The following is a 72,089-nucleotide window of genomic DNA, read 5'->3' as shown; positions in this document are numbered from 1 at the left end:
TGCTGCAACATGTGCATGAGGGCTATGAGAAGGACCTCTGGGAATACATAGAAGATTAAGACTCTTTACTGAAAGAGAAACCTCTACAGACTAGAGCGCTGATGCAATGCCACGGGGGCAGGTTGTTGCTGATCTTCACAATATTGCATTTTTTTTTCTCCTCCTCTTGGGTTTTGTTTAATGGAAAAAGTTTAAAATAAATTATATCAAAATAATAAAAAATAAAAAAAAGTAGAATATTTCAAACATTAATCGTACAACAGTATTGTTTGTAGCAGATTGGATTGTGAGGACAAAAAAAAGAACTCCCCCCGCTTCTCTCAATTGGTCACTATAGTAACATCACCCCCCCCCCCCACTGTTCAGTCTCCCAGCGATGTATTTTATCTGTTTACTTTTTAAAGTACCCTTGTGTGGGACATGGGTTTGTGTTCAACACAGTCCAACTGCTCAAGCCATGTTCATTAAATGTGGTTAGATCACATGTAGGGTTTTTTGAATGTTGATTTGCTGATTGTAAAGGTGCTGAACCATGTGGGTTGGCAGGGGGGAGACCATAGGGAGTGCAGGAAAAAGGAAACATGTTTTTCAGTTTGTAAATAACGCATATGCATGGAACAGCAAGTGTGGACGTTTTCTTTCATTTGTCTTTTCTTTTGAAAAATATTTATTCTTTTTTTTTTCAAATATTCAATATAGTTGCTGTGTAGAAGACAAGTTCGCTCCTGCTTTAAAAGAACATGTATTCTTTGTGAGGGTTTGGAAGCTGTTGAACGAGCGATGAAACTCTGACCGGGTTGTAGTAGCTTTTTGAAAGCAATTCTGACAAAAACTAAATCCACCTAAAAGGATAGCATTAGTTGAGAGAATGAGACTAAAGAACAAGCCATCTTCTTCTTCTTTTTAACAGCAAGCCAGACTGTAGTTCAGGTAATACATTGATTTATTCATAGTTGGAATTTACCTTGCAACCTTCAGAGGTTATCAGCTAATTGCACCTGAGGGGGTTTTGGGAAATGAACAGAGAATGACTTGGAAAGGACTCCGCTGTGTCCTAAGTGGCTCCATATTCTCTATATAGTACACTATGGGCCCTGGTCAATAGTAATGCATTATATAGGGAATAGAGTGCCGTTTGGGATGAAGGTAATGTCCTGTTTGTTCTAACCCCTCCTCCTTCCCTCTTGTTTTTGTTCTTCCATCACCACCCCTCCTCCTGTTTCTCCTTAGAAGTTGTCATTTCCAGATAACACACTACCAACTGTTTCATGAGAGCCAAATTGAGTGACATTCACTCATTTAAAAAAAATAAACAAATGTATTTCTTTTTTCAGACTTGAGCTTTTCCTCATGGTTTTTTGTTTGCACCTTGGTAACCTGGGAGGCGGTAGGGCACCTTGGTAACCTGGGAGGCGGTAGGGCACCCTGGTAACCTGGGAGGCGGTAGGGCACCCTGGTAACCTGGGAGGCGGTAGGGCACCTTGGGAGGCGGTAGGGCACCTTGGTAACCTGGCAGGCGGTAGGGCACCTTGGTAACCTGGGAGGCGGTAGGGCACCTTGGTAACCTGGGAGGCGGTAGGGCACCTTGGTAACCTGGGAGGCGGTAGGGCACCTTGGTAACCTGGGAGGCGGTAGGGCACCCTGGTAACCTGGGAGGCGGTAGGGCACCCTGGTAACCTGGGAGGCGGTAGGGCACCTTGGTAACCTGGGAGGCGGTAGGGCACCCTGGTAACCTGGGAGGCGGTAGGGCACCTTGGTAACCTGGGAGGCGGTAGGGGCAGGCACCCTGGTAACCTGGGAGGCGGTAGGGCACCTTGGTAACCTGGGAGGCGGTAGGGCACCCTGGTAACCTGGGAGGCGGTAGGGCACCCTGGTAACCTGGGAGGCGGTAGGGCACCTTGGTAACCTGGGAGGCGGTAGGGCACCTTGGTAACCTGGCAGGCGGTAGGGCACCTTGGTAACCTGGCAGGCGGTAGGGCACCTTGGTAACCTGGCAGGCGGTAGGGCACCTTGGTAACCTGGCAGGCGGTAGGGCACCTTGGTAACCTGGGAGGCGGTAGGGCACCTTGGTAACCTGGGAGGCGGTAGGGCACCCTGGTAACCTGGGAGGCGGTAGGGCACCCTGGTAACCTGGGAGGCGGTAGGGCACCTTGGTAACCTGGCAGGCGGTAGGGCACCTTGGTAACCTGGGAGGCGGTAGGGCACCTTGGTAACCTGGGAGGCGGTAGGGCACCGTGGTAACCTGGCAGGCGGTAGGGCACCTTGGTAACCTGGCAGGCGGTAGGGCACCTTGGTAACCTGGCAGGCGGTAGGGCACCTTGGTAACCTGGGAGGCGGTAGGGCACCTTGGTAACCTGGCAGGCGGTAGGGCACCTTGGTAACCTGGCAGGCGGTAGGGCACCTTGGTAACCTGGCAGGCGGTAGGGCACCGTGGTAACCTGGCTGGCGGTAGGGCACCGTGGTAACCTGGGAGACGGTAGGGCACCGTGGTAACCTGGCAGGCGGTATGTAATTCCATTAAAGGGCTGTTTTAAACTTGAGTCAGTCAGCATGACTACATGACCTGGTCCTAGTCCCCTAAAGAAGTAGGAACTGTGACAGACCTGGCTGACAAGACGTACCCCATAACCCCCCCGCCTCCTTTCTTTATCTGTTGTGTAAAGGAGTATTGTTTTCGATAGCACCATCCAGTTGAGCTATACAAACTGCTTCGTGGGCTTTAAGGAACGAGTCTTGTCCGACCAACTGCATTTAAAAAATATATATATAAGGACTGAGCATAAAGCAGCGCTGATGTTTTTGAGATGTCTGTTGTTGTAAAGCTTTGGCATCTAGACTATGAGAGTGGCGTTTACACTGGTTGCTAGTCTGAAATGCCACCCTATTCCCTATATATAGTGCACTACTTTTGACCACAGACCAATGGGGAGTGGAGCACCTATAGGAGGTAGGTTGTCATTTGGAAAGCAGCCTGGGTTGTACCAACATGGTAACATGATGCCATTTTACCTTGATAACACTTTCCAGTTTTATAGGAGCTTTATGAGGTCCAAAACGAGACAAACCCGGAGCCCAGAGAAGTGGACTAGTCACAGTGCTGTCCTCAGTCCAGTGTTTGTTGGAATACATTTCTCAATGCACTGTAGCCCTCGAGAAAGACGAGAGTCCGGCATTTGACATTGATGTGGCTGACAAGACGGAAACAAAGACTTCTCTTTCACCAAAGTGTGAATCATCTGAAAATACTATTTTTTATCTCTTTGTTTCTGATACTTTCTGTGAAACGGGAAGTTCAGACACAGAGTTGCTTTCATGTATTATAACCATTCTTACAAACAAAATGTCCTATTTAAATAAATGTCATTCAAAAGGAATTTTTTTGTTATACGATTTTTGTTTCTTTAGACCAAATATAATTCACGCTTGAACACTTGGCTCCTGTTCACATTCCACCTGCATCAAATATAGACTCATAAACACACAGTGCATTCATACCCCTTGACTTTTTCCACATTTTGTTACGTTACAGCCTTATAAAATGTATTCAATTGTTTTTCTCTCGTTTATCAAACGAAACAGGATGCACCTGAGCTCAATTTAAGAATTTTATAGCAAATAGTCTGAATTCTTATGTAAATTTTAAGGTATCTTTTATTTGTAATAAATTAGCACATTTATAAATCCTGTTTTTGCTTTGCCATTTTGGGGCATTGTGTGTAGATTGGATCAAAAATAACAAACTAATTTTAGAATAAGGCTGTAATGTAACAAAATGTGGAAAAAGTCAAGGGGTCTGAATACTTTCCGAATGCACCATTCATAGACTCATAGACCTACAGCATCACAAGTAGGTCAAACTTGATAGTTTGGTGTGCTGGCGCTCTTAACCAAGATTATTTTTGGGGTCTGGACTGTTGATACATGCATCATCTGTCTTGGACCTGTATTACTTGCAGTGGTGTGAAGTACGTAAGTAGTACTTTAATGTATTTTTAATTAAGTCGTTTTTTGGGGTATCTGTATTTTACTATTTTATATTTTTGTCTACTTTTGCTTCACTACATTCCTGAAGAAAATAATGTACTTTTTACTCCATACATTTTCCCTGACACCCAAAAGTACTTGTTACATTTTGAATGTAAAAATGGTCAAAAATCACACACTTATCAAAAGAACATCCCTGGTCATCCCTCCTGTCTCTGATCTGGAGGACTCACTAAACAGAGAACATCCCTGGTCATCCCTCCTGTCTCTGATCTGGAGGACTCACTAAACAGAGAACATCCCTGGTCATTCCTACTGTCTCTGATCTGGAGGACTCACTAACAGAGAACATCCCTGGTCATCTCTACTGTCTCTGATCTGGAGGACTGACTAAACAGGGAACATCCCTGGTCGTCCCTCCTGTCTCTGATCTGGAGGACTCACTAACAGAGAACATCCCTGGTCATCCATACTGTCTCTGATCTGGCGGACTCACTAAACAGAGAACATCCCTGGTCATCCCTACTGTCACTGATCTGGTGGGCTCACTAAACAGAGAACATCCCTGGTCATCCCTCCTGTCTCTGATCTGGAGGACTGACTAAACAGAGAACATCCCTGGTCATCCCTACTGTCACTGATCTGGTGGGCTCACTAAACAGAGAACATCCCTGGTCATCCCTACTGTCACTGATCTGGTGGGCTCACTAAACAGAGAACATCCCTGGTCGTCCCTCCTGTCTCTGATTTGGTGGACTGACTAAACAGAGAACATCCCCGGTTATCCCTGCTGTCTCTGAACTGGCGGACTCACTAAACAGAGAACATCCCTGGTCATCCCTACTTCCTCTGATCTGGAGGACTCACTAAACACAAATGCTTCGTTTGTAAATGATGTCTGAGTGTGCCCCTGGCTATCTGACAATAAATAAAAAATGGTCCCTTCTGGTTTTCTTAATATACAGAATTTGAAATGATTTATACTTTTAGTTTTGATACTTATGTACATTTTAGAAGTTCCATTTACTTTTTATACTTAATTACATTTAAAACCAAATACTTTTACTCAATTATTATTTTACCTGGTGACTTTCACTTTAACTTAATAGAAAATAACTAGTAATCTTTACTTTCACATAAGTATGACAATTGAGTACTTTTTCCACCACTGATTACTTGACTGATTGTATAACAGTCACTTCTATTGTATGGACTGTATATAGTACATAACATGAGGGTGGAGATATCACTCCTTTTCACACATCAGATGTACATATTTCAGATGGCATGAATTGGCTGGTGTCACTTGGAGCGGAACATGACGCGAACAGCCCCCGGATGTTGGTTTCACCCATAGTGTACATGAAGCCCCGAATTTAAAAAAAAAAAAAAACTTTGTAAGATCTGTACTTCTGTACAGTCCAAGAAAAATCCAGACACCATCCATATTATATGTATTTCCATTTAAATAGTATCAATGATTTCAAACTTTTAAAAAAATTGTACCGACTGTGCACGAGCACGTTCCTTCCTTTGTTTTGATTTGTGGGTGTAACGCGCACGTAGCGACACCTGAGCTACATTCAATGCAGAAAAACGTACTGTAACGTTCAATTCAACGGAAACGGTGCTGTTCTGAACGACCAGTTCAAAAACGGGGAAGGCGTAGTTGGATGGGGTTTGTGTTGGAGGACCGCTGTGCCGCAGTCATTTACAGTAAATTGCTTCGATACACACGGAGCAAACGTACCTCAAAGTAAGTTCAAGATCGTTTTAGGGAAACGTGTCGTTCAGTACAAACCGTTAAGCAACGTAAACGTTCAATCGAACTGAACGCACCCCTGAGTATCCTGGATGACTGTTTCCGCATCTTGCCAGCTGTCCTAATGAATGAGGCGGAGGATCTCCAGCATTGCTTCTCAGTGATATAACAGCAAGAATATTAATTTCACTAACAGTACCTTTAGATATCACCATGGAGACCCTCACACCCCACGTGTATTGGGCACAGCGTCATGCAGACATCTACCTGCGTGTGGAGCTGAGTGACGCTAAGGTATGTTACGGATGAACTCCGGGACCGACCTGTCATCGAGCTAGATGGTTAGGACAACGAGCCAGCTAGATGGTTAGGACAACAAGCCAGCTAGATGGTTAGGACAACAAGCCAGCTAGATGGTTAGGACAACAAGCCAGCTAGATGGTTAGGACAACAAGCCAGCTAGATGGTTAGGACAACAAGCCAGCTAGGTGGTTAGGACAACAAGCCAGCTAGATGGTTAGGATAACAAGCCAGCTAGATGGTTAGGACAACAAGCCAGCTAGATGGTTAGGACAACAAGCCAGCTAGATGGTTAGGACAACAAGCCAGCTAGATGGTTAGGACAACAAGCCAGCTAGATGGTTAGGACAACAAGCCAGCTAGATGGTTAGGACAACAAGCCAGCTAGATGGTTAGGACAACAAGCCAGCTAGATGGTTAGGACAACAAGCCAGCTAGATGGTTAGGACAACAAGCCAGCTAGATGGTTAGGACAACAAGCCAGCTAGATGGTTAGGACAACAAGCCAGCTAGATGGTTAGGACAACAAGCCAGCTAGATGGTTAGGACAACAAGCCAGCTAGATGGTTAGGACAACAAGCCAGCTAGATGGTTAGGACAACAAGCCAGCTAGATGGTTAGGACAACAAGCCAGCTAGATGGTTAGGACAAACAAGGTTAGGCCAGCTAGATGCCTTAGGTTCAGCCTGCTAGATGGTTAGGACAACAAATAAATGTACTTGTTTAAGCTCACTGCTGGAGCTAGATGGTTAACAACAAGCCAGCTTGGTTAGGACAACAAGCCAGCTAGATGGTTAGGACAACAAGCCAGCTAGATGGTTAGGACAACCCAGCTAGATGGTTGGTTAGGACAACAAGCCAGCTAGATGGTTAGGACAACAAGCCAGCTAGATGGTTAGGACAACAAGCCAGCTAGATGGTTAGGACATACATAGATGGTTAGGACAACAAGCCAGCTAGATGGTTAGGACATAGATGGTTAGGACAACAAGCCAGCTAGATGGTTTCAGCTAGATGGTTAGCTATACAGAGCTAGATGCTTAACAAAAGCTAATAGCAGCCCCATGCTTACATGTTAGCTAGTAAGCTCATACATCGAGCTAGATAATTTACCACTTGTTCTATTAGCTATACAGAGTGATAACAAAAGTGTTACATGTCACAAGACAGAGTAACTTATATATAATATATATATCATTTATATAACTTTATATATTATATATAGTTTCCTGAGGTCCTGATTCAGTGTTTCCACATAACAAAATCAGGTCATCATGAGAAGTATGGTTCTCGACGAGGCGAGACAGTAGCCAACACTCAGCTACTGAAGCTAACTAGCTACTGTAATTCATATTGAGTTGTAGTAGCTAGTGGTGGTGGTGCATCCTACCAAATGTCATGCTTCATAAAAGATTCAGGAATTGTCATGGTGATCGCTGGATCCAATTTAGCCATTCAGCAAACACACACTCAAGGTGCATCGTGACCACATGTACTCCAGCTACGTACTACTGTATGTAATGTCATCAGAACATGTTTAGTGATGCTGTATGTGTGAAGGAAACACATCCACATCAGCCCTTCAGTCACTTAGTTTGATCTCAACCAATGTTAGTGTGGTTTCTATATTTAGCCTCGTAGCTGACAGTCTTCCGCTTGTTGAGGTTTTATTTTTGATGCAAGACATTTTTCTTTTTGTCTTTTTTTTAGAATCTTGATATCTGCGTGCAAAACAACACCTTGCAATTCAAAGGTTGGTGGTTTGTATTTTACGCTGGAACAGAAAGAATGAAAATACGTCTAGTCTGTACAGAGTACATGGTATTAAACCGCTGTTCCTTTGTTGGACAGCTCAGGGTCACGGAGCTAAAGGAGACCATGACTATGAGTTCAGTCTGGACTTCCTGGAACCAGTAAAACCTGAGGTAATTCTATTATTTCCTATTCCAGAAATGTCGTTTTTTCATTAGTGATAAATACCTCACACTCTTCTCAGTCTCAAAGACAAACATTCTCTTCTGGTACTAGAGATTGTTACTGTTCCCTGCTTGTGGTTTATTAGTAAGTGTGTCTTCAACAGGAGGCTGCTCATGATAATGTCTGGAACGGAACAAATGGAATGGAATGGAAACCATGGAAACCATGTATTTGATACCATTCCAATGAATCCGCTCCAGTCATTACCACGAGCCCGTCCTCCCCAAATGAAGGTGCCACCAACCTCCTGTGGTATCTACAGTTATTATCATACTCGCTGTGTGTCTGTCTGCCAGGTTAGTCACAGGTCCACCCAGCGCCTGGTAAATGTGACAGTGAGGAAGCAAGAGCAGCGTTGGTGGGATAGACTCACTCTGCAGGAGAGGAAACCTCTCTTCCTGGCGCCAGACTTCGACCGTTGGCTCGACGAATCAGACGCGGAGATGGAGCTTCAGGCTAAGGTAGTAATGACCAGGGTCAGTTTTGGTACAACTTTTTAGATGTAATACATAAGGAAGTATAAGGCTTTATTTATTTGTCTTTTATAAGAGTGTTATGACATGTATTACACCAGATGGTCTGTCTGTTTGTTTTCAGGAAGAGGAGAAGATAAACAAGGTCAGCATCGAGTCAAGAATCCGTAAAGACCGTAAGTACCGAGCGGTGCAGCTGTGAACACCGCAGCCCTTTTTATCTCTAATCTGAAGATTTACATTTGTTGGTTTAGACCAGGGATCATCAACTAAGTTCAGCCTCGGGTTGATATATTTATTTCTCATTAACCAGTTGGTCGGCAGACCCGGAACATGAGTACAAATCATTTGTAGACTGCAAATTGACGGCAAGAATCCAAAACGGATCATTTGAAACTTTGCTTAAAGTTGTATCCGATCACGTCTCTCTCTATTATACTTGAGAACAGATTTGACTAAATTTACATCCTGGTGTTTTTACACCCTTTTTATCTCCAACAATGAAAAAGAAAAAAGAAAAAAGAAAGAAAAATTCAACTTTTTTTATTTTTTCTCAGAAAAGTTGTGGGGCCAAATAAATCCACCGCGGGCCGCCAACTGGCTGCCAACCCTGGTTTTGACTGTGCTTCATCTTTTAGTTTATACCACACACAAGTACAAGCTACCTTTTTTTTAAAGTACTTGATATTTGATAATGCCAACATCTGAAATGTAAATGTCAACTCATGTTGGTTTTGGTTATAGACATAAAAAACCAACTGACTGGAGTTTCCTTTGTATTTTTTGAATTTTGTTTTTATTGAAAGCTGTTTAATGTTCTGTCAGCCTACGTGGACCTGAAGAAGGGCTCTCTGTTCATGTTACAACCTGATGTTATGTGTTTTAAAGATGTTATATGGTAATATGTGGTTTGTTCTCTCAGCCTACCTGGACCTGAAGAAGGGCTATCTGTTCATGTTACAACCTGATGTTATATGGTAATATGTGGTTTGTTCTCTCAGCCTACCTGGACCTGAAGAAGGGCTCTCTGTTCATGTTACAACCTGATGTTATATGGTAATATGTGGTTTGTTCTCTCAGCCTACCTGGACCTGAAGAAGGGTTATCTGTTCATGTTACAACCTGATGTTATGTGGTAATATGTGGTTTGTTCTCTCAGCCTACCTGGACCTGAAGAAGGGCTCTCTGTTCATGTTACAACCTGATGTTATATGGTAATATGTGGTTTGTTCTCTCAGCCTACCTGGACCTGAAGAAGGGCTATCTGTTCATGTTACAACCTGATGTTATGTGTTTTAAAGATGTTATATGGTAATATGTGGTTTGTTCTCTCAGCCTACCTGGACCTGAAGAAGGGCTCTCTGTTCATGTTACAACCTGATGTTATGTGTTTTAAAGATGTTATATGGTAATATGTGGTTTGTTCTCTCAGCCTACCTGGGCCTGAAGAAGGGCTATCTGTTCATGTTACAACCTGATGTTATGTGTTTTAAAGATGTTATATGGTAATATGTGGTTTGTTCTCTCAGCCTACCTGGGCCTGAAGAAGGGCTATCTGTTCATGTTACAACCTGATGTTATGTGTTTTAAAGATGTTATAGTGGTAATATACCTGGTTTGTTCTCTCAGCCTACCTGGACCTGAAGAAGGGCTCAACCTGATATGTTCATGTTACAACCTGATGTTATGTGTTTTAAAGATGTTATATGGTAATATGTGGTTTGTTCTCTCAGCCTACCTGGGCCTGAAGAAGGGCTCTCTGTTCATGTTACAACCTGATGTTATGTGTTTTAAAGATGTTATATGGTAATATGTGGTTTGTTCTCTCAGCCTACCTGGGCCTGAAGAAGGGCTATCTGTTCATGTTACAACCTGATGTTATGTGTTTTAAAGATGTTATATGGTAATATGTGGTTTGTTCTCTCAGCCTACCTGGACCTGAAGAAGGGCTATCTGTTCATGTTACAACCTGATGTTATGTGTTTTAAAGATGTTATATGGTAATATGTGGTTTGTTCTCTCAGCCTACCTGGACCTGAAGAAGGGCTATCTGTTCATGTTACAACCTGATGTTATGTGTTTTAAAGATGTTATATGGTAATATGTGGTTTGTTCTCTCAGCCTACCTGGGCCTGAAGAAGGGCTATCTGTTCATGTACAACCTGGTCCAGTTCCTGGGTTTCTCCTGGATCTTTGTCAACATGACCGTCCGTCTCTTCATCCTGGGACAAGGTCAGTGGTCTAGAGCCTGCTGAGGGTCCAGCCTTGTTAGTAGCTGTTGTTTGTTGGTTGGTTGTCTTGAGAGTTGACGACAGCGTTGGCCATAGATAGACACACAGTCGGTGAAGTCAGTGTTTCAGGGATGGAAAGGAATACAATCAGAATCATTCCTTTTCCACCGCTACAGTTGGAACTAGCTACCTCAGAACTGGTTCTCCATCATAATGTAAGAGAGTTAGTATTAGATGGCTCATATAAACACTCATATTTACATACATTATCATTCTTCCTCCTGTTTGTTTTTTTTTAAGCTGAAAGCTGTCTAGTTGTGTTTCTGAAAGCTGTCTAGTTGTGTTTCTGAAAGCTGTCTAGTTGTGTTTCTGAAAGCTGTCTAGTTGTGTTTCTGAAAGCTGTCTAGTTGTGTTTCTGAAAGCTGTCTAGTTGTGTTTCTGAAAGCTGTCTAGTTGTGTTTCTGAAAGCTGTCTAGTTGTGTTTCTGAAAGCTGTCTAGTTGTGTTTCTGAAAGCTGTCTAGTTGTGTTTCTGAAAGCTGTCTAGTTGTGTTTCTGAAAGCTAACTAGTTGTGTTTCTGAAAGCTGTCTAGTTTATATTCCGTTGTGTTTCTGTGAAGTGATCTGAGTGAGTCAGATTCAACCAAACCACCAAGCCAATGTGTTACTTCCCTAGAATAACTAAACAGGCTCTTTATTCATAGATGTGTCCATTTGAATATGAGAAAGGGAACAATGACACTCGTCTGTAGATTAATTTGTCTTGCAAATAGCTTTGAATAGCCTGGAGGTCCAGTCTGTTTGGTGCTTTAGCCAAATTCTGTTTGTATGTCTTCACAACATTTTAAGAGTTGACTACAGCAGTAGTTGCCACCCTGTTGTGTTTGGTCTATCCGCAGAGATACTTGAGGACACTAATGAGAACGTAGACCTACTGGTGAAATACACGTGAAGTGGTACTTGGGGTGTACTTCAGGCACAGCTAAATGTGATTGGTGTAGAGCAACTAAAATAGGTTGAGAACCACTGGATTTGAGCACGTACAGTATGGAACCAGGCTACTCTGGGTGTGCAGTGTTTGGCCTAACATGTTAGTACCTCTGTGTAGCACCTCTGTGTAGCACCACTGTGTAGCACCACTGTGTAGCACCACTGTGTAGCACCACTGTGTAGCACCACTGTGTAGCACCACTGTGTAGCACCACTGTGTAGCACCACTGTGTAGCACCACTGTGTAGCACCACTGTGTAGCACCACTGTGTAGCACCACTGTGTTGCACCACTGTATAGCACCACTGTGTAGCACCACTGTGTAGCACCACTGTGTAGCACCACTGTGTAGCACCACTGTGTAGCACCACTGTGTAGCACCACTGTGTAGCACCACTGTGTAGCACCACTGTGTAGCACCACTGTATAGCACCACTGTGTAGCACCACTGTGTAGCACCACTGTATAGCACCACTGTGTAGCACCACTGTGTAGCACCACTGTATAGCACCACTGTATAGCACCACTGTGTAGCACCACTGTATAGCACCACTGTGTAGCACCACTGTGTAGCACCACTGTGTAGTACCACTGTGTAGTACCACTGTGTAGCACCACTGTGTAGCACCACTGTATAGCACCACTGTATAGCACCACTGTGTAGCACCACTGTATAGCACCACTGTATAGCACCACTGTGTAGTACCACTGTGTAGCACCACTGTGTAGTACCCTGTGTAGCACCACTGTATAGCACCACTGTGTAGTACCACTGTGTAGCACCACTGTGTAGTACCACTGTGTAGCACCACTGTGTAGCACCACTGTGTAGCACCACTGTGTAGCACCACTGTGTAGCACCACTGTGTAGCACCACTGTGTAGCACCACTGTGTAGTACCACTGTATAGCACCACTGTGTAGTACCACTGTGTAGCACCACTGTGTAGCACCACTGTGTAGCACCACTGTGTAGCACCACTGTGTAGCACCACTGTGTAGCACCACTGTATAGCACCACTGTATAGCACCACTGTGTAGCACCACTGTGTAGCACCACTGTGTAGCACCACTGTGTAGCACCACTGTATAGCACCACTGTGTAGCACCACTGTGTAGCACCACTGTGTAGCACCACTGTATAGCACCACTGTGTAGCACCACTGTGTAGCACCACTGTGTAGCACCACTGTATAGCACCACTGTATAGCACCACTGTATAGTACCACTGTGTAGTACCACTGTATAGTACCACTGTGTAGCACCTGTGTAGCACCACTGTGTAGTACCACTGTGTAGCACCACTGTGTAGCACCACTGTGTAGTACCACTGTGTAGCACCACTGTGTAGCACCACTGTGTAGCACCACTGTGTAGCACCACTGTATAGCACCACTGTGTAGCACCACTGTGTAGCACCACTGTGTAGCACCACTGTGTAGCACCACTGTGTAGCACCACTGTGTAGTACCACTGTGTAGCACCACTGTGTAGTACCACTGTGTAGTACCACTGTGTAGTACCACTGTGTAGCACCACTGTGTAGCACCACTGTGTAGCACCACTGTGTAGCACCACTGTGTAGCACCCTGTGTAGCACCACTGTGTAGCACCACTGTGTAGCACCACTGTGTAGCACCACTGTGTAGCACCACTGTGTAGCACCACTGTGTAGCACCACTGTGTAGCACCACTGTGTAGCACCACTGTGTAGCACCACTGTGTAGCACCACTGTGTAGCACCACTGTGTAGCACCACTGTATAGCACCACTGTGTAGCACCACTGTGTAGCACCACTGTGTAGCACCACTGTGTAGCACCACTGTGTAGCACCACTGTGTAGTACCACTGTGTAGCACCACTGTGTAGTACCTCTGTGTAGCACCACTGTATAGCACCACTGTGTAGCACCACTGTATAGTACCCCTGTGTAGCACCACTGTGTAGTACCCCTGTGTAGCACCACTGTGTAGTACCCCTGTGTAGCACCACTGTGTAGTACCCCTGTGTAGTACCTCTGTGTTCTACCTCTGTGTTCTACCTCTCTCTCTCTCTCCCTCTTGTCAGACTCGTTCTATGACACGTTCCACACCATTGCTGACATGATGTACTTCTGTCAGATGATGGCCGTAGCAGAGGTCATGAACCCTCTAGTGGGCGTGGTCAAGACAGGGGTGTTCCCTGCTATGATCCAGGTAGGGTTCAATCCAAACACACAGAAAAATAACTTTCAAAATGACTTGGGTTTTAAATTTAAAAAACACACATGCTAATTTAGGTTACATTGACTTTTAGTTGTTTTTGGTTAGTCAAAGCTAAAGTTAACGGCTATGGGTTTGTAAACCAACCCAAAGCAAAGATTCCCTTCTTGCCCATAGGAGACTTTCAGGTTGAGGACAGGATGCATTCAGGTTGAGGCCAGGATGCATTCAGGTTGAGGCCAGGATGCATTCAGGTTGAGGACAGGATGCATTCAGGTTGCAGGACAGGATGCATTCAGGTTGAGGACAGGATGCATTCAGGTTGAGGACAGGATGCATTCAGGTTGAGGACAGGATGCATTCAGGTTGAGGACCATTCAGGTTGAGGACAGGATGCATTCAGGTTGAGGACAGGATGCATTCAGGTTGAGGACAGGATGCATTCAGGTTGAGGACAGGATGCATTCAGGGTGAGGACAGGATGCATTCAGGTTGAGGACAGGATGCATTCAGGTTGAGGACAGGATGCATTCAGGTTGAGGACAGGATGCATTCAGGTTGAGAGGATGCATTCAGGTTGAGGCCAGGATGCATTCAGGTTGAGGCCAGGATGCATTCAGGTTCAGGATGCATTCAGGTTGAGGACAGGATGCATTCAGGTTGAGGACAGGATGCATTCAGGTGAGGACAAGTGATTTTGTATTTAGGGTGAATTAACCCTTTAATGAAGTGTATTTCAGTGATTTTGTATTTAGGGTGAATTAACCCTTTAATGAAGTGTATTTCAGTGATTTTGTATTTAGGGTGAATTAACCCTTTAATGAAGTGTGTTTCAGTGATTTTGTTGTTGTTGACCTGTACAGGTGGTGGGTAGGAACGTAATCCTGTTTGTGATCTTCGGTAGTCTGGAGGAGATGCAGAACAAAGCAGTGGTCTTCTTCGTCTTCTACCTCTGGAGCACCATAGAGATCTTCAGGTGACTCTACCTCTATAGTTAATATAGATCTACAGGTGACTCTACCTCTATAGTTAATATAGATCTACAGGTGACTCTACCTCTATAGTTAATATAGATCTACAGGTGACTCTACCTCTATAGTTAATATAGATCTACAGGTGACTCTACCTCTATAGTTAATATAGATCTACAGGTGACTCTACCTCTATAGTTAATATAGATCTTCAGGTGACTCTACCTCTATAGTTAATATAGATCACCAGGTGACTCTACCTCTATAGTTAATATAGATCTACAGGTGACTCTACCTCTATAGTTAATATAGATCTACAGGTGACTCTACCTCTATAGTTAATATAGATCTACAGGTGACTCTACCTCTATAGTTAATAGATCTACAGGTGACTCTACCTCTATAGTCAATATAGATCTACAGGTGACTCTACCTGCTATAGTTAATATAGATCTACAGGTGACTCTACCTCTATAGTTAATATAGATCTTCAGGTGACTCTACCTCTATAGTTAATATAGATCTACAGGTGACTCTACCTCTATAGTTAATATAGATCTACAGGTGACTCTACCTCTATAGTTAATATAGATCTACAGGTGACTCTACCTCTATAGTTAATATAGATCTACAGGTGACTCTACCTCTATAGTTAATATAGATCTTCAGGTGACTCTACCTCTATAGTTAATATAGATCTACAGGTGACTCTACCTCTATAGTTAATATAGATCTACAGGTGACTCTACCTCTATAGTTAATATAGATCTTAGGTGACTCTACCTCTATAGTTAATATAGATCTACAGGTGACTCTACCTCTATAGTTAATATAGATCTACAGGTGACTCTACCTCTATAGTTAATATAGATCTTCAGGTGACTCTACCTCTATAGTTAATATAGATCTACAGGTGACTCTACCTCTATAGTTAATATAGATCTTCAGGTGACTCTACCTCTATAGTTAATATAGATCTACAGGTGACTCTACCTCTATAGTTAATATAGATCTACAGGTGACTCTACCTCTATAGTTAATATAGATCTACAGGTGACTCTACCTCTATAGTTAATATAGATCTACAGGTGACTCTACCTCTATAGTTAATATAGATCTACAGGTGACTCTACCTCTATAGTTAATATAGATCTACAGGTGACTCTACCTCTATAGTTAATATAGATCTACAGGTGACTCTACCTCTATAGTTAATATAGATCTACAGGTGACTCTACCTCTATAGTTAATATAGATCTACAGGTGACTCTACCTCTATAGTTAATATAGATCTACAGGTGACTCTACCTCTATAGTTAATATAGATCTTCAGGTGACTCTACCTCTATAGTTAATATAGATCTACAGGTGACTCTACCTCTATAGTTAATATAGATCTACAGGTGACTCTACCTCTATAGTTAATATAGATCTTCAGGTGACTCTACCTCTATAGTTAATATAGATCTACAGGTGACTCTACCTCTATAGTCAATATAGATCTACAGGTGACTCTACCTCTATAGTTAATATAGATCTACAGGTGACTCTACCTCTATAGTTAATATAGATCTACAGGTGACTCTACCTCTGGAGCACCATAGAGATCTTCAGGTGACTCTACCTCTATAGTTAATATAGATCTTCAGGTGACTCTACCTCTATAGTTAATATAGATCTTCAGGTGACTCTACCTCTATAGTTAATATAGATCTTCAGGTGACTCTACCTCTATAGTTAATATAGATCTTCAGGTGACTCTACCTCTATAGTATAGTTAATGTAGATCTACAGGTGACTCTACCTCTCTAGTATAGTTATATAGATCTACAGGTGACTCTACCTCTATAGTATAGTTAATATAGATCTACAGGTGACTCTACCTCTATAGTTAATATAGATCTACAGGTGACTCTACCTCTATAGTTAATATAGATCTACAGGTGACTCTACCTCTATAGTTAATATAGATCTACAGGTGACTCTACCTCTATAGTTAATATAGATCTACAGGTGACTCTACCTCTATAGTTAATATAGATCTACAGGTGACTCTACCTCTATAGTTAATATAGATCTACAGGTGACTCTACCTCTATAGTTAATATAGATCTACAGGTGACTCTACCTCTATAGTTAATATAGATCTACAGGTGACTCTACCTCTATAGTTAATATAGATCTACAGGTGACTCTACCTCTATAGTATAGTCAATATAGATCTACAGGTGACTCTACCTCTATAGTATAGTCAATATAGATCTACAGGTGACTCTACCTCTATAGTATAGTCAATATAGATCTACAGGTGACTCTACCTCTATAGTTAATATAGATCTACAGGTGACTCTACCTCTATAGTTAATATAGATCTACAGGTGACTCTACCTCTATAGTTAATATAGATCTTCAGGTGACTCTACCTCTATAGTTAATATAGATCTACAGGTGACTCTACCTCTATAGTATAGTTAATATAGATCTACAGGTGACTCTACCTCTATAGTATAGTTAATATAGATCTACAGGTGACTCTACCTCTATAGTTAATATAGATCTACAGGTGACTCTACCTCTATAGTATAGTTAATATAGATCTACAGGTGACTCTACCTCTATAGTATAGTTAATATAGATCTACAGGTGACTCTACCTCTATAGTAAATATAGATCTACAGGTGACTCTACCTCTATAGTATAGTCAATATAGATCTACAGGTGACTCTACCTCTATAGTATAGTCAATATAGAACTACAGGTGACTCTACCTCTATAGTTAATATAGATCTACAGGTGACTCTACCTCTATAGTTAATATAGATCTACAGGTGACTCTACCTCTATAGTATAGTTAATATAGATCTACAGGTGACTCTACCTCTATAGTTAATATAGATCTACAGGTGACTCTACCTCTATAGTTAATATAGATCTACAGGTGACTCTACCTCTATAGTTAATATAGATCTACAGGTGACTCTACCTCTATAGTTAATATAGATCTACAGGTGACTCTACCTCTATAGTCAATATAGATCTACAGGTGACTCTACCTCTATAGTTAATATAGATCTACAGGTGACTCTACCTCTATAGTTAATATAGATCTACAGGTGACTCTACCTCTATAGTCAATATAGAACTACAGGTGACTCTACCTCTATAGTTAATATAGAACTACAGGTGACTCTACCTCAATACAGCTCACATCCAGATAACTGCCAAAATAAAGGAAACATGACATAAAGTTGCGTCAATACACCTCCTCATAGATTCTACAGGTGTCTGGAACTCTTATTGGAGGGATGTGACATCATTCTATTGGAGGGATGTGACATCATTCTATTGGAGGGATGTGACATCATTCTATTGGAGGGATGTGACATCATTCTATTGGAGGGATGTGACATCATTCTATTGGAGGGATGTGACATCATTCTATTGGAGGGATGTGACATCATTCTATTGGAGGGATGTGACATCATTCTATTGGAGGGATGTGACATCATTCGATTGGAGGGATGTGACATCATTCTATTGGAGGGATGTGACATCATTCTATTGGAGGGATGTGACATCATTCTATTGGAGGGATGTGACATCATTCTATTGGAGGGATGTGAATCATAGATTGGAGGGATGACATCATTCTATTGGAGGGATGTGACATCATTCTATTGGAGGGATGTGACATCATTCTATTGGAGGGATGTGACATCATTCTATTGGAGGGATGTGACATCATTCTATTGGAGGGATGTGACATCATTCTATTGGAGGGATGTGACATCATTCTATTGGAGGGATGTGACATCATTCTATTGGAGGGATGTGACATCATTCTATTGGAGGGATGTGACATCATTCTATTGGAGGGATGTGACATCATTCGATTGGAGGGATGTGACATCATTCTATTGGAGGGATGTGACATCATTCTATTGGAGGGATGTGACATCATTCTATTGGAGGGATGTGACATCATTCTATTGGAGGGATGTGACATCATTCTATTGGAGGGATGTGACATCATTCTATTGGAGGGATGTGACATCATTCTATTGGAGGGATGTGACATCATTCTATTGGAGGGATGTGACATCATTCTATTGGAGGGATGTGACATCATTCTATTGGAGGGATGTGACATCATTCTATTGGAGGGATGTGACATCATTCTTCCACCAGAAAATTCCATAATGTGGTGTTTTGTTGCTGGCGGTGCCAAACACCATGTCAGGCTCTGCAACAGAATCTCCCAGAAGTGTTGAGTTGGGTTGAGATCTGGAGACTGAAACGACCAGGGTAAATGGTTTACATTGTTTTCGTGGGTTTTCCTTAACTCTTTTTCTATAACCTCAACTTTAGTCTCCTCACCTGCGATCGAAGTATCCTATAGAGTGGTTCGGTGTAAGAAATATGGTGTAAGGGAATTGTCATCAATCAATCAAATATATTTACAAAGCCTTTCTTAAATCAGACGATGTCTCAAAGTGCTGTACAGAAACCCAGCCTAAAACCCCAAACAGCAGTAATGCAGATGTAGAAGCACAGTGGCTAGGAAACACTCTCTGGAAAGGCAGGAACCTAAGAGGAAACCTAGAGAGGAACCAGGCTCCGAGGGGTGGCCAGTCCTCTTCTGGCTGTGCCGGGTGGAGATTAGAAACCTAGAGAGGAACCAGGCTCCGAGGGGTGGCCAGTCCTCTTCTGGCTGTGCCGGGTGGAGATTAGAAACCTAGAGAGGAACCAGGCTCTGAGGGGAGGCCAGTCCTCTTCTGGCTGTGCCGGGTGGAGATTAGAAAGCTAGAGAGGAACCCGGCTCCGAGGGGTGGCCAGTCCTCTTCTGGCTGTGCCGGGTGGAGATTAGGAACCAGAGAGGAACCAGGCTCCGAGGGGTGGCCAGTCCTCTTCTGGCTGTGCCGGGTGGAGATTAGAAAGCTAGAGAGGAACCAGGCTCCGAGGGGTGGCCAGTCCTCTTCTGGCTGTGCCGGGGAGATTAGAAACCTAGAGAGGAACCAGGCTCCTCTTCTCGCTGTGCCGGGTGGAGATTAGAAATTTAGAGAGGAACCAGGCTCCGAGGGGTGGCTCCTCTGGCTGTGCCGGTGGAGATTAGAAACGAGAGAGGAACCAGGCTTCGAGGGGTAGCCAGTCCTCTTCTGGCTGTGCCGGGTGGAGATTAGAAACGTAGAGAGGAACCAGGCTCCGAGGGGTAGCCAGTCCTCTTCTGGCTGTGCCGGGTGGAGATTAGAAAACCAGAGAGGAACCAGGCTCCGAGGGGTGGCCAGTCCTCTTCTGGCTGTGCCGGGTGGAGATTAGAAACCTAGAGAGGAACCAGGCTCCGAGGGGTGGCCAGTCCTCTTCTGGCTGTGCCGGGTGGAGATTAGAAACCTAGAGAGGAACCAGGCTCCGAGGGGTGGCCAGTCCTCTTCTGGCTGTGCCGGGTGGAGATTAGAAACCTAGAGAGGAACCAGGCTCCGAGGGGAGGCCAGTCCTCTTCTGGCTGTGCCGGGTGGAGATTAGAAACCTAGAGAGGAACCAGGCTCTGAGGGGAGGCCAGTCCTCTTCTGGCTGTGCCGGGTGGAGATTATAAGACTACATTGTACTCGGCACCATGATATCCGAACAACAAACATCTACAGGACTGTTTCGCACAGACTGAAACATGTTCCCGCGATTCAACCGATCACATGGAGGAGTTTACGCATCGACGACGTCATCCTCACAATGACCATACATACATAAATACATACGTGCATACCCCAACCAGAAGCCATGGATTACAGGCAACATCCGCACTTAAAGGCTAAGAGCTGCCGGTTTCAAGGAACAGGACACTAATCCGGACACTTATAAGAAATCCCACTACGACCTCCGACGAGGTCTGACCTTCACTGACATTTTCCCTACTACTTTACTGCCTTTATTGTCTCCTAGACCAACTCCAATTCACATACCGCCCCAATAGATCAACAGATGACACAATTTACTGGCATTATTGTCTCCTAGACCAACTCCAATTCACATACCGCCCCAACAGATCAACAGATGACACAATTTACTGGCATTATTGTCTCCTAGACCAACTCCAATTCACATACCGCCCCAACAGATCCACAGATCACACAATTTACTGGCATTATTGTCTCCTAGACCAACTCCAATTCACATACCGCCCAACAGATCAACAGATGACACAATTTACTGGCATTATTGTCTCCTAGACCAACTCCAATTCACATACCGCCCCAACAGATCAACAGATGACACAATTTACTGTCATTATTGTCTCCTAGACCAACTCCAATTCACATACAGCCCCAACAGATCAAATCAAATCAAATCAAATGTATTTATATAGCCCTTCGTACATCAGCTGATATCTCAAAGTGCTGTACAGAAACCCAGCCTAAAACCCCAAACAGCAAACAATGCAGGTGTAAAAGCACGGTGGCTAGGAAAACTCCCTAGAAAGGCCAAAACCTAGGAAGAAACCTAGAGAGGAACCGGGCTATGTGGGGTGGCCAGTCCTCTTCTGGCTGTGCCGGGTAGAGATTATAACAGAACATGACCAAGATGTTCAAATGTTCATAAATGACCAGCATGGTCAAATAATAATAAGGCAGAACAGTTGAAACTGGAGCAGCAGCACAGTCAGGTGGACTGGGGACAGCAAGGAGCCATCATGTCAGGTAGTCCTGGGGCACGGTCCTAGGGCTCAGGTCAGTTGAAACTGGAGCAGGAGCATGGCCAGGTGGACTGGGGACAGCAAGGAGTCCTCATGTCAGGTAGTCCTGGGACATGGTCCTAGGGCCCAGGCCAGTTGAAACTGGAGCATCAGCATGGCCAGGTGGACTGGGGACAGCAAGGAGTCATCATGTCAGGTAGTCCTGGGGCATGGTCCTAGGGCTCAGGTCCTCCGAGAGAGAGAAAGAAAGAGAGAAGGAGAGAATTAGAGAACGTACACTTAGATTCACAGGACACCGAATAGGACAGGAGAAGTACTCCAGATATAACAAACTGACCCTAGCCCCCGACACATAAACTACTGCAGCATAAATACTGGAGGCTGAGACAGGAGGGGTCAGACTCTGTGGCCCCATCCGAGGACACTACAGGGCCAAACAGGAAGGATATAACCCCACCCACTTTGCCAAAGCACAGCCCCCACACCACTAGAGGGATATCTTCAACCACCAACTTACCATCCTGAGACAAGGCCGGTATAGCCCACAAAGATCTCCGCCACGGCACAACCCATAGGCGCCAACTACAGGATGACCACAACAGTGAATCAACCCACCCAGGTGACTCTACCCCCAGGGAATATAGAGAGCCCCAGCAAGCCAGTGACTCAGCCCCGTAACAGGGTTAGAGGCAGAGAATCCCAGTGGAAAGAGGGGAACCGGCCAGGCAAAGACAGCAAGGGCGGTTCGTTGCTCCAGAGCCTTTCCGTTCACCTTCCCACTCCTGGGCCAGACTACACTCAATCATATGACCCACTGAAGAGATGAGTCTTCAGTAAAGACTTAAAGGTTGAGACCGAGTTTGCGTCTCTGACATGGGTAGGCAGACCGTTCCATAAAAATGGAGCTCTATAGAAAGCCCTGCCTCCAGCTGTTTGCTTAGAAATTAACAATTAGAGGCCTGCTTGTGACCGTAGCGTGTGTAGGCATGTACGGCAGGACCAAATCAGAGAGGTAGGTAGGAGCAAGCCCATGTAATGCTTTGTAGGTTAGCAGTAAAACCTTGAAATCAGCCCTTGCTTTGACAGGAAGCCAGTGTAGAGAGGCTAGCACTGGAGTAATATGATCAAATTTTTTGGTTCTAGTCAGGATTCTAGCAGCCGTATTTAGCACTAACTGAAATTTATTTAGTGCTTTATCCGGGTAGTTAAAATAGAGCATTGCAGTAGTCTAACCTAGAAGTGACAAAAGCATGGATTAATTTTTCTGCATCATTTTTGGACAGAAAGTTTCTGATTTTTGCAATGTTACAGTAGATGGAAAAAGCTGTCCTCGAAATGGTCTTGATATGTTCTTCAAAAGAGAGATCAGGGTCCAGAGTAACGCTATAGGTCCTTCACAGTTTTATTTGAGGTGACTGTACAACCATTAAGATTAATTGTCAGATTCAACAGAAGATCTCTTTGTTTCTTGGGACCTAGAACAAGCATCTCTGTTTTGTCCGAGTTTAATAGTAGAAAGTTTGCAGCCATCCACTTCCTTATGTCTGAAACACATGCTTCTAGCGAGGGCAATTTTGGGGCTTCACCATGTTTCATTGAAATGTACAGCTGTGTGTCATCCGCATAGCAGTGAAAGTTTACATTATGTTTTCGAATAACATCCCCAAGAGGTAAAATATATAGTGAAAACAATAGTGGTCCTAAAACAGAACCTTGAGGAACACCGAAATGTACAGTTGATTTGTCAGAGGACAAACCATTCACAGAGACAAACTGATATCTTTCCGACAGATAAGACCTAAACCAGGCCAGAACATGTCCGTGTAGACCAATTTGGGTTTCCAATCTCTCCAAAAGAATGTGGTGATCGATGGTATCAAAAGCAGCACTAAGGTCTAGGAGCACGAGGACAGATGCAGAGCCTCGGTCCGATGCCATTAAAATGTCATTTACCACCTTCACAAGTGCCGTCTCAGTGCTATGATGGGGTCTAAAACCAGACTGAAGCATTTCGTATACATTGTTTGTCTTCAGGAAGGCAGTGAGTTGCTGCGCAACAGCCTTCTCTAAAATCTTTGAGAGGAATGGAAGATTCGATATAGGCCGATAGTTTTTTTATATTTTCTGGGTCAAGGTTTGGCTTTTTCAAGAGAGGCTTTATTACTGCCACTTTTAGTGAGTTTGGTACACATCCAGTGGATAGAGAGCCGTTTATTATGTTCAACATAGGAGGGCCAAGCACAGGAAGCAGCTCTTTCAGTAGTTTAGTTGGAATAGGGTCCAGTATACAGCTTGAAGGTTTAGAGGCCATGATTATTTTCATCATTGTGTCAAGAGATATAGTACTAAAACACTTGAGCGTCTCTCTTGATCCTAGGTCCTGGCAGAGTTGTGCAGACTCAGGACAACTGAGGTTTGGAGGAATACGCAGGTTTAAAGAGTCCGTAATTTGCTTTCTAATAATCATAATCTTTTCCTCAAAGAAGTTCATGAATTTATCACTGCTAAAGTGAAAGTCATCCTCTCTTGGGGAATGCTGCTTTTTAGTTAGCTTTGCCACAGTATCAAAAAGGAATTTCGGATTGTTCTTATTTTCCTCAATTAAGTTAGAAAAATAGGAAGATCGAGCAGCAGTAAGGGCTCTTCGGTACTGCACGGTACCGTCCTTCCAAGCTAGTCGGAAGACTTCCAGTTTGGTGTGGCGCCATTTCCGTTCCAATCTTCTGGAAGCTTGCTTCAGAGCTCGGGTATTTTCTGTGTACCAGGGAGCTAGTTTCTTATGAGACATTTTTTAGTTTTTAGGGGTGCAACTGCATCTAGGGTATTGCGCAAGGTTAAATTGAGATCCTCAGTTAGGTGGTTAACGGATTTTTGTCCTCTGGCGTCCTTGGGTAGGCAGAGGGAGTCTGGAAGGGCATCAAGGAATCTTTGTGTTGTCTGTGAATTTATAGCACGACTTTTGATGTTCCTTGGTTGGGGTCTGAGCAGATTATTTGTTGCAATTGCAAACGTAATAAAATGGTGGTCCGATAGTCCAGGATTATGAGGAAAAACATTAAGATCCACAACATTTATTCCATGGGACAAAACTAGGTCCAGCGTATGACTGTGACAGTGAGTGGGTCCAGAGACATGTTGGACAAAACCCACTGAGTCGATGATGGCTCCAAAAGCCTTTTGGAGTGGGTCTGTGGACTTTTCCATGTGAATATTAAAGTCACCAAAGATTAGAATATTATCTGCAATGACTACAAGGTCTGATAGGAATTCAGGAACTCAGTGAGAAACGCTGTATATGGCCCAGGAGGCCTGTAAACAGTAGCTATAAAAAGTGATTGAGTAGGCTGCATAGATTTCATGACTAGAAGCTCAAAAGACAAAACGTCATTTTTTTTTTTTTGTAAATTGAAATTTGCTATCGTAAATGTTAGCAACACCTCCGCCTTTGCGGGATGCACGGGGATATGGTCACTAGTGTAGCCAGGAGGTGAGGCCTCATTTAACACAGTAAATTCATCAGGCTTAAGCCATGTTTCAGTCAGGCCAATCACATCAAGATTATGATCAGTGATTAGTTCATTGACTATAATTGCCTTTGAAGTAAGGGATCTAACATTAAGTAGCCCTATTTTGAGATGTGAGGTATCATGATCTCTTTCAGTAATGACAGGAATGGAGGTGGTCTTTATCCTAGTGAGATTGCTAAGGCGAACACCGCCATGTTTAGTTTTGCCCAACCTAGGTCGAGGCACAGACACGGTCTCAATGGTGATGACTGACTACACTGACTATGCTAGTGGCAGACTCCACTATGCTGGCAGGCTGGCTAATAGCCTGCTGCCTGGCCTGCACCCTATTTCATTGTGGAGCTAGAGGAGTTAGAGCCCTGTCTATGTTGGCAGATAAGATGAGAGCACCCCTCCAGCTAGGATGGAGTCCGTCAATCCTCAGCAGGTCAGGCTTGGTCCTGTTTGTGGGTGAGTCCCAGAAAGAGGGCCAATTATCTACAAATTCTATCTTTTGGGAGGGGCAGAAAACAGTTTTCAACCAGCGATTGAGTTGTGAGACTCTGCTGTAGAGCTCATCACTCCCCCTAACTGGGAGGGGGCCAGAGACAATTACTCGATGCCGACACATCTTTCTAGCTGATATGCACGCAGAAGCTATGTTGCGCTTGGTGATCTCTGACTGTTTCATCCTAACATCGTTGGTGCCGACGTGGATAACAATATCTCTATACTCTCTACACTCGCCAGTTTTAGCTTTAGCCAGCACCATCTTCAGATTAGCCTTAACGTCGGTAGCCCTGCCCCGGGTAAACAGTGTATGATCGCTGGATGATTCGCTTTAAGTCTAATACTGCGGGTAATGGAGTCGCCAATGACTAGAGTTTTCAATTTGTCAGAGCTAATGGTGGGAAGCTTCGGCGTCTCAGACCCCGTAACGGGAGGAGTAGAGACCAGAGAAGACTCGGCCTCTGACACCGACCCGCTGCTTAATGGGGAGAACCGGTTGAAAGTTTCTGTCTGCTGAATGAGCGACACCGGTTGAGCTTTCCTACAGCATTTCCTTCCAGAAACCGTGAGAAAGTTGTCCGGCTGCGGGGACTGTGCCAGGGGATTTATACTACTATCTGTACTTACTGGTGGCACAGACGCTGTTTCATCCTTTCCTACACTGAAATTACCCTTGCCTAACGATTGCGTCTGAAGCTGGGCTTGTAGTACAGCTATCCTCGCCGTAAGGCGAGCTAGCGGCTGCAATTAGAAGGCATCATGTTAATGTTACTACTTAGCTTCGGCTGTTGGAGGTCCTGACGAATCGTGTCCAGATAAAGCGTCCGGAGTGAAAAAGTTGAGGAAAAAATAAATAAATATATGAACGGTAATTAAAAGTGAAACCCGTAAAGTTGTCAGGTAGCAAAATACGTTGGCAACAAAACGCACAGCAATTCGAAAACAAGCCTGCAAGTTGTGACCGGAAATGACGCAATAACACTGTCAGACCTGGCCGTGGAGATCAACAGATGACACAATTTACTGGCATTATTGTCTCCTAGACCAACTCCAATTCACATACCGCCCCAACAGATCCACAGATCACACAATCTCAATCACACTCCACACTGGCCTCTCCCACCTGGACAAGAGGAGCACCTATGTGAGAATGTTGTTCATTGACTGCAGCTCAACATTCAACACCATAGTGCCCTCCAAGCTCATCACTAAACTCAGGATCCTGGGACTGAACACCTCCCCTCTGCAACTTGATCCTGGACTTCCTGACGGGCTGCCCCCCCAGGTGATGAGGGAACAGCTTAAGACTGTTAAATAGTACACTGCTGCTACTGTTTATTATCTATCCTGTTGCCTAGTTACTTTACCCCTACCTATATCTACATATCTACCACGTGTGACAAATTCCATTTGATTTAATCTACAGATCTTCATTTAACCATGAATGGACATTATATTACCGGCTAGTGAGGCTAGTTGTAACCATGAATGGACATTATATTACAAGCGAGTGAGGCTAGTTGTAACCATGAATGGACCAGCTAGTCAGGCTAGTTGTAACCATGAATGGACCAGCTAGTCAGGCTAGTTGTAACCATGAATGGACCAGCTAGTCAGGCTAGTTGTAACCATGAATGGACATTATATTACCAGCTAGTGAGGCTAGTTGTAACCATGAATGGACCAGCTAGTGAGGCTAGTTGTAAGCATGAATGGACCAGCTAGTGAGGCTAGTTGTAAGCATGAATGGACCAGCTAGTGAGGCTAGTTGTAAGCATGAATGGACATTATATTACCAGCTAGTGAGACTAGTTGTAACCATGAATGGACATTATATTACCAGCTAGTGAGACTAGTTGTAACCATGAATGGACATTATTTTACCAGCTAGTGAGACTAGTTGTAAGCATGAATGGACCAGCTAGTGAGGCTAGTTGTAAGCATGAATGGACATTATATTACCAGCTAGTGAGACTAGTTGTAACCATGAATGGACATTATTTTACCAGCTAGTGAGACTAGTTGTAACCATGAATGGACATTATATTACCAGCTAGTGAGACTAGTTGTAACCATGAATGGACATTATATTACCAGCTAGTGAGACTAGTTGTAAGCATGAATGGACCAGCTAGTGAGGCTAGTTGTAACCATGAATGGACCAGCTAGTGAGGCTAGTTGTAAGCATGAATGGACCAGCTAGTGAGGCTAGTTGTAACCATGAATGGACCAGCTAGTGAGGCTAGTTGTAACCATGAATGGACCAGCTAGTGAGGCTAGTTGTAACCATGAATGGACCAGCTAGTGAGGCTAGTTGTAACCATGAATGGACCAGCTAGTGAGGCTAGTTGTAACCATGAATGGACCAGCTAGTCAGGCTAGTTGTAACCATGAATGGACCAGCTAGTGAGGCTAGTTGTAACCATGAATGGACATTATATTACCAGCTAGTGAGGCTAGTTGTAACCATGAATGGACCAGCTAGTGAGGCTAGTTGTAAGCATGAATGGACATTATATTACCAGCTAGTGAGACTAGTTGTAACCATGAATGGACCAGCTAGTCAGGCTAGTTGTAACCATGAATGGACCAGCTAGTGAGGCTAGTTGTAACCATGAATGGACATTATATTACCAGTTAGTGAGGCTAGTTGTAAGCATGAATGGACATTATATTACCAGCTAGTGAGGCTAGTTGTAAGCATGAATGGACATTATATTACCAGCTAGTGAGACTAGTTGTAACCATGAATGGACCAGCTAGTCAGGCTAGTTGTAACCATGAATGGACCAGCTAGTGAGGCTAGTTGTAACCATGAATGGGCATTATATTACCAGCTAGTGAGACTAGTTGTAAGCATGAATGGGCCAGCTAGTGAGGCTAGTTGTAACCATGAATGGGCATTATATTACCAGCTAGTGAGACTAGTTGTAAGCATGAATGGACCAGCTAGTGAGGCTAGTTGTAACCATGAATGGGCATTATATTACCAGCTAGTGAGGCTAGTTGTAACCATGAATGGGCATTATATTACCAGCTAGTGAGACTAGTTGTAACCATGAATGGACCAGCTAGTGAGACTAGTTGTAACCTTGAATGGACCAGCTAGTGAGACTAGTTGTAACCATGAATGGGCCAGCTAGTGAGACTAGTTGTAAGCATGAATGGACCAGCTAGTGAGGCTAGTTGTAACCATGAATGGACCAGCTAGTGAGACTAGTTGTAACCATGAATGGACCAGCTAGTGAGGCTAGTTGTAAGCATGAATGGACCAGCTAGTGAGACTAGTTGTAACCATGAATGGACCAGCTAGTGAGGCTAGTTGTAACCATGAATGGACCAGCTAGTGAGACTAGTTGTAACCATGAATGGACCAGCTAGTGAGGCTAGTTGTAAACCATGAATGGACCAGCTAGTGAGGCTAGTTGTAACCATGAATGGGCATTATATTACCAGCTAGTGAGGCTAGTTGTAACCATGAATGGACATTATATTACCAGCTAGTGAGACTAGTTGTAACCATGAATGGACCAGCTAGTGAGGCTAGTTGTAAACCATGAATGGGCCAGCTAGTGAGACTAGTTGTAACCATGAATGGACCAGCTAGTGAGGCTAGTTGTAACCATGAATGGACCAGCTAGTGAGGCTAGTTGTAACCATGAATGGACCAGCTAGTGAGGCTAGTTGTAAACCATGAATGGACCAGCTAGTGAGGCTAGTTGTAACCATGAATGGGCATTATATTACCAGTTAGTGAGGCTAGTTGTAACCATGAATGGACCAGCTAGTGAGACTAGTTGTAACCATGAATGGACCAGCTAGTGAGGCTAGTTGTAACCATGAATGGGCATTATATTACCAGCTAGTGAGACTAGTTGTAACCATGAATGGACCAGCTAGTCAGGCTAGTTGTAACCATGAATGGACCAGCTAGTGAGGCTAGTTGTAACCATGAATGGACATTATATTACCAGTTAGTGAGGCTAGTTGTAACCATGAATGGGCATTATATTACCAGCTAGTGAGACTAGTTGTAACCATGAATGGACCAGCTAGTCAGGCTAGTTGTAACCATGAATGGACCAGCTAGTGAGGCTAGTTGTAACCATGAATGGACATTATATTACCAGTTAGTGAGGCTAGTTGTAACCATGAATGGGCATTATATTACCAGCTAGTGAGACTAGTTGTAACCATGAATGGACCAGCTAGTCAGGCTAGTTGTAACCATGAATGGACCAGCTAGTGAGGCTAGTTGTAACCATGAATGGACCAGCTAGTGAGACTAGTTGTAACCATGAATGGACCAGCTAGTGAGGCTAGTTGTAACCATGAATGGACCAGCTAGTGAGACTAGTTGTAACCATGAATGGACCAGCTAGTGAGACTAGTTGTAACCATGAATGGGCCAGCTAGTGAGACTAGTTGTAACCATGAATGGGCCAGCTAGTGAGACTAGGTCCTAGTTGGTAGACTGAATGTTGTAACGCCAGGGTAGTGACCCGGGACCACCCTAGTTGTAACCATAGAATGTATGACACATGCTAGTAAGTCGCTAGTTGGATAAAAGCCTGAATGGACCAGCTAGTTATTATATTAGTTGTAACCATGAATGGACCAGCTAGTGAGACTAGTTGTAACCATGAATGGACCATATTACCAGCTAGTGAGACTAGTTGTAACCATGAATGGACCAGCTAGTCAGGCTAGTTGTAACCATGAATGGACCAGCTAGTGAGACTAGTTGTAAGCATTTCCCAGGTATCCATTCTACACATTGACCTGCATTGTATTGTTGTAAGTCGCTCTGGATAAGAGCGTCTGCTAAATGACTTAAATGTAATGTAAATGTTGTTTTGTCGTCTGTCCCATGTATCCATTCTACACGTTGACCTGCATTGTATTTCTCACTGCTTGTGAATGATGCTAAATAAAACCTGTTGTTTTGTCGTCTGTCCCAGGTATCCATTCTACATGCTGGCCTGCATCGACACAGACTGGAAGCTGCTGACCTGGCTCAGATACTCCATCTGGATGCCCCTCTACCCTCTGGGGGTGCTAGCAGAGGGTCAGTGGGCCTGTCACACACACACACACACAACACACACACCACATCACACCACACACACACACACACACACACACACACACACACACACACACACACACACACACACACCACACACACACCACCGCCAACACACACACCATACACAACACACCACACCACACACACACACACACCACACACACACACACTCCTCAGAGAGCTCTATGCCTGCTATATTCACTTATTATGTAAATTGTATGTAAATAATAGTGGTATGATGTTTGTTGTCAAACAAGATATTACTTAGTTATTACCAAGATATCCAAGTGTTGCTATGTATTCCTGTCTGTCCTGTCTGTTTCCTCTTAGCTATAGCTGTGATCCAGTCCCTGCCTATCTTCGATGAGACCCGTCTGTACAGCATCCCTCTACCTACGGTCCTGGGCTCGTCCTTCAGCTTTTCCTTCACTCTGAAGATCTACCTGGCCCTCATGTTCCTCGGTCAGTTAGTACCACTCTCTGACCCTACACCCTAACCCTCCATCCTAAACCCACTCTCTAACCCTAAACCCACTCTCTGACCCTACACCCTCCATCCTAACCCTCTACCCTAACCCTCTCTCTAACCCTTTACCCTAACCCTCTCTCTAACCCTCCACCCGAACCCTCTCTCTGACCCTCCATCCTAACCCTCTACCCTAACCCTCGACCCTAACCCTCTACCCTAACCCTCTACCCTAACCCTCTCTCTCACCCTCTACCCTAACCCTCTCTCTAACCCTTTATCCTAACCCTCTCTCTGACCCTCCACCCTAACCCTCTCTCTAACCCTCCACCCTAACCCTCTCTCTGACCCTCTCTCTAACCCTCCACCCTAACCCTCTCTCTAACCCTCTACCCTAACCCTCTCTCTGGCCCTCTACCCTAACCCTCTCTCTAACCCTCTACCCTAACCCTCTCTCTGACCCTCCCTCTGGCCCTCTACCCTAACCCTCTCTCTAACCCTCTACCCTAACCCTCTCTCTGACCCTCTACCCTAACCCTCTACCCTAACCCTCTCTGACCCTCTCTCTGACCCTCTCTCTGACCCTCTCTCTGACCCTCTACCCTAACCCTCTCTCTAACCCTCTCTCTGACCCTCTATCTGACCCTCTCTCTGACCCTACTCCCTAACCCTCTCTCTGACCCTCCCTCTGGCCCTCTTCTCTGACCCTTCTCTGACCCTCTACCCTAACCCTCTACCCTAACCCTCTACCCTAACCCTCTCTCTAACCCTCTCTCTGACCCTCTCTCTGACCCTCCCTCTGGCCCTCTACCCTAACCCTCTCTCTGACCCTCCCTCTGGCCCTCTACCCTAACCCTCTCTCTGACCCTCCTTCTGGCCCTCTACCCTAACCCTCTCTCTGACCCTCCCTCTGGCCCTCTACCCTAACCCTCTCTCTGACCCTCCCTCTGGCCCTCTACCCTAAACCCTCTCTCTGACCCTCTACTGACCCTCTACCCTAACCCTCTCTCTGACCCTCTACCCTAACCCTCTCTCTGACCCTCTACCCTAACCCTCTCTCTGACCCTCCCTCTGGCCCTCTACCCTAACCCTCTCTCTAACCCTCTCCCTAACCCTCTCTATAACCCTCTACCCTAACCCTCTCTCTGACCCTCTACCCTAACCCTCTCTCTGACCCTCTACCCTAACCCTCTCTCTGACCCTCTCCCTAACCCTCTCTCTGACCCTCCCTGACCCTCTCTCTGACCCTCTACCCTAACCCTCTCTCTGACCCTCTCTCTGACCCTCTCTCTGACCCTCTACCCTAACCCTCTCTCTGACCCTCTCTAACCCTCTCTCTGACCCTCCCTCTGACCCTCTACCCTAACCCTCTCTCTGACCCTCTCTCTGACCCTCCACTCTGACCCTCTCTCTGACCCTCTACCCTAACCCTCCCTCTGACCCTCTCTCTGACCCTCTCTCTGACCCTCTCCCTCCCTCTCTGACCCTCCTCTGACCCTAACCCTCCCTCTGACCCTCTACCCTAACCCTCTCTCTGACCCTCCCTCTGACCCTCTCTCTGACCCTCTCTCTGACCCTCTCTCTGACCCTCTCTCTGACCCTCCCTCTGACCCTCTCTCTGACCCTCTCTCTGACCCTCTACCCTAACCCTCTCTCTAACCCTCTACCCTAACCCTCTAACCCTCTCTCTGACCCTCTCTCTGACCCTCTCTCTGACCCTCTCTCTGACCCTCCCTCTGACCCTCTCTCTGACCCTCTCTCTGACCCTCTCTCTGACCCTCTACCCTAACCCTCTCTCTGACCCTCCCTCTGACCCCCTCTCTGACCCTCTCTCTGACCCTCTCTCTGACCCTCTCTCTGACCCTCTCCTAACCCTCTGAACCCTCCCTCTCTGACCCTCTACCCTAACCCTCTCTCTGACCCTCTACCCTGACCCTCTCTCTGACCCTCCACCCTGACCTCTCTCTGACCCTCTCTCTGACCCTCCCTCTGACCCTCTACCCTAACCCTCTCTCTGACCCTCTGACCCTAACCCTCTCTGACCCTCTCTCTGACCCTCTCTCTGACCCTCTCTCTCTGACCCTCTCTGACCCTCTGACCCTCCACCCTAACCCTCCCTCTGACCCTCTCCCTAACCCTCCTCTGACCCTCCCTCTGACCCTCTACCCTCTGACCCTCTCTGACCCTCTCTCTGACCCTCTCCCTAACCCTCTCTGACCCTCTCTGACCCTCTCCCTGACCCTCTCTCTGACCCTCTACCCTAACCCTCTCTGACCCTCCCTCTGACCCTCTCTGACCCTCTCTCTGACCCTCTCTCTGACCCTCCCTCTGACCCTCTCCCTAACCCTCTCTCTGACCCTCTCTCTGACCCTCTCTCTCCCTCCCTACCCTCTCTCTGACCCTCTCTGACCCTCTCTGACCCTCTCTCTGACCCTCCCTCTGACCCTCTCTGACCCTCCTCTGACCCTCTCCCTAACCCTCTCTCTGACCCTCTTCTGACCCTCTCTCTGACCCCACCCTAACCCTCCTCTGACCCTCTCTCTGACCCTCTCTGACCCTCTCTCTGACCCTCCCTCTGACCCTCTCTGACCCTCTGACCTAACCCTCTACCCTAACCTCTCTAACCCTCTCTAACCCTCTCTCTGACCCTCTCTCTGACCCTCCCTCTGACCCTCTGACCCTCCCTCTCTGACCCTCCTCTGACCCTCTGACCCTGACCCTCTCTCTGACCCTCTCTGACCCTTCCTCTGACCCTCTCTCTGACCCTCCTCTGACCCTCCCTCTGACCCTCTGTCCCTCTGACCCTCTCTGACCTCCTCTCTGAACCCTCCCTCTGACCCTCTCCCTCTGACCCTCTCTCTGACCCTCTACTCTAACCCTCTCTCTGACCCCTCTCTCCCTGACCCTCTCTGACCCTCTCTGAGCCTACCCTCCTCTAACCCTCTACCCTAACCCTCCTCTGACCCTCTCTCTGACCCTCTGACCCTCCCTCTGACCCTCTACCCTGACCCTCTCTGACCCTCTCCTGACCCTCTCTGACCCTCTCTCTGACCCTCTGACCCTCCCTCTGACCCTCCCTCTGACCCTCTACCCTCTCTCTGACCCTCCTCTGACCCTCTCTCTGACCCTCCTCTGACCCTCTCTCTAACCCTCTCTCTGACCCTCTCTCTGACCCTCTCTCTGACCCTCTCTCTGACCCTCTCCCTGACCCTCCCTCTCCAGAGACCCTCTCTCTAACACCCTCCCTCTGACCTCTCACCCTCTCTGACCCTCTCTGACCCTCCCTCTGACCCCCTCTCTGACCCTCTCTCTGACCCTCTGTCCCTCCAGAACCCTCCTGTCTAACCCTGTCATCTCTGAACCCTCTGTCTCTGACCCTAACCCTCTCTTGACCCTCTCTGACCCTGTCTCTGTTTCTCTTACCCCTATCTTTGCTGACCCTCTTGTCTTTCTCTACCCTAACCCTCTCTAACCCTCTCCTAACCCTCTCATACCCTCTTGACCCTTTTCCTCTGACCCTCTCTCAACCCTCCTGTCTGACCCTCTCAGACCCTCTCATACTGTCTACCCTCTCCCTAACCCTAACTGACCCTCCTAACCCTCTCTCTGACTCCACCTCTAACCCTCTCTAGACCCTCTACCCTAACCCTCTCTGACCCTTAACCTCTCACCCTCTCTCTTCTCACCCTCTCCCTTACCCTCTCTAACCCTCTACCCTAACCCTCTCTCTAACCCTCTACCCTCATACCCTCTCTAGACCCTCTCACCCTCATACCCTCTCTGACCCTCTCCCTAACCCTCTCATCTGACCCTTCTCTAACCCTCTCCCAGTCTGTTACCCTCTACCAGAACCTCCTCTAACCCTCAACCCTCCCTCTTCCTCACTCAGTCCCCTTCCTCCCTAACACAACCCTGTCTTCCTCCCTCACCCTAACCCTGTCTACCCTCCCTCTGACCTCCTCTAACACAAACCCTTCTCTTCCTCACCCAGTCTGTCCAACCCTCTACCTCCTCTAACACAACCCTTCTGACCCCTCACCCAGTCCCTCCACTGAGGTACCCCTCTAACACAACCTTCTCTTCCTGACCCTCCCACTGTCCTAACCCTCTCTCTGACCCTCTCTCTACCCAGTCTGTCCACCTTCCTCTGACCCTCACAACCCTTCTCTTCCTCACCCTCTACCCCAGAGACCCTCCTCAACCCTTCCCTAACCTCACCCAGTCCCTGTCTCTGACCCTCCCTAACAGACCCTCTCTTCTCTGACCCAAACCCTCTCCTACCCTTCCTCACCCAGTCTGACCCTCCACCAGAGGTACCTCCTCTAACACAAACCCTCTCTCTGACCCTCCTCCCCAGTCTGTCCACCAGAGGTACCTCCTCTAACACAAACTCCACCCTCCAGCTTATCATCTGTCATGTCAGGATGGTTAATGTCTCTAACAGAAACACTTTGGGTCAGCATATGTCATTTGTTTTCTTACAGTATCTTTGCTTGGAGTCTTTCACCAAGTGGATGGACCTTGCCTTAAAACATTTTAAATTATAAAAAGTAGTTTTTTTTCTTCCCAGGTCTGTTCATCAACTTCCGCCACCTGTTTAACGGCAGAGGAGGAGAACTCACTCCAGGAAGAGGAAAATGAACTAACGGATAGAAGGACAAACCTCCGTCTTCCACACACCCTTGGTCCTTTTCTCACCTCTCCTCTCCACCTCTCCTCCTCTACAACCATACTTCTCTTCCTCACCCATGTCATCCACTCAGAGTATCCTCCTGTCATACACAACCCTTAGTATCTTCCTCATACCATCCCTCCACCATACTGTTACCTCCTCTAACACAACCACTCTCTCTTCCTCACCCAGTCTGTCCTTCAGAGGTACCTCCTCTAACACAAACCCTTCTCTTCCTCATCAAGTCTGTTCATCAGAGGTACCTCCTCTAACACAAACCCTTCCCTTCCTCACCCAGTCTGTTCATCAGAGGTACCTCCTCCAACACAAACCCTTCCCTTCCTCAACCAGTCTGTCCACCAGAGGTACCTCCTCTAACACAAACCCTTCCCTTCCTCAACCAGTCTGTCCACCAGAGGTACCTCCTCTAACACAAACCCTTCCCTTCCTCAACCAGTCTGTTCATCAGAGATACCTCCTCTAACACAAACCCTTCCCTTCCTCACCCAGTCTGTTCATCAGAGGTACCTCCTCTAACACAAACCCTTCATCTTCCTCACCCAGTCTGTCCACCAGAGTACCTCCTCTAACACAAACCCTTCTCTTCCTCACCCAGTCTGTCCACCAGAGGTACCTCCTCTAACACAAACCCTTCCTTCCTCACCCAGTCTGTCCACCAGAGGTACCTCCTCTAACACAAACCCTTCTCTTCCTCACCCAGTCTGTCCACCAGAGGTACCTCCTCTAACACAAACCCTTCTCTTCCTCACCCAGTCTGTCCACCAGAGGTACCTCCTCTAACACAAACCCTTCTCTTCCTCACCCAGTCTGTCCACCAGAGGTACCTCCTCTAACACAACCCTTCTCTTCCTCACCCAGTCCGTCATAGAGGTACCTCCTCTAACACAAACCCTTCTCTTCCTCACCCAGTCCGTCCATTAGAGATACCTCCTCAACACAAACTGTTAGTTTAACAGATACATGTCATACTGTTAGTATTAACAGATACATGTCTTACTGTTAGTATTAACAGATACATGTCATACATGTCGTACTGTTAGTATTAACAGAAACATGTCATACCTCACTGTTAGTATTAACAGATACATGTCATAACACTGTTAGTATTAACAGATACATGTCAGATACATGTCATACTGTTAGTATTAACAGATACATGTCATACTGTTAGTATTAACAGATACATGTCATACTGTTAGTATTAACAGATACATGTCATACTGTTACAGTACTGTCATACTGTTAGTACATGTCATTAACAGATACATGTACTGTTAGTATTAACAGATACATCATACTGTTAGTATTAACAGATACATGTCATACTGTACTGTTAGTATTAACAGATACATGTCATACTGTTAGTATTAACAGATACATGTCATACTGTTAGTATTAACAGATACATGTCATACTGTTAGTATTAACAGATACATGTCATACTGTACTGTTAGTATTAACAGATACATGTCATACTGTTAGTATTAACAGATACATGTCATACTGTTAGTATTAACAGATACATGTCATACTGTTAGTATTAACAGATACATGTCATACTGTTAGTATTAACAGATACATGTCATACTGTTAGTATTAACAGATACATGTCATACTGTACTGTTAGTATTAACAGATACATGTCATACTGTTAGTATTAACAGATACATGTCATACTGTTAGTATTAACAGATACATGTCATACTGTACTGTTAGTATTAACAGATACATGTCATACTGTTAGTATTAACAGATACATGTCATACTGTTAGTATTAACAGATACATGTCATACTGTTAGTATTAACAGATACATGTCATACTGTACTGTTAGTATTAACAGATACATGTCATACTGTTAGTATTAACAGATACATGTCATACTGTTAGTATTAACAGATACATGTCATACTGTTAGTATTAACAGATACATGTCATACTGTTAGTATTAACAGATACATGTCATACTGTTAGTATTAACAGATACATGTCATACTGTTAGTATTAACAGATACATGTCATACTGTTAGTATTAACAGATACATGTCATACTGTTAGTATTAACAGATACATGTCATACTGTTAGTATTAACAGATACATGTCATACTGTATGTACTAGTATTAACAGATACATGTCATACTGTACTGTTAGTATTAACAGATACATGTCATACTGTTAGTATTAACAGATACATGTCATACTGTTAGTATTAACAGATACATGTCATACTGTTAGTATTAACAGATACATGTCATACTGTTAGTATTAACAGATACATGTCATACTGTTAGTATTAACAGATACATGTCATACTGTACTGTTAGTATTAACAGATACATGTCATACTGTACTGTTAGTATTAACAGATACATGTCATACTGTTAGTATTAACAGATACATGTCATACTGTTAGTATTAACAGATACATGTCATACTGTTAGTATTAACAGATACATGTCATACTGTTGTTAGTATTAACAGATACATGTCATACTGTTAGTATTAACAGATACATGTCATACTGTACTGTTAGTATTAACAGATACATGTCATACTGTTAGTATTAACAGATACATGTCATACTGTTAGTATTAACAGATACATGTCATACTGTTAGTATTAACAGATACATGTCATACTGTTAGTATTAACAGATACATGTCATACTGTTAGTATTAACAGATACATGTCATACTGTTAGTATTAACAGATACATGTCATACTGTTAGTATTAACAGATACATGTCATACTGTTAGTATTAACAGATACATGTCATACTGTTAGTATTAACAGATACATGTCATACTGTTAGTATTAACAGATACATGTCATACTGTTAGTATTAACAGATACATGTCATACTGTTAGTATTAACAGATACATGTCATACTGTTAGTATTAACAGATACATGTCATACTGTTAGTATTAACAGATACATGTCATACTGTTAGTATTAACAGATACATGTCATACTGTACTGTTAGTATTAACAGATACATGTCATACTGTTAGTATTAACAGATACATGTCATACTGTTAGTATTAACAGATACATGTCATACTGTTAGTATTAACAGATACATGTCATACTGTTAGTATTAACAGATACATGTCATACTGTACTGTTAGTATTAACAGATACATGTCATACTGTACTGTTAGTATTAACAGATACATGTCATACTGTTAGTATTAACAGATACATGTCATACTGTTAGTATTAACAGATACATGTCATACTGTTAGTATTAACAGATACATGTCATACTGTTAGTATTAACAGATACATGTCATACTGTTAGTATTAACAGATACATGTCATACTGTTAGTATTAACAGATACATGTCATACTGTTAGTATTAACAGATACATGTCGTACTGTTAGTATTAACAGATACATGTCATACTGTTAGTATTAACAGATACATGTCGTACTGTTAGTATTAACAGATACATGTCATACTGTTAGTATTAACAGATACATGTCATACTGTACTGTTAGTATTAACAGATACATGTCATACTGTTAGTATTAACAGATACATGACATACTGTTAGTATTAACAGATACATGTCATACTGTTAGTATTAACAGATACATGTCATACTGTTAGTATTAACAGATACATGTCATACTGTACTGTTAGTATTAACAGATACATGTCATACTGTACTGTTAGTATTAACAGATACATGTCATACTGTACTGTTAGTATTAACAGATACATGTCATACTGTTAGTATTAACAGATACATGTCATACTGTACTGTTAGTATTAACAGATACATGTCATACTGTTAGTATTAACAGATACATGTCATACTGTTAGTATTAACAGATACATGTCATACTGTTAGTATTAACAGATACATGTCATACTGTTAGTATTAACAGATACATGTCATACTGTACTGTTAGTATTAACAGATACATGTCATACTGTTAGTATTGAAGGAGCAGTACTATAAACAGTTCTAGCGTCTCTTGGCCAGACTAAACAACTTGTGTATTTTCTGAACTCCATTTTGCAGCTCATGTAATCCTCATAATGGACCTGCCTTCAGTTTTAATTCAGGAAGTGAAATGAAAACTGCCCATATTCTATGAAGAGTGGGTTTTTTTTTAAATAACTCTTTTTGTTTAGGATCCACTTTAATGACTTGACTGAATAGAAGTGAATTGACTCTGACTCTGTTACAGTCATTGATAGAACAGTCCTGTTGCACTTCACTACTGTCCCGTCTGACCATGAGTCAGCGTCAGGCATAATGCTATACATTGATTTGTTTTGTGATAAGTTGTTTTGTTTTTTTAAAGGCCCAGTGCAGTCAGAAATATGTATTTATATATACTTCCACGCTATGAGGTAGGAATAACACTGTGAACATTATCATAATGTCCTTTTTAGTGTACGAGTTGTTTGAATAGACTGACATTTCAGCCTGTTTTGGCAGGATGGAGTTTTGGCCTTCCACGGTGACATCACTATGGGGTGAATTAGTTAATAGACCAATAAGAAAGAGAGTTCTAAAACCCCTCTGCCAATAACAGCACATGTTCAGTTTTCCCCTCCCCACTCAGACCACTCCCAGACAGACCTAGCTAAATTGTTGCTTGAGAAATTGCCCGTTGTTGAGAATCTACTTTTTGTTAATTAGTGACCATTTTAATTTAAATCACAGTAAGGTACTTCATTGTTACCCAGGAATGATTTGATGTTGACATTTAAAAAAAAAACGCATTGGAGTTTTCTTTTTTTTTTTAAATATTGCTTTATTCCTAAATGAACTTTTGTATGCCAACAGTGTTTCTCATGCAGTATAGAATCAAGCTGCATTCTGGGATGTAAGCTACTGTATTCTCCAGTGATGTTTATAGTCCCTGTGATATCTACTATCTCCATCATGCCATCCTTGCTGTGTTGTTCAAAGGCTCACTGTTCTGCGTCTGATGACAGGGTTAGAGTTGCGTCCCGACTCTCCACACTTCTCCTAGAGCGTGCTCTTGCACACTTCTCCTAGAGCGTGCTCTTGCACACTTCTCCTAGAGTGTGCTCTTGCACACTTCTCTGTCATTCCTGTCAAAACAGACAAAGGGAACCAGTCTGAGCCCAGAACCTCAGGGAAATGGACATTGTTAGAGAATTAAGGGAAGAGGATCACTGTCTGGAATCATGTGTTTTATTAGAAGGTTTTGAATGGCTGAAGGATCAATTATAATGTGTGATATTATAATAACCAATAAAGTTGTGTGAAATAAAGTGAATATCTGTAGTTATTTATGAAAAGAGCATAGCTGGTGATGTGAATAAAAACCCACAATTATATAGGTGTCTTTTATCTCCTCATAATAACCCCTTTATATAGGTGTCCTTTATCTCCTCATAATAACCCCTTTATATAGGTGTCCTTTATCTCCTCATAATAACCCCTTTATATAGGTGTCCTTTATCTCCTCATAATAACCCCTTTATATAGGTGTCCTTTATCTCCTCATAATAACCCCTTTATATAGGTGTCCTTTATCTCCTCATAATAACCCCTTTATATAGGTGTCCTTTATCTCCTCATAATAACCCCTTTATATAGGTGTCCTTTATCTCCTCATAATATCTCCTCATAATAACCTCTTTATATAGGTGTCCTTTATCTCATAATAACCCCTTTATATAGGTGGTGTCCTTTTCTCCTCATAATAACCCCTTTATATAGGTGTCCTTTATCTCCTCCTTATAATAACCCCTTTATATAGGTGTCCTTTATCTCCTCATAATAACCCCTTTATATAGGTGTCCTTTATCTCCTCATAATAACCTCTTTATATAGGTGTCCTTTATCTCTCATAATAACCCCTTTATATAGGTGTCCTTTATCTCCTCATAATAACCCCTTTATATAATAGGTGTCCTTTATCTCCTCATAATAACCCCTTTATATAGGTGTCCTTTATCTCCTCATAATAACCTCTTTATATAGGTGTCCTTTATCTCCTCATAATAACCTCTTTATATAGGTGTCCTTTATCTCCTCCTTATAATAACCCCTTTATATAGGTGTCCTTTATCTCCTCATAATAACCCCTTTATATAGGTGTCCTTTATCTCCTCATAATAACCCCTTTATATAGGTGTCCTTTATCTCCTCATAATAACCCCTTTATATAGGTGTCCTTTATCTCCTCATAATAACCCCTTTATATAGGTGTCCTTTATCTCCTCATAATAACCCCTTTATATAGGTGTCCTTTATCTCCTCATAATAACCCCTTTATAAAGGTGTCCTTTATCTCCTCATAATAACCCCTTTATAAAGGTGTCCTTTATCTCCTCATAATAACCCTTTATATAGGTGTCCTTTATCTCCTCATAATAACCCCTTTATATAGGTGTCCTTTATCTCCTCATAATAACCCCTTTATATAGGTGTCCTGTCCTTTATCTCCTCATAATAACCCTTTATATAGGTGTCCTTTATCTCCTCATAATAACCCCTTTATATACACTACCCCTTCAAACGTTTGGGGTCACTTAGAAATGTCCTTGTTTTTGAAAGAAAAGCACATTTTCTGTCCATTAAAATAACATCAAATTGATTGAAAATACAGTGTAGACATTGTTAATGTTGTAATTGACTACTGTAGCTGGAAACGTCTGATTTTTAATGGAATATCTACATAGGTGTACAGAGGCCCATTATCAGCAACCATCATTCATGTGTTCCAATGGCACGTTGTGTTAGCGAATCCAAGTTTATAATTTTAAAAGGCTAATTGATCATTAGAAAACCCTTTTGCAATTATGTTACAGTAGCACAGCTGAAAACGGTTGTTCTATTCTGGTTAGAGCCCGTTTGCATTGTTCTGTGAAGGGAGTAGTAGTACACAGCGTTGTACGAGATCTTCAGTTTCTTAGCAATTTCTCGCATGTCTTCATTTCTCAGAACATGAATCGACTGACGAGTTTCAGGAGAATGTACTTTGTTTCTGGCCATTTTGAGCCTGTAATCAAACCCACAAATGCTGATGCTCCAGATACTCAACTAGTCTACAGTTTTATTGCTTCTTTAATACTCAACTAGTCTACAGTTATATTGCTTCTTTAAACAGCACAACAGTTTTCAGCTGTCTGTCTGTCTGCCTTTCTGTTTGCATGCCCGTCTGTCTGTCTGCCTGTCTACCTGTCTGTCTGCCTGTCTGCCTTTCTGTTTGCATGCCTGTCTGTCTGCCTGTCTACCTGCCTGTTGGCCTGTCTGCCTTTCTGTTTGCATGCCTGTCTGTCTGCCTGTCTACCTGTCTGTCTGCCTGTCTGCCTTTCTGTTTGCATGCCTGTCTGTCTGCCTGTCTACCTGCCTGTTGGCCTGTCTGCCTTTCTGTTTGCATGCCTGTCTGTCTGCAATTCTGCCTGTCTACCTGCCTGTCTGCCTTTCTGCCTGTCCGTTGACCTTTCTGTCTGCATGCCTGTCTGTCTGTGTGCATAAAGTAGCACTCTGCCTGTCTGTCTGTGTGCATGAAGTAGCACTCTTCAGAATTGTAATTATGCCTTGACAACCCTCCTTCCACTTCAGCGCCAAACATGGTTGGTTTTTGCTCAGCGTTGGTGGTTGGAGACACTGCATGCACTTGGCGGATTATGAACAAATGAATAGGAATGCCTTGAATTTGAAGCAGTTTAAACGTGTTCGTGAGAATGTGAGAGATTGGGTGAACACCTAACCTAATCCTCTTAAAAGACTGCAGGTATTATGCTGAGCCGTGGAGAGGTGTGAGCTGTCATCCTGCGGTGCGCCCTTGTAGCCGCTCACCAAAAACTAGAGTCAGCATCTCTCAACCAATCCCTTTGCCTTAGCGCACACAGCTGGAGAGAGACCTCGCGTCTAGAACACCTCTATCACAACAACTCAGCGATTAAAGGTACGTTTTTATTAACAATTGAAAAAGGGTTAAGTTTGGTTTACAGATGTTCTACAGAGAAGGGATTTAAGCTACAATAATCGTCATTGACCTTGTGGAAGCCCCGGATACTTGTCAATGACTCTATATCGGGCACTGTTTCTTGCCTGGAATTTCCCCACGAAATTCAGTTACATGTATCATTATTTTGGTTTCTTAATTTTCACCCGACCCACCTGGATACACACGTGAAAATGAAATGGTTGGTTGAACGTTTGGAATGAATCATATCGCGTATGTTGTCTCGACTCGAGGAGCGCATATCAGCACGTTCATGACCCGCGCACGTCAATGAAAAGTAGGGCCCCGCATAATGATATTTTCTACTTAATTCGCTGTTGTTGTTTTTTAAATTGTCATTTGTACACTAACTACATTCGCTGCATTTCATTACACGTGTCATTTAATCTGTGCAGCCCTTCGGAGAGCAGAGTACCTGCAATTATGTAGCCATAGTAACAGGTGGCTGTATCCCATCCTCCGCGCTCCTGCGACTCCCTTCACGTGAACGCGCGCCCTTATAATAAACCCTTCTAATGCTCCCACTAGTGTTTTTATTCGTATTTTATTACATTATTATGTCAAATGTATGACGTGAGTTTTGCATTGTAGTCTAAACTGAGTGAATTATTGATGTATTTCCCCCTTTTTTCCATATATATTTTATAGTTTGGAGCTGGGACATCATGCCAGGACTATGACATTAAAACAGACTATGCTGAGGATGTGTGCTGACCGCTCGCTGAACTGCATTATTTGGCTAACTAATGCTACTGGACCCGTTCCCATAAGCCTAACCATGCATCTGACACGGGCCTAATAATCCGCTGTGGGAACCAAGACCACTCTGGCAGCGGTGAACAATGCATTTGCCACAAAGACGGAGACTCAATCGGAGTCGCATCCTCTTCTTCCTCTCTGGTGTGTTACTGTGCTGCGTCTACACCGTGACGTTCAAGGCCCGGCTGCAGGAGCCACGGGTGGCCCGCCAGGCCGCTGCAGAGGAGGACCCTGGGACAGCACTCCCAGAGGAAGGGGGCGGTGGTGATAGTACTAGTGTTCTGGAGGTAGACGCACGAGAGGTGGTGACCTCTAACCTCTCTAGCCTAACAGAGAGCTATAATGATGACGTCATCACCAGGGCTCCGACTGTGCTGGAGGGGGATGACGTCATCGTGATCACTGTCAACAGGACGGACATTAAGCACTGTATCTACGTAGAGGACCCTGAACCTGAGCCTCCGACTGAACCTCCTCCCACCTCGCCTCCTCCTAACACCACCACCTCCCCGGGTATCCCTGGAGACCTCCCCCACAGGAAGGGAGAGTACCCAGAGGACCTGTTCACAGTGGACCAGAGGAGGCAGGGCTGGGTGACCCTCCACATCCTGGGCATGGTCTACATGTTCGTCTCCCTCGCCATCGTCTGTGACGAGTTCTTCGTCCCGGCGCTCGGCGTCATCACCGTGAAGCTCGACATCTCCGACGACGTCGCCGGGCGACCTTCATGGCTGCAGGAGGCTCCGCCCCGAACTGTTCACCTCTCTGATTGGCGTGTTCATCTCCCATAGCAACGTGGGCATCGGTACCATCGTGGGATCAGCAGTGTTCAACATCCTGTTTGTCATCGGGATGTGTGCCATCTTCTCCAGGGAGATGGGTGGCCTCTGTTCAGAGACGTCTCCTTCTACATCATAGGTAATAATAATATCATTTGACAGATGGTAGAGAGATGTGTGCCATCTTCTCCAGGGAGATGCTCCACCTCACCTGGTGGCCTCTGTTCAGAGACGTCTCCTTCTACATCATAGGTAATAATAATATCATTTGACAGATAATAAGTAGAGAGATGTGTGCCATCTTCTCCAGGGAGATGCTCCACCTCACCTGGTGACCTCTGTTCAGAGACGTCTCCTTCTACATCATAGGTAATAATAATATCATTTGACAGATAATAGGTAGAGAGATGTGTGCCATCTTCTCCAGGGAGATGCTCCACCTCACCTGGTGGCCCTTGTTCAGAGACGTCTCCTTCTACATCATAGGTAATAATAATATCATTTGACAGATAATAGGTAGAGAATAATAGGTTTTTCCAGAAATCCCGGGTTTGTAGACTCCCGGAATCATGAGGGAATAAACAGGACATCTGGAATAATCCCATCCAGGATTTCTGGAAAACCTGGGAATTTTGGGGAAAGTACATACTTTAAAAGGTGCTTACCTTGGAGCCAACGGTCGATCCCATTGAAATGGGTTAATTGCATCCTATAGTTTTCCCCTTATAGTGAACTATATAGGTACATACACTCAGAGAAAAAGGTGCTATCTAGAACCAAACAGGGTTCTGCGGCTGTCCCCATAGGAGAAAACTTGTGGGTTCCACGTGGAACCCCTTTCCACAGAGGGTTCTACATGGAACTAAAAAGGGTTCTCCTATTGTGACAGCAGCAGAGCCTTTTGCGCTCTGGCCAAAAGTAGTGCACTATTTAGGAATAGGGCTCTGGTCTATAGTAGTACCCCTATATAGGGAATAGGGCTCTGGTCTATAGTAGTACCCCTATATAGGGAATAGGGCTCTGGTCTATAGTAGTACCCCTATATAGGGAATAGGGCTCTGGTCTATAGTAGTGCACTATTTAGGGAATAGGGCTCTGGTCTAAAGTAGTGCACTATTTAGGGAATAGGGCTCTGGTCTATAGTAGTACCCCTACATAGGGAATAGGGCGCTGGTCTATAGTAGTACCACTATATATAGGGAATAGGGCTCTGGACTATAGTAGTACCCCTATATAGGGAATAGGGCTCTGGTCTATAGTAGTACCACTATATAGGGAATAGGGCTCTGGTCTATAGTAGTACCACTATATAGGGAATAGGGCTCTGGTCTATAGTAGTACACTATATAGGGAATAGGGCTCTGGTCTATAGTAGTACCACTATATAGGGAATAGGGCTCTGGTCTATAGTAGTACCCCTATATAGGGAATAGGGCTCTGGTCTATAGTAGTACCTCACTATATAGGGAATAGGGCTCTGGTCTATAGTAGTACACTATATAGGGAATAGGGCTCTGGTCTAAAGTAGTACCACTATATAGGGAATAGGGCTCTGGTCTATAGTAGTACACTATATAGGGAATAGGGCTCTGGTCTATAGTAGTACCACTATATAGGGAATAGGGCTCTGGACTATAGTAGTACACTATATAGGAATAGGGCTCTGGTCTAAAGTAGTACCACTATATATAGGAATAGGGCTCTGGACTATAGTAGTACCACTATATAGGGAATAGGGCTCTGGTCTAAAGTAGTGCACTATATAGGGAATAGGGATCTGGTCTAAAGTAGTACACTATATAGGGAATAGGGCTCTGGTCTAAAGTAGTACCACTATATAGGGAATAGGGCTCTGGTCTATAGTAGTACCACTATATAGGGAATAGGGCTCTGGTCTATAGTAGTACCACTATATAGGGAATAGGGCTCTGGTCTATAGTAGTACCACTATATAGGGAATAGGGCCCTGGTCTATAGTAGTACCACTATATAGGGAATAGGGCTCTGGTCTATAGTAGTGCACTATATAGGGAATAGGGCCCTGGTCTATAGTAGTACCACTATATAGGGAATAGGGCTCTGGACTATAGTAGTACACTATATAGGGAATAGGGCTCTGGTCTATAGTAGTACCACTATATAGGGAATAGGGCTCTGGTCTATAGTAGTACCACTATATAGGGAATAGGGCTCTGGTCTATAGTAGTACCACTATATAGGGAATAGGGCTCTGGTCTATAGTAGTACACTATATAGGGAATAGGGCTCTGGTCTATAGTAGTACCACTATATAGGGAATAGGGCTCTGGTCTATAGTAGTACACTATATAGGGAATAGGGCTCTGGTCTATAGTAGTACCACTATATAGGGAATAGGGCTCTGGTCTATAGTAGTACACTATATAGGGAATAGGGCTCTGGTCTATAGTAGTACCACTATATAGGGAATAGGGCTCTGGTCTATAGTAGTACCACTATATAGGGAATAGGGCTCTGGTCTAAAGTAGTACCACTATATAGGGAATAGGACTCTGGTCTATAGTAGTACCACTATATAGGAATAGGGCTCTGGTCTATAGTAGTACCACTATATAGGGAATAGGGCTCTGGTCTATAGTAGTACCACTATATAGGGAATAGGGCTCTGGTCTATAGTAGTACCACTATATAGGGAATAGGGCCCTGGTCTATAGTAGTACCACTATATAGGGAATAGGGCCCTGGTCTATAGTAGTACACTATATAGGGAATAGGGCTCTGGTCTATAGTAGTACCACTATATAGGGAATAGGACTCTGGACTATAGTAGTACACTATATAGGGAATAGGGCTCTGGTCTAAAGTAGTACCACTATATAGGGAATAGGGCTCTGGACTATAGTAGTACACTATATAGGGAATAGGGCTCTGGTCTAAAGTAGTACCACTATATATAGGAATAGGGCTCTGGACTATAGTAGTACACTATATAGGGAATAGGGCTCTGGTCTATAGTAGTACCACTATATAGGGAATAGGGCTCTGGACTATAGTAGTACACTATATAGGGAATAGGGCTCTGGTCTAAAGTAGTACCACTATATATAGGGAATAGGGCTCTGGACTATAGTAGTACACTATATAGGGAATAGGGCTCTGGTCTAAAGTAGTACCACTATATATAGGGAATAGGGCTCTGACTATAGTAGTACACTTTATAGGGAATAGGGCTCTGGTCTATAGTAGTACCACTATATAGGGAATAGGGCTCTGGTCTATAGTAGTACCACTATATAGGGAATAGGGCTCTGGTCTAGGTAGTACCACTATATAGGGAATAGGGCTCTGGTCTATAGTAGTACCACTATATAGGGAATAGGGCTCTGGTCTATAGTAGTACCACTATATAGGGAATAGGGCTCTGGTCTATAGTAGTACCACTATATAGGGAATAGGGCTCTGGTCTATAGTAGTACACTATATAGGAATAGGGCTCTGGTCATAGTAGTACCACTATATAGGGAATAGGGCTCTGGTCTATAGTAGTACCACTACATAGGGAATAGGGCTCTGGTCTATAGTAGTGCAGGAATAGGGCCCTGGTCTATAGTAGTACCACTATATAGGGAATAGGATGCCATTTGGACTCATGCTCTCCTCTCTCCTAGACCTGATCATGCTGATCGTGTTCATCCTGGACAACACTATCATGTTCTCACATTTCTTGCCCTCCTCCTCTTCCTGCCCCTCCACCACCTCTCCCTCCCCGTCCTCCTCCTTCCTCCTCTACCTCCTTCTTTACTCCTTCCTCCTCCCCTCCTCCACCTTCCTCCTCTCCCCCTCCTCCCTCCTCTCCTCCTTCCTCCTCCCCTCCTCCTCCTCCTCCTCCTCCAGCCCCTCCACCACCTCTCCCCCCCCCTCCTTCCTCCTCTCCTTCCTCCTCTCCTCCTCCTCCTCTCTGGTCCAGTCCATCCTCCCTCTCTTCCTCCTCCTCCTCCTCCTCCATCATAGATCTGATCATGCTGATCGTGTTCTTCTTGGACAACACCATCATGTGGTGGGAGAGCGTAATGCTGGTGTCGGGTTACGTGGCCTACGTCTGCTTCATGAAGTTCAACGTGCAGATCGAACACTTCGTCCAGACGCAGATCAACAAACACAAGAGCATCGTCAAGATCATCATGCCAGAGGAGGAGGAGAAGGAGAAGGAACCCAAGAAGGTTGGTAGTGTTGTTGGGACAGTCCAGTTTTGGTGAAGACAAAAAGACAGATAGACAGGTAGGTAGGCAGGCAGGCAGACAGGTAGGCAGGTAGGCAGGCAGGCAGGCAGACAGGTAGGCAGGTAGACAGGCAGGCAGACAGACAAACAGGCAGGCAGGCAGGCAGGCAGGCAGGCAGGCAGAGTGGTTGACAGACAGACAGACAGACAGACAAAGAAACAAAGAAATGACAAAAACAATTATCAGGGTAGTCCATACAGACAAAGCCATTGTAATAGGCAGGCAGGCAGACTCTGGTCCAGTCCAGAGAGACAATACAGGCAGACCCAGTCCATGAGAGACTGGTCCAGTCCATGAGAGACAATAGGCCCAGACCCTCAGGTCCAGTCCATGAGAGACAGACCCAGGTCCAGTCCATGAGAGACAGGCAGGTCCAGTCCAGGAGAGACAGGCAGGCAGAGACCAGGCTGGTCCAGTCCATGAGAGACAGACAGGCAGGACAGGCAGGCTGGTCCAGTCCATGAGAGACAGACAGGCAGACCTCTCTGGTCCAGTCCAGACAGACTGGTCCAGTCCATGAGAGACAGACAGGCAGACCCTCTCTGGTCCAGTCCAGGCAGAGACAATACAGGCAGGACCCAGACCCTCTCTGGTCCAGTCCATGAGAGACAATACAATACCATGAGACAGACCCAGACCCTCTCTGGTCCAGACCAAGAAACAAAGAAATGGTCCAGTCCAAAGACAATACCATCAGGAAATAGACCCTCTGGTCCAAATACTAGAAAAGCCCATTGGTCCAGTCCATGACCACCCAGGACCCAGACCCTCTCTGGTCCAGTCCATGAGAGACAATACCACCCAGGACCCAGACCCTCTCTGGTCCAGTCCATGAGAGACAATACCACCCAGGACCCAGACCCTCTCTGGTCCAGTCCATGAGAGACACCCAGGACCCAGACCCTCTCTGGTCCAGTCCACCCAGGACCCAGACCCTCTCTGGTCCAGTCCATGAGAGACAATACCACCCAGGACCCAGACCCTCTCTGGTCCAGTCCATGAGAGACAATACCACCCAGGACCCAGACCCTCTCTGGTCCAGTCCATGAGAGACAATACCACCCAGGACCCAGACCCTCTCTGGTCCAGTCCATGAGAGACAATACCACCCAGGACCCAGACCTCTCTGGTCCAGTCCATGAGAGACAATACCACCCAGACCCAGACCCTCTCTGGTCCAGTCCATGAGAGACATGGACTGGTTGATTCACTGGACTGTCAGTCCAGAGCCAATGTGTTTATACATCCACCCTCTCTGGTCCAGCCCTTTGGTCAGGTCCATAGTGACAATGTGTGTGTGTGTGTGTGTGTGTGTGTGTGTGTGTGTGTGTGTGTGTGTGTGTGTGTGTGTGTGTGTGTGTGTGTGTGTGAGAGACAATGTGTGAGTGAGTGAGTGAGTGGTGTGTGAGTGTGAGAGAGAGACCAGAGGAGAGACCCTGTGTGGTGTGGCAGCCAGACTCGGCAGCCTTTGATGATTGGGACTGAATCCCTGAAAGGATCCCAGGTGTCAGAGCCCAGCTGGGGAGCATGGGTCAGAGGGAGGACAGGACGGGACCGGGGGTGAGTAATGCTGATGAGATGTAAAGTAATGTCGGCCATCAGTTTGTCATTGTCACATTGGAGGAGTGTATTATTCAGCTAAATCACACACCTGGTGCCAGTCACCGTGTATCTCTAGTCAGTCATCTGAATATCAATTCTCTGTGTTTCATTGCATATCCTCTTTGGCAGACAAAGCTGTAGCAGGGAATTATTGTCCAAACCAGTAGAAACAATAGCACCCTACCCACTTCAACGCCACAGGAGGTTGGTGGCTCCTTAATTGGGGAGGACGGGCTCTGGTAACGGCTGGAGCGGAGTCAGTTGAATAGTATCAAATACATTCAATTAAAAACATTAAAAAATATATATATTTTTACTTTATTTAACCAGGAAAAGCACATTGAGAACCAGAGTCCCTTTTTCCAGGGAGACCAGGCCAAGAAGACAACAACACAATACATGACATCATTAAAACATACAACACAATACATGACATCATTAAAACATACAATACAATACATGACATCATTAAAACATACAATACAATACATGACATCATTAAAACATACAACAACACATGACATCATTAAAACATACAACACAATACATGACATCATTAAAACATACAACACAATACATGACATCATTAAAACATACAAGGACAATACCCTACATGACCATCATTAAAACATACAATACCCAGACATCATTAAAACATACAATACAATACATGACATCATTAAAACATACAACACAATACATACATGACATCATTAAAACATACAATACAATACAATACATGACATCATTAAAACATACAATACTGGTCATCATTAAAACATACACCACAACCCAATACATGACATCATTAAAACACACAATACAATACATGACATCATTAAAACCACAATACAATACATGACATCATTAAAACACAGTCCAATACATGACATCATTAAAACACACAACACAATACATGACATCATTAAAACATACAATACAATACATGACATCATTAAAACATCCAATACAATACAAGGACATGACATCATTAAAACATACAATACAACACATGACATCATTAAAACATACAATACAATACATGACATCATTAAAACATACAACCCAATACATGACATCATTAAAACATACAATACAACACATGACATCATTAAAACATACAATACAACACATGACATCATTAAAACATACAATACAATACTGACCATCCATTAAAACATACAATACAATACATGACATCATTAAAACATACAATACAACCCATGACATCATTAAAAATACAATACAATCATGGTCATCATTAAAACATACAATACAATACATGACATCATTAAAACATACAATACAGTCCATGACATCATTAAAACATACAACACAATACATGACATCATTAAAACATACAATACAATACCCTACATGACATCATTAAAACATACAATACAGATACTGACATCATTAAAACATACACCCAGGACAATACATGACATCATTAAAACATACAAGGACAATACTGACATCATTAAAACATACAAGGACAATACATGACCATCATTAAAACATACAAGGACAATACAATACATGACATCATTAAAACATACAATACAATACATGACATCATTAAAACATACAATACAATACAATACATGACATCATTAAAACATACAATACAATACAGACATCATTAAAACAGTCCAATACAATACATGACATCATTAAACATACAACACAATACATGACATCATTAAAACATACAATACATTACATGACATCATTAAAACATACAACACAATACAATACATGACATCATTAAAACGTACAATACAATACATGACATCATTAAAACATACAACACAATACATGACATCATTAAAACATACAACAACACATGACATCATTAAAACATACAACACAATACATGACATCATTAAAACATACAATACAATACATGACATCATTAAAACATACAATACAATACATGACATCATTAAAACATACAACACAATACAATACATGACATCATTAAAACATACAATACAATACAATACATGACATCATTAAAACATACAATACATGACATCATTAAAACATACAATACAATACATGACATCATTAAAACATACAATACAATTCATGACATCATTAAAACATACAATACAATACATGACATCATTAAAACATTCAATACAATTCATGACATCATATCATTAAAACATACAACACAATACAATACATGACATCATTAAAACATTCAATACAATTCATGACATCATTAAAACATACAATACAATACCATACAATACATGACATCATTAAAACATACAACACAATACAATACATGACATCATTAAAACATACAATACAATACATGACATCATTAAAACATACAATACAATACATGACATCATTAAAACATACAACCGTGTACATGACATCATTAAAACATACAATACAATACATGACATCATTAAAACATACAAACAATACATGACATCATTAAAACATACAATACAATACATGACATCATTAAAACATACAACACAATACAATACATGACATCATTAAAACATACAACACAATACAATACATGACATCATTAAAACATACAACAAATACAATTGACATCATTAAAACATTAAAATATATATTTTTTTGCTCATTAAAACAACAATACAATACATGACATCATTAAAACACACAATACAATACATGACATCATTAAAACATACAATACAATACATGACATCATTAAAACATACAATACATGACATCATTAAAACATACAATACAATACATGACATCATTAAAACATACAATACAATACATGACATCATTAAAACATACAACAACACAATAACACGATCCAGCCTGGTTAGGAGCCGTTCCATCAGTACAATGATGACCACACAAGACACTGATGGCCACACAGCACACACTTCTTCAGTTGTCAAAGCTTCATTTGTAGCCTACATGTTACGTTATGCTAAATTATAGCGTTTGTTTGTCAATGGCCCTCGACAACAGACTACCAACCAGCTAACAGACAGACAGACAGACAGACAGACAGACAGACAGACAGACAGACAGACAGACCGAGCAACCGACCGACCCCTGGGTTGTGAGCCCCCTGGAGGTCGCCCCCATGGAATCAAGAATTTGAATACTAGAATGGTGATGAATCTTCTTATGATGCGATAAAGGTCAGCCATTTTGGTCAGGGAGTTGGTCCACCCTGGTTTCCCAGTGCACACACTCAAATCACACATGATCTCAGCCTCATTGCAAAATGTGTAGAATAGCATGAGATTATCTATAAAACTGCAGGGAATACTGCAACTCTCTGTTCCATGGCAATATGTGTAGAATTGCAGGAAATTAGCTTTAAAACAGCAGCATTTTCTCTCAATCTTGAGGCTTCAGGCAAAATGTGTAAAATAGCAGGAGATTATTTTTCTCTTTGCCCCAAGTTAGTGGTTTTCCCGGGGCTTTCTCAGAGCCCCGCAACACTGCAGTACACCACTACTCACAATACACCCTCCAACACACCAACACACACCCTCCAACACACCAACACACACACTCCAACACACCCTCCAGCACACCAACACACACCCTCCAGCATACCAACACACAAGCACACACCAACACACCAACACACACACTCCAACACACCAACACCACACACACACACACAACACACACCCTCCAACAACAACACACACCTCCAACACACCAACACACACCCTCCAACACACCAACACACACCCTCCAACACACCAACACACACCCTCCAACACACACCCTCCAGCATACACACACACCCTAACACACACACACCCTCCAACACACACACCCTCCAACACAACACACCAACACACACTCCAGCACACCAACACACACCCTCAACACACTACTACAACACACCAACACACACCCTACAACACACACCCTCCAACACACCAACACACACTACTACAACACACACTACAACACACAACACACACACACTACTACAACACACTACTACAACACACTACTACAACACACACACTACTACAACACACTACTACAACACACCAACACACACTACTACAACACACACTACTACAACACACTACTACAACACACCAACACACACTACTACAACACACACTACTACAACACACTACTACAACACACCAACACACACTACTACAACACACCAACACACACTACTACACACACACTACTACAACACACTACTACAACACACTACAACACACACACTACTACAACACACACTACAACACACTACTACAACACACTACTACAACACACACTACAGTACAACACACACACTACAACACACTACTACAACACACCAACAACACACTACTACAACACACACTACTACAACACACACTACAACACACCAACACACACTACTACAACACACACTACTACAACACACTACTACAACACACTACTACAACACACACAACACACACTACTACAACACACTACTACAACACACTACTACAACACACACACACTACAACACACTACTACAACACACTACTACAACACACACAGTACAACACACTACTACAACACACTACTACAACACACACAGTACAACACACACTACAACACAACACTCCTGCAATCAGGTGCTGATGAGTGTGGAAGCATTGCACTAAATTAATGTCTTGGGTCAATTGGGGCATTTGACAGCCCTTCACATCTAGGCTGATGGATACCCGGATGGCTCCCTACTCCCTACCCTCTATAAGGCCCTGGGCTAAAGTAGTGCACTATTAATGGAATTGGGTGCCATTTGGGACCAAGAGATTCACCCCTGCTAGCCCTGGGTTGTCTTAAGTCATTCTGTAAAGCATCTGGGTTGTCTTAAGTCATTCTGTAAAGCATCTGGGTTGTCTTAAGCCATTCTGTAAAGCATCTGGGTTGTCTTAAGCCATTCTGTAAAGCATCTGGGTTGTCTTAAGTCATTCTGTAAAGCATCTGGGTTGTCTTAAGTCATTCTGTAAAGCATCTGGGTGTCTTAAGTCATTCTGTAAAGCATCTGGGTTGTCTTAAGTCATTCTGTAAAGCATCTGGGTTGTCTTAAGTCATTCTGTAAAGCATCTGGGTTGTCTTAAGTCATTCTGTAAAGCATCTGGGTTGTCTTAAGTCAGTCTGTAAAGCATCTGGGTCTTTTCATTTTTTTCAGCAGAGAAATGATTGAATATGATTTATATGCTCGTCATTTTTACAGGTTGCGTCCCAAATTGCAATAGGGTGTCAACTGGACAATAGAGGACGATATTACCACTCCTATTTGCCATATCTTCAATGTAAGCCTACTAAAAAGTGTGTGCCCTCAGGGCTGGAGGGAAGCTAAAGTCATTCCCCTACCCAAGAATAGAAACACCTACTAATTCAAGGGTTTTTCTTTACATTTGCTATTTTCTACATTATAGAATAATAGTGAAGACATCAAAACTATGAAAAACACATATGGAATCATGTAGTAACCAAAAAAGTGTTAAACAAATCTAATTATATTTTATATTTGAGATTCTAGTAGCCACCCTTTGCCTTGATGAAGCTTTGCACACTCTTGGCATTCTCTCAACCAGCTTCATGAGGTAGTCACCTGGAATCCATTTCAATTAACAGGTGTGCCTTCTTAAAACGTAATTTGTGGAATTTCTTTAGTTCTTAATGAGTTTGAGTCAATCAGTTGTGTTGTGACAAGGTACGGGTGGTATACAGAAGGTAGCCCTATTTTGTAAAAGACCAAATTCATATTATGGCAACAACAGCTCAAATAAGCAAAGAGAAACGACAGTCCATCATTACTTTAAGACTCTTTCAAGTTTCTTCAAGTGCAGTCGCAAAATCCATCAAGCGCTATGATGAAACTGGCTCTCATGAGGACCGCCACAGGAAAGGAAGATCCAGAGTTACCTCTGCTGCAGAGGATAAATTCATTAGAGTTACCAGCCTCAGCAATAGCAGCCTAAATAAATGCTTCACAGAGTTCAAGTAACAGATACATCTCAACATCAACTGTTCAGAGGAGACTGTGTGAATCAGGCCTTCAAAGTAAGTTAAAAAAAGTTAACATCCCAAAGGGTCATGTATAAAAATGCTGGGCAGACCATTATTTTGGTTACCATGGTGGCTATGCCCCCATAGGATGACGATGCCCCCATCCACAGAGCACGAGTGGTCACTGAATGCTTTGATGAGCATGAAAACGATGTAAACAATATGCCATGGCCATCTCAGTCACCAGATCTCAACCCAATTGAACACAGTGCATTCGGATAGTATTCAGACCCATTGACTTTTTACACATTTTGTTACGTTACAGCCTTGTTTTGGTACCCTTCCCCAGTTCTGTGCTTTGACACAATCCTGTCTCGGAGCTCTACAGACAATTCCTTCGACCTCATGGCTTGTTTTTTTTCTCTGACATGCACTGTCAACTGTTGGACCTTATATAGACAGGTGTGTGCCTTTCCAAATCATGTCCAATCAATTGAATTGACCACAGGTGGACTCCAATCAAGTTGTAGAAACATCTCAAGGATGATCAATGGAAACAAGATGCACCTGAGCTCATAGCAAAGGGTCTGAACACTTTCTGTTCTGGTATTTCTGTTTTTTATTTTTAATAAATTTGACAATATTTCTAAAAACCTGTTTTGCTTTTTCATTCTAGGGTGTTGTGTGTGGATTGAGGATTTTTATTTATTTAATCAATTTTAGAATAAGGCTGTAATGTAACAAAATGTGGGAAAAGTCAAGGGACCTGAATACTTATTTTTATTTATTTAAGTAGGCAAGTCAGTTAAGAACAAATTCTTATTTACAATGAGTGCCTACCCCGGCCAAACCCTCCCCTAACCCCGGAAGACGCAGGGCCAATTGTGCTCCACCATTTGGGACTCCCGATCTCGGCTGGTTGTGATACAGCCCCGGATCGAACCCGGGTCTGTAGTGACGCCCCTAAGCACTGCAGTGCCTTAGACCGCTGCACCACTCGGGAATGCACTGTGTGGGAGATTCTGGAGTGGGTCCTGAGACAGTGTTTTCCAACCACCATCAGCAAAACACCCATATAGAATTTCTGGTGGAAGAATGATGTCACATCTCTCCAATAGAATGATGTCACATCCCTCCAATAGAATGATGTCACATCCCTCCAGTAGAATGATGTCACATCCTCCAATAGAATGATGTCACATCCCTCCAGAATGATGAATCCCTCCAATGAATCACCTCCATCACATCCCCAGAATGATGTCAATCCTCCAATGAACGATGTCAGATCCCTCCAGTAGAACGATGTCATCCTCCCTCCATCCCTCCAGTAGAATGATGTCACATCCTCCAATAGAATGATGTCACATCCCTCCAATAGAATGATGTCACATCCCTCCAGTAGAATATGCCAATCCCTCCAATAGAACGATGTCACATCCCTCCAGTAGAATGGTGTCGATGTCACATCCCTCCAATAGAACGATGTCACATCCCTCCAGTAGAACGAGTCAGAATGATGTCACATCCTCCAATAGAACGATGTCACACTCCAATAGAACGATGTCACATCCCTCCAGTGAACGTCACATCCCTCCATCCTGTCACATCCCTCCAGTAGAACGATGTCACATAGAACGATGTCACATCCCTCCAATAGAATGATGTCACATCCCTCCAATAGAATGATGTCACATCCCTCCAGTAGAATCCTCCATGTCACATCCTCCAGAATGAACATCCCTCCATGTCACATCCCTCCAGTAGAATGATGTCACATCCATCTCCATGTAGAACGATGTCACATCCCTCCAGTAGAATGATGTCACATCCTCCAATGTCACATCCCTCCAATAGAGTGATGTCTCATCCCTCCAATAGAATGATGTCACATCCTCCAATAGAATGATGTCACATCCCTCCAAACAATGTCACATAATGATCACATCCCTCCAGTAGAATGATGTCACATCCTCCAATAGAATGATGTCTAGAATGATGTCACATCCCTCCAGTAGAATGATGTCACATCCCTCCAATAGAGTGATGTCGAACAATGTCACATCCCTCCAGTAGAATGATGTCACATCACATCCTCCAGTAGACTCCCTCCAGACAGACACTGTAGAATCTATACCATTGAAGCTGTTCTGTCTCAACACCCTATTAAAACACTTTATGTTGGCAGTTACTTGTTCTCACTAATATCACTGTTGTTATATATTTTTTCCTTTATTTAACTAGGCAAGTCAGTTAAGAACAAATTCTTATTTCCAATGACGGCCTGGGAACAGTGGGTTAACTGCCTTGTTCAGGGGCAGAACGACAGATTTGTACCTTGTCAGCTCGGGGATTTGAACTTGCAACCTTCCGGTTACTAGTCCAATGTTCTAACCACTAGACTAATCGTGTCTTTGGCAGATCCTGTCTTCAGTAGACACCCATTATGCATCCTCTACCCAGCTGGGCAAATGTTGGCATGGGATTTCATAAAGACATTCTTTTCTGGTTGAAACAACATATATTTTTTTCTGGACTACAAAAAAAACAGACAACAAACCCTTCCTTTTTTACAATCAGAACAACAACCTGACCATGTAAAAGCCCTTCAGTATATTTATCACACTGGAGAGTAGTTCTTTAACAGTCTGCCTTTTCTCCTCTCTCTGGTTCTTATTGTGAACGTGTACTAAAAGTATTCCTGTATTCACAGCAGAACAGTGGACATCCACCACCTGATCCACCCCAAAACAATGTTTCACCACAACCCCAAGACTCACCCCAGAAGAGAGACAGAGAAAACTCAAGGTCTCAACACTCTTTGATTGTGATGTCATGATCAGGTTGTGTACTGATTGTAAATTATTTACATTTTTTTTTTTTTAGATGTCATTTAAGTGACCAGCAAAAAAGAGGTCTTTACCTGAATGTAACCTGGCGTGATCTGCCGTGGCTTCAACCCTGTGTGTGTGTGTGTGTGTGTGTGTGTGTGTGTGGTGTGGTGTGTTTTGTTATGTGCCAGGTGAAGCCCACTCTCCAGAGAGGAGGCAGTAATGCGTCTCTCCACAACAGCACCAACAGAAACACCATCTTCCAGTTGATGATCCACACTGGACCCACTGGGAGAAGGTACTGGACTTTATATCAATCTTTATTATTACAGGGACCGCTATGGTCCTAATCTATGGTCCTAATCTATGGTCCTAATCTATGGTCCTAATCTATGGTCCTAATCTATGGTCCTATACTATGGTCCTAATCTATGGTCCTAATCTATGGTCGAGTCTATGGTCCTAATCTATGGTGTCGAGTCTATGGTTCGAGTCTATGGTCCTAATCTATGGTCCTAATCTATGGTCCTAATCTATGGTCCTAATCTATGGTTAGAGTCTATGGTCCTATACTATGGTCCTAATCTATGGTCCTAATCTATGGTTAGAGTCCATGGTCCTATACTATGGTCCTAATCTATGGTCCTGATCTATGGTTAGAGTCTATGGTCCTAATCTATGGTCCTAATCTATGGTTCGAGTCTATGGTCCTATACTATGGTCCTAATCTATGGTCTAATCTATGGTTAATGGTCTAATCTATGGTTCGAGTCTATGGTCCTATACTATGGTCTAATCTATGGTCCTAATCTATGGTTAGAGTCTATGGTCCTATACTATGGTCCTAATCTATGGTCCTAATCTATGGTCCTAATCTATGGTTTGAATCTATGGTCCTAATCTATGGTTTGAGTCTATGGTCCTATACTATGGTCCTAATCTATGGTCCTAATCTATGGTGCGAGTCTATGGTCCTAATCTATGGTCCTATGGCCCTATATTATGGTGTGAATCTATGGTCCTAATCTATGGTTTGAATCTATGGTCCTAATCTATGGTCTATACTATGGCCCTATATTATGGTCCGAATCTATGGTCCTAATCTATGGTCCTATGGTCCTAATCTATGGTCCTAACTATGGACCGAATGGTCCTAATCTATGGTTTGAATCTATTATCCCTAATCTATGGTCTAATCTATGGTCCTTATCTATGGTCCTAAACAATGGTCCTAAACTATTGTCCTTCCTGTACAGTTCCAGGACCAGGAAGCTATGCCTCCTGGGAGGAGCTACTGAACCATATGAGATGAGTAATGTAGGGTATGTAGACATTATTAAAGTGACATTTTAAAGTGACATTATTTAAAGTGACTAGTGAAACCTTTATTATGTCCATTTATTTAAGTGGCCAGAGATTTGAGTCTGTATGTTGGCAGCAGCCTCTCTATGTTAGTGATGGCTGTTTAACAGTCTGATGGCCTTGTCACTACTGCCACAGGGACCTTCTATATTCACTACGGTCACAGGGACCTTCTATATTCACTCCTGCCACAGGGACCTTCTATATTCATTACTGCCACAGGGACCTTCTATATTCACTACTGCCACAGGGACCTTCTATAGTCACTACTGCCACAGGGACCTTCTATATTCACTACTGCCACAGGGACCTTCTATATTCACTACTGTCACAGGGACCTTCTATAGTCACTACTGCCACAGGGACCTTCTATAGTCACTACTGCCACAGGGACCTTCTATATGTCAGAGTCAAGGCCCGCGGGCCACATCCGGCCCGCGAGAAGGTTTTCACGGCCCCTGGGATGATCTTGATTTATTATTAGAACCGGCCCGCCAGACCGCAGCAAGCCGGCAGCCAGATCTTTTACACGCACCAATACTACATTTCCCACAATGCAACGGTGGCCTTTACCGAGCAGTAGGCTGCTTCATTTCAATATTTATTGGCACAGCAGTTGTCAGCATCACAGTAAAATTAACTTTCAGATACCCATCAAAAATGGCAAAACGGAAGGTGGACACTGAGAACCGGGGTTTCAAACAAGGTGGGAGTCGGAGTATTTGTTCACGGAGGTAGCTGGAAAACCTGTGTGTCTTCTGTGTGGAGAAAGTGTGGCGGTACTGAAAGAGTATAATCTGAGACGACATTATGAAACGAAACACGCGGACAAAAACAAGAATATGGACATGGAACAAAGGCTACAAAAGGCAGAGGAATTAAAACGAGGCCTCAAATCTCGACAGGCTCTGTTCAAAAGCCAAATCACAAGGCCAGGCTGCTGTCAAGGCCAGTTTTATTTTGGCAGAAGAGATCGCTAAATCAGCCCGGCCATTTACGGAGGGGATTTCATCAAAAACTGCATGATTAAAGTTTGTGACCACTGTTTGCCCAGAAAAAAGGCAACTCTTTTTAAATGTGAGTCTGAGCAGAAACACCATTGCAGAGAGTAGACCAGTTGTCCATCAATCTAAAGAGCAGCTTGTGAAAAGGGAAAAGATTTCATTGCATATTCCTTGGCTGTGGATGAGAGCACCGACATTTCTGACATTGCCCAGTTGTCAATTTTCATCCGCGGAGTGGACTCCAGCCTAAGCGTGACAGAGGAGTTTTTTGGCTACGTCCTATGCATGGCACACTACGGGGCATGATTTGTATGAAGAGGTGTCAAGATGTGTAAATGAGATGGAGCTGCCTTGGGAAAAACTCGTGGGTTTGACAACCGGCGGGCACCTGCGATGTGTGGACACAGGAGCGGACTGGTGGCGACGGGAAAGATGCAAGAAAACGCGACAGGTGAGCTGACAGCTTATCATTGTATCATACACCAGGAAGCGTTGTGCGGTAAAACCTTGAAAATGGAGCATGTAATGAGCATCATCACGCGCACAGTTAACTTTATCAGAGCCAAGGTTTGAATCACCGCCAGTTCAAGGCATTTCTGACGGAGTTAGAAACGGAGCATGGTGATTTGCCTTATCACACAGAGGTGCGATGGCTAAGCCAGGAAAGGTGCTTCAAAGATGTTTCGAGCTTCGTGAGGAGATTTGTCTGTTCTTGGACAGCAAAGGGAAAGACACAACACAACTCCGGGACGAAATGTTTCTGTGTGAAATGGCTTTTTTTGTGACATTACGAGTCATCTGAATGCAATGAACTTGCAGCTGCAGGGTCGGGATCCATCTCTGATATGTACAGTACAGTGAAGGCATTTAAAACCAAACTGACTCTGTGGGAGGCGCAGATGCGGAAAGAAAATTTGAGCCACTTTCCCAGCTGCCAGACCATGAAAGAAGCTCTCTACCAGTGCGTTCCCGAGCGCACAGTTGGCTGATAAAATAGGTATGCTTGCCGCTGACTTTCGGCAGATTTGCTGACTTTGAAGCACAAAAGCAGGTTGGAACTGCTCGGTAACCCATTTGCTGTTGACGTGGAAAGCTCACCACAAACTCTCAAATGGTGATTGACCTCAATGCAATGATGCACTGAGGGCAAAATATGCAGGGTGCTGCGGACCTTTCCTCCCCGACACAATGCCCCAGCTGCGCATCAGGCTGCTCAAACGTTGTCTATGTTTGGCAGCACATACCTAATGTGAACAACTGTTTTCTTTGATGAACTTCATCACACAGAAGTCGACTTACTGCTGAACACCTCCCACTCAATTCTGAGGATTTCCTCAGCTCAGAGCCTGCGAACATTGATGAACTTGTGGAAAAGATGGGACACCACCAAGTATCACCCTCAACCTCAAACAAGGGACATTACTGTGCAATCACATATTTAGAGTTTTTACTCAGTTCAAGTTTAAAAGTTAAAGTTTAATATTTGTTTCACTGCATGTTACTTCTCCTTAAACAAAGTGTTGTTTTTGATTAATAGATTTTGCACTTTATTTTTATTGTATTTCAATTATATTTTAAAAATATTTCAGTTGAGTGGATGATAGAAAATTGCTATTATTGTTTTTTTTTTCTTTGACCCACTTTTTTTGCTAAAATAGAAAATATTACTGATGGTGCCTTGAATACCGGTTTCTTTCATTTAATGTCATGTTATGGGGATTTTTATATAAAGGGAATTTGTCTTTTGTGTCTGTTGAAAATTAAAGATTACTGACAGAGCCATAAGAAAATATTGCTTTATTTATCTGATCATATTGGAATATATTTGTTAGGTTTTCAGTAGGTTCAATTAGGTTCACTAGACTATATTCATTTAAACATTTTTCAATGAACATTCGAACAGTCCGGCCTCGGCTTGTAGCTAAATTTTTTATTTGGCCCTCCGTCCATTTGACTTTGGACCTGTTCTATAGTCACTACTGTCACAGGGACCTTCTATATTCACTACTGTCACAGGGACCTTCTATATTCACTACTGCCACAGGGACCTTCTATCACTACTGCCACAGGACCTCTATATTCACTACTGCCACAGGGACCTTCTATATTCACTACTGCCACAGGGACCTTCTATAGTCACTACTGTCACAGGGACCTTCTATAGTCACTACTGTCACAGGGACCTTCTATATTCACTACTGCCACAGGGACCTTCTATAGTCACTACTGCCACAGGGACCTTCTATAGTCACTACTGCCACAGGGACCTTCTATATTCACTACTGCCACAGGGACCTTCTATAGTCACTACTGCCACAGGGACCTTCTATAGTCACTACTGTCACAGGGACCTTCTATATTCACTACTGTCACAGGGACCTTCTATATTCACTACTGTCACAGGGACCTTCTATATTCACTACTGCCACAGGGACCTTCTATAGTCACTACTGTCACAGGGACCTTCTATAGTCACTACTGCCACAGGGACCTTCTATAGTCACTACTGCCACAGGGACCTTCTATAGTCACTACTGTCACAGGGACCTTCTATATTCACTACTGGTCACAGGGACCTTCTATATTCACTACTGTCACAGGGACCTTCTATATTCACTACTGCCACAGGGACCTTCTATAGTCACTACTGTCACAGGGACCTTCTATATTCACTACTGTCACAGGGACCTTCTATATTCACTACTGTCACAGGGACCTTCTATATTCACTACTGCCACAGGGACCTTCTATATTCACTACTGCCACAGGGACCTTCTATATTCACTACTGTCACAGGGACCTTCTATAGTCACTACTGTCACAGGGACCTTCTATATTCACTACTGCCACAGGGACCTTCTATATTCACTACTGCCACAGGGACCTTCTATAGTCACTACTGTCACAGGGACCTTCTATATTCACTACTGGTCACAGGGACCTTCTATAGTCACTACTGCCACAGGGACCTTCTATATTCACTACTGTCACAGGGACCTTCTATATTCACTACTGCCACAGGGACCTTCTATATTCACTACTGTCACAGGGACCTTCTATATTCACTACTGTCACAGGGACCTTCTATATTCACTACTGGTCACAGGGACCTTCTATATTCACTACTGCCACAGGGACCTTCTATATTCACTACTGCCACAGGGACCTTCTATAGTCACTACTGTCACAGGGACCTTCTATATTCACTACTGCCACAGGGACCTTCTATATTCACTACTGCCACAGGGACCTTCTATAGTCACTACTGTCACAGGGACCTTCTATAGTCACTACTGGTCACAGGGACCTTTATCTATAGTCAGACTGTTAGCTTCACAGCAGCATCAGACTAGCTTCACTACTGCCACAGGGACCTTCTATATTCACTTCACAGCAGCATCAGACTGTTATATTCACAGACTGTTATCAGACTGTTAGCTTCACAGCAGCATTAGACTGTTAGCTCACCTAGCAGCATCAGACTGTTAGCTTCACCTTCAGCATCAGACTGTTAGCTTCACAGCAGCTTCACCTTCAGCATCATCAGACTGTTAGCTTCACAGCAGCATCAGACTGTTAGCTTCACCAGACTTCAGCAGCATCAGACTGTTAGCTTCACAGCAGCATCAGACTGTTAGCTTCACACAGCAGCATCAGACTGTGTTCACCTTCCAGCATCAGACTGTTAGCTTCACCTTCAGACTCTTCAGACATCAGACTGTAGCTTCACAGTTAGCATCAGACTGTTAGCTTCACCAGCATCAGACTGTTAGCTTCACCTTCAGCATCAGACCTTAGCTTCACAGCAGCATCAGACTGTTAGCTACCTTTCACATCAGACTGTTAGCTTCACCTTCAGACATCAGACTGTTAGCTTCACAAATCAGCATCAGACTGTTAGCTTCATCTTAAGCATCAGACTGTTAGCTTCACCTTCAGCATCAGACTGTGAGCTTCACAGCAGCATCAGACTGTTAGCTTCACAGCAGCATCAGACTGTTAGCTTCACAGCAGCATCAGACTGTTAGCTTCACAGCAGCATCAGACTGTTAGCTTCACCTTCAGCATCAGACTGTTAGCTTCACAGCAACATCAGACTGTTAGCTTCACAGCAGCATCAGACTGTTAGCTTCACAGCAGCATCAGACTGTTAGCTTCACAGCAGCATCAGACTGTTAGCTTCACAGCAGCATCAGACCTTCAGCATGACTGTTAGCTTCACAGCAACATCAGACTGTTATATTCACAGCATCATCAGACCGGTAGCTTCACAGCAGCATCAGACTGTTAGCTTCACCTTCAGCATCAGACTGTTAGCTTCACCTTCAGCATCAGACTGTTATCTTCACAGCATCATCAGACCGGTAGCTTCACAGCAGCATCAGACTGTTAGCTTCACAGCAACATCAGACTGTGAGCTTCACAGCAACATCAGACTGTTAGCTTCACCTTCAGCATCAGACTGTTAGCTTCACAGCAGCATCAGACTGTTAGCTTCACCTTCAGCATCAGACTGTTAGCTTCACAGCAACATCAGACTGTTAGCTTCACAGCAGCATCAGACTGTTAGCTTCACCTTCAGCATCAGACTGTTAGCTTCACAGCAACATCAGACTGTTAGCTTCACAGCAACATCAGACTGTTAGCTTCACCTTCAACATCAGACTGTTAGCTTCACAGCAACATCAGACTGTTAGCTTCACAGCAGCATCAGACTGTTAGCTTCACAGCAACATCAGACTGTTAGCTTCACCTTCAGCATCAGACTGTTAGCTTCACCTTCAGCATCAGACTGTTAGCTTCACCTTCAGCATCAGACTGTTAGCTTCCCAGCAGCATCAGACTGTTAGCTTCACAGCAACATCAGACTGTTAGTTCAATGACACACACAGTCCAGTACAACGAGAGACCTAGAGACAGTGCTATTGGGATAAAGGGATTGGTTGGCCAGACGCTGGCTCTTATCCAGCTTTTATTAGCCTGTATTGAAAGCTGATTAAGGATGAGAGAGCTGGGAGGGAGGAGGCTGCATGGGGACATGTCTGGCTGCCTGGTGGCCTGAGGACTCAGTGAAGGTCACTCCAGTAGAGGACAGAACAGTCACGTCCCTGTAATCCAGGAACACAGGTGGACTTGACCTCTGCTCTTCACTTCTCACAGAACACGAGTCTCTAGTGTAAGGTAGCACCAAGGTGTTGAGAGGCTTTTGGATCAGGTCTCCCCCAGGACCAGGTTTGGAGAGAGCTGCTCTAATGGGCTACTCCACACCACAGCTCTGGGTCTCTCCCCCAGGACCAGGTTTGGAGAGCGCTGCTCTAATGGGCTACTCCACACCACAGCTCTGGGTCTCCCCCAGGACCAGGTTTGGAGAGCGCTGCTCTAATGGGCTACTCCACACCACAGCTCTGGATGCCAGGGGACTTGGGGACCTGGTAAATACAGAGGCTGACTGAATGTCTCTCCAACAGAGATCCTATCAAATGAGTTCTAATATGTAATTCTATGGTGTCTTCCATCGTCCCCTTATTCCAGAGACAGGCTTTAGCAGAGATGTTAGAGGCCCTGGTCAGAGGAGAGTTAGACAAGGTAAGAGGATGTCAACATGTCACCTTCTCCTCATGTTGTCACCCTGTACTGTCACTTCATGCCAGCCCTGAGTATCTCTTCATCTTCTGTCTACTATCTATCACTCCAAAATAGATGTTTTCATCTCAACTGTATCTCACTCTTCCCTAGAAGAGGATACTGAGTTTTCATGCCTGTTCAGCTCATTTTCAGTCAATATTATGAAGGAAGTGGTTGTGTTTTGTTTGTGTGGTACAGTAACTTCGGTTGTGTCTATGGCTCATATTCCATCATACATTACTCTCCACGAGGCAGCGGGTGGATATGTTGTGTCTCCGTGGTAACTGGTCATATTCCATCATACATTACTCTCCACGAGGCAGCGGGTGGATATGTTGTGTCTCCGTGGTAACTGGTCATATTCCATCATACATTACTCTCCACGAGGCAGCGTGTGGATATGTTGTGTCTCCGTGGTAACTGGTCATATTCCATCATACATTACTCTCCACGAGGCAGCGTGTGGATATGTTGTGTCTCCGTGGTAACTGGTCATATTCCATCATACATTACTCTCACGAGGCAGCGTGTGGATATGTTGTGTCTCCGTGGTAACTGGTCATATTCCATCATACATTACTCTCACGAGGCAGCGTGTGGATATGTTGTGTCTCCGTGGTAACTGGTCATATTCCATCATACATTACTCTCCACGAGGCAGCGTGTGGATATGTTGTGTCTCCGTGGTAACTGGTCATATTCCATCATACATTACTCTCCACGAGGCAGCGTGTGGATATGTTGTGTCTCCGTGGTAACTGGTCATATTCCATCATACATTACTCTCCACGAGGCAGCGTGTGGATATGTTGTGTCTCCGTGGTAACTGGTCATATTCCATCATACATTACTCTCCACGAGGCAGCGTGTGGATATGTTGTGTCTCCGTGGTAACTGGTCATATTCCATCATACATTACTCTCCACGAGGCAGCGTGTGGATATGTTGTGTCTCCGTGGTAACTGGTCATATTCCATCATACATTACTCTCCACGAGGCAGCGGGTGGATATGTTGTGTCTCCGTATATACCATCATACATTACTCACGAGGCAGCGGTGGATATGTTGTGTCTCCGTGGTATTATTCCTCATACTCTCCACGAGGCAGCGTGTGGATATGTTGTGTCTCCGTGGTAACTGGTCATATTCCATCATACATTACTCTCCATGAGGCAGCGGGTGGATATGTTGTGTCTCCGTGGTAACTGGTCATATTCCATCATACATTACTCTCCACGAGGCAGCGTGTGGATATGTTGTGTCTCCGTGGTAACTGGTCATATTCCATCATACATTACTCTCCACGAGGCAGCGTGTGGATATGTTGTGTCTCCGTGGTAACTGGTCATATTCCATCATACATTACTCTCCACGAGGCAGCGTGTGGATATGTTGTGTCTCCGTGGTAACTGGTCATATTCCATCATACATTACTCTCCACGAGGCAGCGTGTGGATATGTTGTGTCTCCGTGGTAACTGGTCATATTCCATCATACATTACTCTCACGAGGCAGCGGTGGATATGTTGTCTCCGTGGTAACTGGTCATATTCCATCATACATTACTCTCCACGAGGCAGCGTGTGGATATGTTGTGTCTCCGTGGTAACTGGTCATATTCCATCATACATTACTCTCCACGAGGCAGCATGTGGATATGTTGTGTCTCCGTGGTAACTGGTCATTTTACCTGACGTATCTCTGCCAATTAGAAACAACCTTTAATGGGGAGGTCAGGACGGAGGTGTCGGTGCAGAGGAAAGGTAAGGCCAACGTTATCTATACGTTTAGTGCTTGATTTGGTTAGCGTCAGTGAATGTTCTCGTAACGTTCTGTATACATGATGCGTTTGGTTTGATGTTGTCGTTATGTTCTCGTAACGTTCTGTATACACGTTGCGTTTGGTTTGATGTTGTCGTTATGTTCCGTGAATGTTCTCGTTACGTTCTGTATACACGTTGCGTTTGGTTTGATGTTGTCGTTATGTTCTCGTAACGTTCTGTATACACGTTGCGTTTGGTTTGATGTTGTCGTTATGTTCCGTGAATGTTCTCGTTACGTTCTGTATACACGTTGCGTTTGGTCCAGGCCTATAGGTGTGTGTGTTGATGTGACTCCTAGTGTGCTGTGTTGGTGTGACACCTAGTGTGGTATGTTGATGTAACTCCGAGTGGAAACTTAGAGTGTATAGCCCACATTGTCATCGGGGACTCTCTTCGGCAGCTCAGGGTCATTTGACCGAATTTTGAGAAAAAGGTGTTTAGCTCCCTGGTAGGATGGTGTTGGTGACCGCAATGTAGCATCTATGTTCTGAGCTGATCTATATTGCGTTATCTTGACTGAGTCTGATTAATCTCCGGTGACTGAGTGACTGAGTTATCTCCGGTGACTGAGTATATATATTGACGTTATCTCCGGTGACTGGAGTCGGTAGTCGAAGTTATCTCCGGTGACTAGTATTGACGTTATCTCCGGTGACTGAGTCTCCGGTGACTGAGTCCAATGTGTATATTGACGTTATCTCCGGTGACTGAGTCAACGTAATATATATTGACGTTATCTCCGGTGACTGAGTCGTTGTGTATATTGACGTTATCTCCGGTGACTGAGTCAACGTAATATATATTGACGTTATCTCCGGTGACTGAGTCGGTGTATATATTGACGTTATCTCCGGTGACTGAGTCGTTGTGTATATTGACGTTATCTCCGGTGACTGAGTCAACGTAATATATATTGACGTTATCTCCGGTGACTGAGTCGTTGTGTATATTGACGTTATCTCCGGTGACTGAGTCAACGTAATATATATTAACGATATCTCTGGTGACTGAGTCGGTGAGTATATTCACGTTATCTCCAGAGACGACCCAGAACATATTCCAGCCCACGTGATCAATCCAGTCTTGGAGCGTGAATTCTAATTGGACGGACCAACGCTGTACAGACCTGGCCAACAGGAACTTCCCTCTTGAGTTTTTGTTTGTAGGCAGGGAGAAGCAGGATGGAGTCCTGGTTGGATTTCGCGAAAGGAGGACGGGAAAGGGCCTTATACCCGTGTCGAAAAGACGTGTAGCAGTGGTCAAGAGTAGAATTTACGCCAGTTATACAGTCGAGGTGTTGGTAATTATTTTTGGGAGCACGGTTCTCAAATGACTTCTGTTAAAGTCCCCTAGAATAATGAACACTGCCTCTGGGAATCTCCAGTTTGTTCACGGTCCAATGAAGATCTTGGAGCTCCTTTTGGTGTCCGATTGGGGCTGGATGAACACAGCCATGGAGTTGATCCCTGAGAACACTTTCAGAAGGTGAAAAAGGGTGTCATTTAATGACCAAGTATTCCTGGTAAAATGGGGCCAACAGAGGGTGTCATTTAATGACCAAGTATTCCTGGTAAAATGGGGCCAACAGAGGGTGTCATTTAATGACCAAGTATTCCTGGTAAAATGGGGCCAACAGAGGGTGTCATTTAATGACCAAGTATTCCTTAAAATGGGGCCAACAGAGGGTGTCGCTCTGACAAAACATTGCACATTTTTCTTGTGTGTTTTCCAAACATTTTTCTGAATCAGTTTGTTTTGTGCATCACAACATACACCCGAGTAGAACTATTAGAATGCGAATCGCTGGGTACTCACCGTCTGCAGAGTTCTCTGAGACAGCGAAACAATGGACTAGCTTCTTCAGCGGAGTGCCAAGCTGCTTGGGGATCCTACAGGAGAGTAGGAAGAAGATGCTGACGGAGAGGCAGGCGTGGCAGGGTTCACTGAGCTTGACCTTGACCGATGCATCACTCATTGCAGGCATTACAAGTAATGTTCCAGTCATTAGTAGACCAACGGCCAAGCTCCCAGGGCGAGGATCTCCTTCCAGAGGACATCAGATCCTGTAACATACTCTTGTTTTCTTTCTGAGACTTTCCTCCGGCCATCCAGAGGGATTACTATACAACCGGCGGGTTTTACCCGATTTCTGAGTGGATGGAAGCAGTCTCTGGCTAAGAACAAAGGTGGTCGGCTCTGCTTCATGACCAACAACACATGGTTTCTGAGTGGATAGGAAGCAGAATC

The 72,089-nt window shown here is 43.9% G+C and overlaps 4 protein-coding genes and 1 long non-coding RNA gene across 56 annotated transcripts in view; 3 read left to right on the top strand and 2 right to left on the bottom strand.

Moving 5' to 3' along the window:
* Positions 1–1,335, top strand: part of LOC127917926 (E3 ubiquitin-protein ligase arih1l-like) — a 6,243-nt gene extending 4,908 nt beyond the window's left edge. Inside the window, exon 3 of the mRNA XM_052501098.1 lies at positions 1–1,335. This exon is cut by the window's left edge and continues 26 nt beyond it. Coding sequence (XP_052357058.1) covers positions 1–59 — 59 coding nt within the window. The 3' untranslated portion in view covers positions 60–1,335.
* On the bottom strand, positions 1,245–2,633 carry LOC127917924 (inverted formin-2-like). Of its 50 annotated transcripts, none has more exons than XM_052501070.1 (5): positions 2,495–2,633; positions 2,243–2,438; positions 2,075–2,186; positions 1,786–2,018; positions 1,245–1,752 (listed from the first exon to the last, which is right to left on the bottom strand). In XM_052501070.1, exons 1-5 carry the CDS (start codon positions 2,516–2,518, stop codon positions 1,349–1,351), a joined length of 969 nt encoding a protein of 322 aa, XP_052357030.1. In that variant the 5' UTR covers positions 2,519–2,633; the 3' UTR covers positions 1,245–1,348. The 50 variants fall into 50 exon arrangements, 49 of the variants coding, with proteins under 49 accessions (XP_052357030.1, XP_052357025.1, XP_052357024.1 ...); XM_052501065.1 differs by having other exon boundaries at positions 1,786–2,074; positions 2,131–2,326; positions 2,383–2,438; XM_052501064.1 differs by having other exon boundaries at positions 1,786–2,177; positions 2,234–2,326; positions 2,383–2,438.
* Positions 2,634–5,598: 2,965 nt separating this feature from the next.
* LOC118370579 (very-long-chain (3R)-3-hydroxyacyl-CoA dehydratase-like) lies at positions 5,599–35,784 on the top strand. 3 transcript variants are annotated; one of them, XM_052501046.1, is made up of 11 exons: positions 5,599–6,040; positions 7,757–7,799; positions 7,898–7,971; positions 8,320–8,484; positions 8,621–8,672; positions 10,618–10,728; positions 13,783–13,910; positions 14,780–14,892; positions 30,550–30,656; positions 31,008–31,139; positions 35,714–35,784. In XM_052501046.1, exons 1-11 carry the CDS (start codon positions 5,960–5,962, stop codon positions 35,782–35,784), a joined length of 1,077 nt encoding a protein of 358 aa, XP_052357006.1. In that variant the 5' UTR covers positions 5,599–5,959. The 3 variants fall into 3 exon arrangements, with proteins under 3 accessions (XP_052357006.1, XP_052357007.1, XP_052357008.1); XM_052501047.1 differs by lacking the exons at positions 5,599–6,040; positions 7,757–7,799; positions 7,898–7,971; positions 8,320–8,484; positions 8,621–8,672 and adding an exon at positions 8,731–9,552; XM_052501048.1 differs by lacking the exons at positions 5,599–6,040; positions 7,757–7,799; positions 7,898–7,971; positions 8,320–8,484; positions 8,621–8,672 and adding an exon at positions 9,686–9,710.
* LOC127917923 (uncharacterized) lies at positions 9,950–10,653 on the bottom strand. The gene is made up of 3 exons (XR_008098029.1): positions 10,532–10,653; positions 10,175–10,240; positions 9,950–10,067 (listed from the first exon to the last, which is right to left on the bottom strand). It is a non-coding gene; the product is annotated as an uncharacterized LOC127917923 (long non-coding RNA).
* A 7,664-nt stretch (positions 35,785–43,448) lies between the features above and the next one.
* Positions 43,449–70,183, top strand: LOC118382253 (sodium/potassium/calcium exchanger 1-like). The gene is given in 11 exon segments (XM_052501099.1): positions 43,449–43,749; positions 44,458–45,285; positions 45,288–45,311; positions 45,314–45,422; positions 45,517–45,599; positions 49,338–49,546; positions 60,219–60,325; positions 62,801–62,844; positions 67,686–67,825; positions 67,926–67,979; positions 70,166–70,183. Coding segments are annotated over 10 exon segments (1,422 nt in total). The 5' UTR covers positions 43,449–43,749; positions 44,458–44,651.
* Positions 70,184–72,089: the final 1,906 nt, after the last annotated feature.

The sequence above is a fragment of the Oncorhynchus keta genome, unplaced genomic scaffold, assembly GCF_023373465.1.
Source record: "Oncorhynchus keta strain PuntledgeMale-10-30-2019 unplaced genomic scaffold, Oket_V2 Un_contig_12414_pilon_pilon, whole genome shotgun sequence".
Taxonomy (NCBI): domain Eukaryota; kingdom Metazoa; phylum Chordata; class Actinopteri; order Salmoniformes; family Salmonidae; genus Oncorhynchus; species Oncorhynchus keta.
This window is presented reverse-complemented; position numbering and strand designations above follow the sequence as displayed.

What these genes read in the sequence shown, in the direction of transcription:
- LOC127917924 (XM_052501049.1), bottom strand. Translation starts at nt 2,518, where the DNA reads ATGGAATTACATACCGCCTGCCAGGTTACCACGGTGCCCTACCGTCTC. An exon ending in GGTGCCCTACCGCCTCCCAG is followed by an intron (nt 1,762 to 1,878) that starts GTTACCAGGGTG and finishes ACCGCCTCCCAG; the next exon opens with GTTACCAAGGTGCCCTACCG.
- LOC118370579 (XM_052501046.1), top strand. Translation starts at nt 5,960, where the DNA reads ATGGAGACCCTCACACCCCACGTGTATTGGGCACAGCGTCATGCAGAC. An exon ending in TGGAACCAGTAAAACCTGAG is followed by an intron (nt 7,972 to 8,319) that starts GTAATTCTATTA and finishes TCTGTCTGCCAG; the next exon opens with GTTAGTCACAGGTCCACCCA. An exon ending in TCTGGGGGTGCTAGCAGAGG is followed by an intron (nt 30,657 to 31,007) that starts GTCAGTGGGCCT and finishes GTTTCCTCTTAG; the next exon opens with CTATAGCTGTGATCCAGTCC.